We start from the raw sequence: 72,089 nt of genomic DNA, 5'->3' as shown, positions 1-72,089 counted from the left end.
TAACTATCGATTGTCTTTTGGAACCCTAAGACAGCAGGAACCTCACATCTCCACTCTAGAGCCCCTACTTCCCCCAGTCCTGGAACCCTCGGATAGGGCCCACTTTCCCGTGTGCCTCTCCCAATCCATACCAAATAATATTGCATCCTCCGATCACAACTTAACCAACGCAACGATTGCCACCTCAACATGTTTCACCTCAGACTGTGTCCAGAGACTTCACGTGTGGAATGACAACCCTTCAGCTTCATTACTCGGGTGAGACCTTTCCTTTTATAGTACACTCTAATTTCATCTCAGGTGGTTCACTTTCTAACAAAGTCCCAAAACCTAGATATACACCAGTTTCTGTTAGAGAGAGCTTATGTTCACACATATCCATAAACTACTGCAAAATATATACCTGAAAGCAGAAGTACACTAGAGTTTGCAGTGAGTACCTCCCTAACACTTCCTCTCCACTATTCCAAGCTTTGGGTCCATGATTGCTCAACAATTTGTTTTAGCTTTGTATGTTAACTCTCTTTTCAATCACCAGGTTCTAGATGCCATCAGGATGCTAGCCAGGCTTCCCTGGATTGAAGACCCCACCAATGTGTCCTAGAGCTCAGCTTCCCCAGAGACCCACCCTACTAGGGAAAGAGAGAAGCAGACTGGGAGTATGGACCGACCAGTCAATGCCCATGTTCAGCGGGGAAGCAATTACAGAAGCCAGACCTTCTACCTTCTGCAACCCTCAACGACCCTGGGTCCATGCTCCCAGAGGGCTAGAGAATGGGAAAGCTATCAGGGGAGGGGGTGGGATATGGAGATTGGGTGGTGGGAATTGTGTGGAGTTGTACCCCTCTTACCCTATGGTTTTGTTAATTAATCCTTTCTTAAATAAAAAAATAAATAAAAAAAAATGTTCAGCTCCTAGGAACCCCACCGCCACCTACAACAAGAAAGTATTATTGAAAAACTGGACTGAAGCTCAAAGAGAAGCAACTTAAAAGAAAGAATCATGAGCACACAGGAGAATTACCTCTGTCTAGTATAGAAACTTAAATATTAATGGACTAATTAGCTAAAATGAAGAAAATTTTTCTGGTAGATCAAGGACAGACTTACATTAGGAAAGGCAAACATGCAGTGAACATTCCATCTCATCACTTCACATATCTGTGGCAGGTATTATTAATTACAGACATATTTCTTGATTTACCCATTCATAACTTGAGTCCTGCTTAACACATTTCATGTAACTGTGCCAATGGAGAGCTATTCATGGTATTATGTCATCTCTTGACTTAAGATTCTCTCTTTTGTTAATACTTCATGATTTCTTTTTTTATTTCACTTCCTCTTTCCCTTCCTCCTCCCTTTCTCTTGCTAACTTTTCCTTTCTGTCTCCTTGTTCTCTTTAGCCATTCCCGTCCTCTCCTGTCCCCTCACATGTGACAATATTTGTGGAATTAGGTTAGAATAGACAGTTCATGGTTTCTCTGTGGAACTGACTTGTTAGTGGGTTGCATCACTGCATACTCAAGTCTGCTTCTTTTTGTCTGGTTACCACTCCCTCCCAGAATGTCCTTTTCTTTCTTTCTTAACCACTTTTTTGTTATCATTGGGGCTTCAGTGCTCCTAGGTAACTTTTAAAGACAGAAAATGACAAAGAGAGGGAGAGGGGGAAAGATATCATAGCACTGAAGTTTCCTCCAGGGTGGCGGGGGCCAGATTTGAATTACGCTCATGGCAAAGCAGGAGTGCTCTCCTGGTGAGATATCTTGATTGAACTATTCATTCAATCATGGATGTACTAGCTGTTTTCCTGGGTTCTATTTTGGTTATCAACACTTATTCTCACAGAGTGAGAATAAAAATAAAAAAATCTCTTTCCTTTCACTGCTCTTTCTTCCCCCCTTCTTCCTTCTTTAATTTTGTGAATTCACTGACAATCATTTGTGAACTATTTTGTGGAAGAAATCTGACTTTGAGTGGTGTCTCTCTCTCTTTCTCTCTGTCACTCTTTTCTCCTTTCCTTTCTACTCTTGCTATCTCTAGAATTTATAGTGGGCAGTAGATTTGCATAATTATCTATTCTTGCTTTGTCTTTTCATTCTTCTCTTATTTTTTCTTTTCTTTTGGATTTGTCTGTTTTTTTTTTTTTTTCTTAGACTGGAGGTGTTGTTTGGCTAACTGGTATTTGTTGAACTGCATCAATATTTGCTTCAGTTGCTATTGTACTTTCTGAGGTTTGTGACTACATTTGTGAAAAGACTTTAGTTTAGTGTGGCTTGTACTCAAAACACAGCAACTGAAGAATGATGGAACAGAAGAATACAAACCACATCAATAATAATAATTTTAAAAAGGTTAAATCAAGAGCAAAGAAAATTGCTACCACAATGAATCAGGACAGGATTTCAGAAGAAACTTCAAGTCAGTCAAAAGTAACCATAGATAAGAAAAGTATGCAAGCAATAATAAACCAAGTAATCACAGTGTCACTATTTATTTTGATGCAAAGACATTCTATGCTCATGGGTTGGAAGAACTAATATCATCAAAATGAATATTCTCCCCAGAGTCATATACAAATTTAATGTGATACTCATCAAAGTCCCACCAAGCTTCTTTAAGAAAATAGAAAAAAAAATACAATAATAAATCTGGAACCAGAAAACACCTAGAATCGTTAAGACTATCTTGAGAAAAAGAAACAGAAATGGAGGCATCACACTCCCAGATCTCAAACTATATTATAAGTCCATCATCATAAAACAGCTTGGGACTGGAACAAAAATAGGCACACAGACCAGTGTAATAGAATTGAAAGCCCAGAACTAAACCCCCACACCTATGGACATCTAATCTTTGATAAAAGGGCCCAAAGATTTAATGGAGAAAGGAAGCTTTCTTCAATAAATGGTGCTGGGAAAACTGGGTTGAAACATGCAGAAGAATGAAACTAAACCACTTTATTTCACCAGAAACAACAATCAACTCCAAATGGACCAAGGACCTGGATGTTAGACCAGAAACTATCAAATACTTAGAGGAAAATATTGATGGAACACTTTCCCACCTAAACCTCAAGGACATCTTTGATGATTCAAACCCAATTGCAAGGAAGACTAAAGCAGAAACAAACTAATGGGACTACATCAAATTTAAAAGTTTCTGCACAGCTAAGGAAACCATTACCAAAACTAAGAGACTCCTCACAGAATGAGAGAAAATCCTCACACGCAATACATCAGACAAGAGACTAATAACCAAAATATACAAAGAGCTCAGCAAACTTAGCAACAAAAAAGCAAATAAAACCATCCAAAAATGGGCAGAGGATATGAACAAAACATTCACTACAGAAGAGATCCAAAAGGCTAACAAACACATGAAAAATTGGACCAGGTCATTGACTGTCAGAGAAATGCAAATAAAGACAACATTGAGATACCACCTCACTCCTGTGAGAATGGCATACATCAAAAAGGACAGCAGTAACAAATGCTGGAGAGGCTGTGGGGACAGAGGAACCCTTCTGCATTGCTGGTGGGAATGTAAATTAGTCCAGCCTCTGTGGAGAGCAGTCTGGAGAACTCTCACAAGGCTAGACATGGACTTTCCATATGACCCAGTAATTCCTCTCCTGGGGATATACCCCAAGGACTCTTTAACACCCAAACAAAAAGTTATGTGCACACCTATGTTCATAGCAGCACAATTCATAGTAGCTAAAACTTGGAAGCAACCCAGGTGCCCAACAACAGATGAGTGGCTCAGAAAGCTGTGGTATATATACTCAATGGAATACTATGCAGCAATGAAGAACAATGAACCCACCTTCTCTGACCCATCTTGGATAGAGCTAGGAGGAATTATGTTAAGTGAGCTAAGTCAGAAAGACAAAGACCAGTATGGGATGATCCCACTCATAAACAGAAATTGAGAAAGAACAACAGAAAAGGAAACTCAAAGCAGAATTTGACTGAGTGTGGAGTAAGGCACCAAAGTAAAAATCTCTGGGTTGAGGGTGAGGGTGAATGTTCAGCTTCAATAGGGGGGTGGGGGGAGGGGATGGGACACAGTCTTTAAGTGGTGGGAATGGTGTTTATGTACACTCCTATTAACTTGTAGTCATATAAATCATTATTTAATTAATATGAGAGGGGAAAAACTGATTCCATGTCTCAAACTTTTTAATGCACAGACCAGTGGCTGAGTCTTTTAAATGTTGACTCTCTAAAAAACAGACCAGGGAGAAAAGAAGCAACCAGTGACATTACTTTGTAAGACAAGGCTATATACAAATAATGTCAAAGGACATGAATTATGGTGATGCTGTGTATGCTACAGCATAACCTAACAAAGGGATTTTCAAAGTTAATACAATTGCCAAATAATTTGATTACAGCAATAACTATCTATTGCCCTCTTAAACCTTAAGATAGCAAAAACATCCTGCCTCCTCTATAGAGCCTATATTTGCCCCAGTCCTGGAACCTCTAGGGTGGGGATCACTTTCATGCATGTTTCTCTCAATTCATACCAAATGATATTGCATCTGCTGATCTCAACCTAGTCAACACAACAAGTACCTCCTAGCAAGCTTCACTTCAGACTGTGTTCAGAGATGTCAGGTGTGGAATGTCAACCCTTTAGCTTCATTACTAGGGTGAGACCTTTCCTTTCATAGGATTCTCTAATTCCATTTCAGGTGGTTCACTTCCTAACAAAGTCCCAAAACCTAGATATAGACCAGTTTCCATGAGATAGGGCATGTGTTCACATGTAAACATAAATTAGGGCAAAACAAATACCTGAAAGCAAAAATGCACAATAGTCTGCAGTGAGTCAGTATATGCAGCAAGCAAGTAGAAAGACCTAAAAAGACACCATAAATTATCAATCAAATGGTTTGAATGAAATAGTGTCTACTTAGACTTAGATACCTTCCTCATCTACTTCCTATTATACTTCCCTCAGTCACTCCAAAGATAACCTTATCAAAATAAGGATAGCAAAAGTTGAATAAGGACAAGAGACTGGCATACTTTAATGATGACTCTTTAGTCACTATTAGGCTACCCCATCAGCTGAGGCCCTAGTCAGGGAGTCCTGAGAGTCCCAAACAGATAAGATGGGCCTAGACCTTAAATAAATCCCTCTCTCCATTGTTCCTGGTCATCTCTATCAGGAACAACACAATAGACCCCTTTGTAGGCCTCCATAGGACCTTGCCCTCAACTTGGATCAATAACAGTAGAGAATGTTCCATTCTCTGAAGGGAGGCTGGACAACATACTCTATGCCACCTGAAGAAGATGAATTTTGAAATTGGGGAGCTTGGAAAGTTCCTGCTCATGACCACAGAATGTGAATTAATTTCTACAGTGATGCAGAGGTCACATAGGCTCCTGAGCTGAATATGGGCCCCAGATCTGATCAAATCAATGGGATTTATAGTCAACAATATTTATGCACCTTTCCTATATTTGGGAGCTACTCTATTTCCTGATCCAGCTTTCTGGTCCTTTTTTCAGTCATGATATCATCTCCACATCATCTCCATAGTCAATAACTTGGATCCACCTGCACATCAGATGTCAGATTCAGAAAAAAAAAAAAAAAAAGCAAAACACTAGTATAGTCATGGGTCCTTTGGAATATACCTAAAATAGGCCTACTAACTATCTACAAAATGGAGAGCCTCAAATCTTCATCTGATCTATTCCAGCCTTTAGGTTCATGATTAGTCAATAATTTGTTTGGCTTTATATATTAACTCTTCTTTCAGCCACCAGCTTCCAGCTTCCAGTTGCTACCATGATGCCAACCAGACCCCACCAATGTGTTTTGTTTCTATAAACAAAAAGTATATATATAAAGAATAGGAAAGCTATCAAGGGTAGGGTATGGGATACAAAGTTCTGGTGGTGGGGACTGTATGGAGTTGTACCCCTCTTATCCTATGGTTTTTGCCAGTGTTTCCTTTTTATAAATAAAAACTATATATAAAAAAGGGAGTTGGGTGGTAGCGCAGCCGGTTAAGCGCATGTGGCGCAAAGTGCAAGGACTGGCCTAAGGATCCTGGTTCTAGCCCCCAGCTCCCCACCTGCAGGGCAGTTGCTTCACAGTTGGTGAAGCAGGTCTGCAGGTGTCTTTCTCTCCCCCCACCGTTTTCCTCTCCTCTCTTCCTCTATCCATTTCTCTCTGTACTAGCCAACAACAACAACAATGACAATAATAATAATAATAACTACAACAATAAAACAACATGGGCAACAAAAGGGAATAAATAAATATTTAAAAAAAAGAATCTAAGGGCTGACCACTAAACCCCCATAACAAACCCAGCATTTGTTTTCTCTTTACAACCCAATTCCTACCTACCTCCAATTTTACAGTTGAACAAACTCACAACCAAAGTGGCAAAATTATATCATCACCTAAATTTTATATGAAAGTCAATAAGCCAGTAAGAAATTATGGCTTTTTGAGAACAATGATAAGCAAGGAATTTTCACAATCTGATAAAATACTAGTACCCTTAGAGAAAGGACAATAAATATTCTAAATAAGAAAATACTTTCCTAAAATAGAAAGAAGTCTAGAGCATACACATTAACTGGCCTAGATAATGTTGCCAGTGTTGATAAAGTTGAGAAAAATAAAAACAAGAATACTGAGAGAAGGCTTCATTCTTATTAATTATAGGGTATTTTAATCATTATTATGAGTCATAGGCCATACTGATATTTGCCACTTCCCATATGTAGTGAATGTTATTGTCAGTGTCCTTTCTTTGAAACTGGTGCCATATGCCATAAGATTCAAAGTCCAGGTTCTACCACTGTGGTTTCCCAGAGTGGGGCATTTGAAAACCACAGCTGAAAATCATTAGTTTTAAGAAGAAAGCTGACCATGAAATCACAGGCCACACCAACTTTTCTGAGTTTGTTCTCATTCTGACTTTACTCCATGTGAAAGAATAACATTCTTTGCATGTGTTATCAGGCCCAAGACCCTGCTCAGATGAAATGGGTTTTCCAGGCAGGCAGAAAGATGGACCCCTGAACATAGTAAAAACCAATTCTGCTGTGTGGGACAGTGGTTCAAAGTAGAGTCTCAAATATTACCTTCCTCACCTTAGAAAACAGACACTCATTCCTCCTTTATTCAGAGTGTGATTTTTATCATCAGACAGGACCAAGATCTCCTCTTACCTTAGTGTCTTTCTCCTACGAAATATTTGCAGTGCTTGTAAGATGAGCATAACAGCGTAAGATGAATAAGAAAAAAAGGTGGGGAGCAAGGATGGAGGGGAAAATGAGCAACAGCTGGACTTGAGGTTGATAAGAAGCACATGAAATACTATCTTCTCTGTTTCAGGAGAGAGCTCAAATTTGTATTTGAGTTTCATGACACGCCTTTCAAAGAAATAAGCACTAAAAATGTGAATAGTCCTTCAATCAACTGTGATCCCTCAACAATACCATCTGATGGCTGGTGTATTTCACATTTGGGGTGCAATATAGGTTGAGGTTCAGTTTTTAAGTTTGAATGGGATTTTGACTAAGAGCTAGTCCACTGCCATTTCTCCCAAACTGGGCTTCAATTTACTAGTTCTGCTGTTTCAGCCCAAAATTCTTTAAAAAAAATTTTTTTTTTTTTATAAAAAGGAAACATTGACTAAACCATAGGATAAGAGGGGTACAACTTCACACAATTCCCACCACCAGAACTCTATATCCCATCCCCTCCACTGATAGCTTTCCTGTTCTTTAACCCTCTGGGAGTATGGACCCAGGGAAGTTTGGTTGGCATCCTGATAGCATCTGGAACTTGGTTCAGCCCAAAATTCTATGAAAAGACTAATGCCTTAGCACAATAGAGCTTGTAGTAAAACCACAGAGTGCTTACAGATTTATTGATGGTATAAACACATTGAAACTCACCTCTGCCCTCGGGAATTTGAAAATCTTTACTTCTTTATTCTATTAAAGAACTAGTGGATTTTTTCTTTGTGAACTTTTAGTCAGTAGTCAACATCTTGACAGTACCTTTTTTAAAATAAAAATTTTGTTTATTTATAAATGATAAATATAGGAGGAGAGAGAGAGAAAAAAAAAAGGAACCAGAAATTTCTCTGGTATGTGTGCTGCCAGGGATCAAACTCAGGCCCTCATGATTGAAAGTCCAGTACCTTACTGCTGCACCACCTCCCGGACCACTCTTCTTCTTCTTCTTTTTTTAATTTATTTTTTATTTAGGAAAGGATAAATTAACAAAACCATAGGGTAGAAGGGGTACAACTCCACACAATTCCCACAACCCAATCTCCACATCCCATCCCCTCCCTGATAGCCTTCCCATTCTCTATCCCTCTGGGAGCATGGACCCAGGGTCGTTGTGGGCTGCAGAAGGTGGACAGCCTGGCTTCTGTAATTGCTTCCCCACTGAACATGGACGTTGACTGGCCGCTGACCACTCTTCTTGACAGTATCTTATGTAAGTTTCTTTCACACACACAATGTCTCTAAGAACTCTATATTTTTGCTCTAATTTCCTGTTCACAAAAGTCATTTTTGATCTTACATTAGGTTAGCATCACAGATGCTCTGATTTTGAAATGAATATGCTAGTTGAAGAAGGAGCATTCTGTTGGCTGAATATTTAGAGTGAGCACTGAAACTAGATTTAACAGTGGGTGAGTCTACTGTGATTTAGACTCTGGTCATTTTTATCATTTACAGAATGTGGGCCATCATTTAATCCTTCTTTTTAAATTTTTTGTTGGGGAATTAATGTTTTACATTCGACAGTAAATGCAATAGTTTGTACATGCATAACATTTCCCAGTTTTCCATATAACAATACAACCCCAACTAGGTCCTCTGCCATCTTTTTTGGACCTGTAGTCTCCCCCACCCACCCATCCCAGTCCTTTTTTTATATATAGAAGTAGTTTTTTAGTTATCTTTTTTAAAAATTTATTTATTTGGATAGAGACAACCAGAAATCAAGTGGGAAGGAGGTGATAGAGAGGGAGAGAGACAGAGAAACACCTGCAGCCCTGCTTCACCACTTGTGAAGCTTTCTCCCTGCAGGTGGGAGCCAGGGGCTCGAACTCAGGTCCTTACACACTGTAACATGTTCCCTCAACCAGGTGCGCCACCACATGGCCCCTATTTAATCCTTCTTAAGCCTTAGTTTTTCCAAACATAAACTGGGGATAAATATTCTCTTCAGCATAACATTGTTCTGACAGCTAAGAGAAAAAAAGCACTTGATTTGGGCACTTGGTATGGTGCTCAGTAAGTTGCAATGATTATTATTTCTGCAAATAGATCTATATTTGTATATATCCCACCTTTAACCCCTATGGTCCCATTTTCTCTTCCTTAACAAGCCACACATACACCTATTACTACATCCAAATGTCCCTCCCTTTTTCCTCTTCTCTCTCCAGGTCCAGATGGAGTTGTAGTTCAGAGCCCTCTGGTCATTTTCCCTCCATCACTTCTCCCCCACTGGCAGTATGGGTCAGAATTATTTTGGGGTGCAGAAGGTGGGAGACCTGGCTTCTATAATTGCTTCTCAGCTGGGCATGGCAGTGGCAGGTTGGTCCATACCCCCAGCCTGTTTCTATCTTTCCCAAGTTGGGTAGGTGAAGTTCAAGGACACATTAGTAAAGTTGTTTGCCCAGGGAAGTCAGGATGGAATCATGATAGCACCTGCAACTTGATGGTTGAAAGGTGGTTGAAAGATATAAAGTGGGGCAAAATGATTAATCAACAGGAAACAAAAGTAGGAACAGAGCAAATGAGAATGGAGATCTTAGGGTGGAAAGCTAGGAAGCCCACTTTAGGCATGTTCCTAAGAGCCTATGACTATCATAGTTTTTGCTTGAGTTTGATAACTAACATGGAATTGAACAAAAATATTGTCTGAGAAAATGCTGTCAGAGTAGAGAAAAGGGCTAGGGAGTTGGATTAGGGCAGAGAGTAGCTCCCAATTTTGAAAAAAAAAATCTATGAATAATATTAGCTGTTTACCTCATCCACCTGACCCAGGGCCCATATATATTTATATTTAGCACAGGAGCCTGGGCAGCCTCTGAATCCCAGTTGGTCTGAGCTCACACTTCAGGGCCACTCAGGAACACTGCAGGCTGCACTCATTCCAAGACCAGTCTTCCCTTAGCGGCAGGGCAGTCCCTTACCATTGCTGCTTTATAGTGAGGACAAGGTCCTGGGAAGGCCTGAAGAGGGCTTATGATGATGTTCCTGATGGAAGTGACCAGTGATGATGGGGAGAGGGATCCATTAGAGGTCTAGACTCATCATATTTGTGTGGGAATCCAAGGATTCCCTAACTAGGCTATTATTAAGTGAGCCAGTCTCTTCAGGCAAGGAATTTCTGCAAGGCTATGACCAGTACTCATGAAGTTACAGTTACTGAGTGTTTTAAGCTTTGTTCTTATTCAGGACTAATGGTAGGGAATGCTGGAACATGCAATGCCAGCTTGAGATTTAAGCTTTTTTTTTTTTTTTAATTGTATTATCTTTATTTGTCTATTGAATGAAGACAGCCAGAAATCGAGAGGGAAGGGAGTGGTGATAGAGAGAAAGAGAGACAGAGAGACACCTGCAACATTGCTCCACTATTTGCAAAGCTTTTCCCCTACAGCTAGGGACTGGGGGCTTGAACCCAAGTCCTTGCACATTGTAACCTATGCGCTCAACCAGTTGCACCACCACCTGGCCCCAGGATTTAAATTCTTTATCACAAGCTACCTCATGGTCTACTTTTGGTAGAACCCAAACTAAAAAATAAATTGTCTGGTGAAAATATTCAGATTACTATTATGCATCTAGATTACAACAAAGTACCCCCCTCACATACAGGCACACACAAAGAGGAGAAAAGAAAAGGAAGAAACAAAATTCATTTTAGACAATGATTTTGTACAAAATTAGCATCATGATTTGTCTGTGGCCAAGCAATTTCACTCTGATCCTTGCTTTATAGTACATTAGTTGTAGAATATTATAATAATCAAAATAAAATACTAATAACAATTGACACAATATATATATATTAATTTCTAAGACTTCAATGGTTCAGGATAACATTTTCACTTACAAAGAATGACAAAAAAAGAGAGAGGGAGAGAAAGACACCACTCTACTGAATCTTCCACCAGTGTGGTGGTGATCAGGCTGAAACCTTGGTCGTGTGCATAGAAAAGCAGGTACACTATCCTGGTGAGCTTTTTTTTGTTTTGTTTTGTTTCTGGTGAGATATTTTGTTGGACTGAGAATATACATTTTTAAGGTCACCCTTACTAAAGCATAATTTGTATACAACTAAGTCATAATTTGAGTGTATAGTTTGATAAATGAGTATCCTCATGCAAACACTGCTTCAGCAAAGCTAACATTTCTATAACCTTAGAAACAAAGCTTCTCATTTCCCTGCCAAGTAAGCACTGGTCTGATCTGTTCTCTATCACCGTAATTAGAAAAGAAAAAATAAAGAAAGAAAAGGACATGAAAGTTTGAATCCAGTCAAATAGTAATAACCATGTTTTAGGGAAAAATAGCTTCATTATGCATCCTAATTTTTCCATCAAAATTATTTGTATTCATCACTTCTGTAAGAGATGAAGAGGAAAAGAAAGTCACTTTCAGAGCCAATAAGTGTTATTCTGATTTTAGATACTATGAAATGGGAGAAGAAGGTCAAATAAAAGGTAGAATTAATTTGAAATTTGGAATGATTTTTTTTTGCTGTGAAATTTCCAGAAAAACAAATCTGACAGACTTTCACTAAATTAGAGAAAACACCTTCAGTGTAACTTAATCTTCACTCCACTTCTCAGAATTTCAAGTCATATTGAATTATGGCAAGTATTCAATGTCTTAAAGCCAAAAGCTGCAGTAATCACAGTCCAAGAGGAGTATCTACAGAAAACCATTAGAGTTCTCCCCTGAGTCAATCAACTGCTCAACAAGTAATTAGTTGGTTCCCCCTTTACACTAAGGGTTTTTACATATACCCTGTAACAAACAGACAAGACTTCTTTTTATGAAGAATACATTTTCTGTAGATAGATAATAAGTTTTATTTTCCATAAAACACAAAGGGAAAATCAGCACTGGACAGAAATTAAGATGGAAAAATAGGTTGGAGGGGGACCACTTTAGAATATCTGCCTGATAAAAACCATATCTAAGCTGATTAATAATTATATAAAAGAAGTTATAGTGACACAATTGAGGGAAGGCATAGCAAACAAGCATGAAAAGCCCTAATTGGGAGAGACAACATATCGAAGACAGCCTATGTATTAAAAAGACTCAGTCTGTGTTTTAAGAAGTTCTAGACATATGATGAATTTTCCCCCCTCTCATATTAATTAAATAGTGGTTTATATGTTTACACTTTAATAGGGTTGTACATAAACACCACTCCCACCACCAAAAGACTGTGTCCCATCCCCACCACCTACCCCGCCCCCCGCCGCGCTGGGAAGCCCAGTGGCCACCCTCCCCTTCACCACAGTGTTTTTACATTAGTGCCCTGCTCTTGATTTAATCAGATCCTGCTTCTAGTTTCCCTTTCTGTTCCTCTTTCTCAACTTCTGTTGATGAGTGGGGATATCCCGTACTCATCTTTATCTTTCTGACTTAGCTGACTTAACAAAATTTCTTCTAGCTCTGTCCAAGATGGGTCAGATAAGGTGGGTTCATTGTTCTTAATAGCTACATAGTATTCCATTGTGTATATGTACCACAGCTTTCTCAGCCACTCATCTGCTGTTGGGCACCTGGGTTCCTTCCAGGTTTTAGCTATTATGAATTGTGCTGCTATGAACATAGATGTACACACATCTTCTTGGTTGGGCACTAAGGAACCCTTAGGGTATATCCCCAGGAGAGGAATTACTGGGTCATATGGAAGGTCTATGTCTAGCCTAGACCAGGGAGAACAGAAGTAACTGGTAGCACAGCTATATACAAGATGCTGGGTATTATACCCCAAACCCTAACAAAGGGACTTTCCAAAGTTAACCCTATCACCAAATAATGTGACAATAACAATAACTACCCGTTGTCTTCTTGAATCCTAAGACAACAGGAAGCTTACATTTCCACTATAGAGCCTATATTTCCCCCAGTCCTGGAACCTTAGGGTGGGGCTCACTTTTCTGCATGCTGCTCTCAATTCAAATCAAACAATATTGCATCCGCGGATCAAAACCTAAACCACCCCAGCATTCTTCACTTCAGACTGTGACCAGAGACTTCAGGTGTGGAATGACAACCCTTCAGCTTCATCACTCGGGTGAGACCTTTCCTTTCATAGTATTCTCTAATTCCATTCCAGGTGGTCCACTCCCCAGTAAAGTCCCCAAACCTAGGTATAGTCCAGGTCCCCTGAGATAAAGCATAGGTTCACACGTGCCCATAAACTAGGGGAAAAATATATACCTGAAAGCAGAAGTACACAAAAGCATGCAGGGAATACCCCCCCAACACTTCATCTGCACTATTCCAAGTCTTTAGGTCCATGATTGTTCAACAATTTGTTTGGCTTTGTATGTTAACTCTCTTTTCAGCCACCAGGTTCCAGATGCCAGCAAGATGCTGACCAGACTTCCCTGGACAGATGACCCCATCAATGTGTACTGGAGCTCTGCTTCCTCAGAGCCCCACCCTACTAGGGAAAGAGAGAGACAGACTGGGAGTATGGATCGACCAGTCAACGCCCATGTTCAGCGGGGAAGCAATTACAGAAGCCAGATTTCCACCCTCTGCACCCCACAAGGACCCTGGATCCATACTCCCAGAGAGATAGAGAGTGGGAAGGCTATCAGGGGAGGGGATGGGATATGGAGATCGGGTTATGGGAATTGTAGCCCTCTTATTCTATGGTTTTGTTAATGTCTCCTTTCTTAAATAAAATTAAATAAATAAATAAATAAATAAATAAATAAATAAATAAATAAAAGAAAAGCCCTAATTGGAATTAGCTTGGAACATTGCTAACCTGTGAACAGGTTAAGTGTTGCCTCAATATAGAGTCAGTGTTTTTACATTGGTGCCCTGCTCTCGATTTAATCGGATCCTGCTTTTAGTTTCCCTTTCTGTTCTTTCTCAACTTCTGTTGATGAGTGGGGACATCCCATACTCATCTTTTTCTTTCTGACTTAGCTGACTGTGAGTATCGCCTAGCTGCCTTAACAGAATAATCTACTTTGATGAATTCTCATGATGCCATCTTGCTCCCAACTTCAGTAATAGGTAGATTCTGAACCCACACAAATACTGTTCTGATCTTCTGCTTTGCACCACAGAACAAATGGCTCTACTTCAACATTTGTTTACTTTTTCCTTTTATTGCATTCTTGTATCTCTTGAGATATGAAAAGATTTGGCATCGTTATCATCCAGCAAATTTTCCATTGGCTTCATGATCTCATGGTGTAGCAATTGGGTTGAATTTAAAAAAAATCTCAAGTCCCAGTTTGTGCACTTGTCAGGAGAAAAATTCCTGTGTCAGCCAATAGTCATTCTTGTTTCATTTTACATACTTTTTTCTTTAAAAAAAATTCTTTTACAACCCAGAAACAGAAATAGAGGAAGTCACAGGAGAGTATTTTTTTGGAAATATCTCTGGTTCAGACATATGGTATCATTCCAAAGCCCTGGCATTGTCTTCTTACACTTGTATTTCATTTCCTTGAGCTAATTCCTTTCAGTGTTTTCTTAAAATCCACTTGGGTTAAAAGATAAATCTAGTTTAAAATATTGTTTTTTTTTTTTTAAGTCATTCCTTGGGCAGCTGCTAAGCAGATTGTCAAGTTTGCCAACGAATCTCCAGGTTAGAACACATTTGTTTCATGATAGTTCACTATTATCTTTTGAGGAGAAGAAGTATAATTTTTTAAAGTATATAGAATTAACCACTTGCTTTATTGATGATCCTTTAACTGGTGACACAAGCCACATGTTGTCATTACTGAAAAATGTTAACTTCCAGCAGAGCACAGAGCTTCTTAATCTATGTTTGAGTAACTTGGAAACAATTTGCCAATATGATTCAACTACAAAAAATTAACAAAAACATTCCCATTAGTGGCCTCTGCCCTTGTATATGACTTAGCCTTTGTTTAGGAACGTGGGAGCTACTTGGTTCCTCTGGGAAGTCAGGGGCAATTGCATTACCTTAATTAGGCCAGCCAAAGAGAGACGAGTGATAGATAAATTTGTTTTCTTACCCATATACTTTCTGACTTTACCTCTGTATGGCATTCACCCATTTTGTGAGTTAGTGAATGAGAAAGAAAATTTTAATCAATCTATTTATCTAGGCAAAAACAAAGAGAAATATTTACTTGAGAGAGAGAGAACTGAGGAAGAATAAAAGTGTTCCCAGTAAAATTATATATCCCTGAATACTTATAAAGAACTTAAAGTCCCTGAATAGTCATATACATATAAATATACTTGCTGCTAAAAATTTCTATAAATTGAAATATAGTGATTTGAAATTGGTACAACTTGAACTGGTGTAAGACCTAGAATAACCTTAATTTACAAATAATGAGAAGTTGGAAAGAATGTTTACCAAGTAATTGTAAAATGTCTTTAAAATATGTGCAAACATTTTTTTTTGGCTGCTTATTGAATCTTGAACTTTTGTGCTATAAACTCTGTACCAAAACAAGTTCTTGGGATAGAGAAATATGAGTTACACCATGAGAAAATTTTATTTATTTATTTATTTATTTATTTTTACCATATTCAACAGTCAGGGGAAAAGTAAAAAGAAACAGAGCTAAAAACTCCACACAATTCCCACCTCCAGATCTCTGTATCCTAAGAAGAAGTAATTCTTAAAGAAGTTAGATGATTTGTTCAAGATCATATAGCAGATAGAGTCATAAAGAAAACAGGAATATATATAATGCTAAATAACAAAATTTAAGGTGTAATTGGAGTGATCCTTCTTCATGAGTCTCCATTCAACACATAGGATAATAAGCCTCTTAGACTCAACTTCCTTCCTACCCCAACTCCACTATTCTATACCCATTTCAGACACATCAACCATAAACACTTCTTGCAGAAAGTACTAGTAACTCCATGATAAAAGACCTTAAGATTTTTACCTTTTCCAGGACCTTGCCCTAACTGTTCAACAGCCATGGTAGGGACTGCCCCACTCTCTGAAAGGAGGCTGGTTCAGCATATTCTGCCACTTGAGGAAGACTGGTCCTGAAATGAGTATGGCCTAGAATGTTACTTGCTGTGATCATGGACTGAGAACTCAGACTGACAGGGATGCAGAGGTTACACCAGCTCCTGTGCTAAATAGAAATATATATAGGTCCTAGCTCAGAATGATGGGGTAAATAGTTAAATAGTTAATGGTATTTATATACTCTCCTTATGTTCAGAACCTACTCTTTGCCCTAATCAAGCTTTCTACACCGATTCTCAACTATGGCACCATCTTTACAAACAACACTTTTAGTCTACCTGCATGTTAGCTATCAGGATCAGGCAAAAATTAGTAAAGTTATGGGCCCCATGAAACATGCCTAAAATAGACTTCATAGCTTCTTCCCACCCAAAGACTCCAAATTGCATCTGCTCTATTCCTATCTTTGGGTTCCTGTTTATTAAATAATTTATCTTCCTTTATATCTTACTGCCTTTCCTCTGCCAAGTTGCAGATGCTACTATGATATTATCCTGACTTCCCTGGGCAGACGACCTCACCAATGTGTACCCAAGTCTCACCACTCTGGAGCCCTACCTGAGTAGGGAGAGATAGAAACAGGCTTGGGGTATGGATTGACCTGACAATATCAATGTCCAGTGGAGAAGCAATTACAGAAGCTAGGCCTTCCACTTTCAGCACTCCATAAAAAATTTTGGTCCATACTCCCAGAAGGATCAAGAGTAGTCAAATTTCCAGTGGAGAGCATGGGACATGGAACTCTAGTAGTGGGAACTATATGGAATAATATCCCTGTTATCTTACAGTCTTCTTAATCACTAATAAAATATTTTTTTACCTTTTTCTTTATTCAGCAATTGAACATTCACTTGATCTCACCACAGTGTAAATTTTTTTCCGAACTCAAAATCTGACAGGTGCATTTCATAGGATGTTTGCAAAAATGTATTTAAGATAAGGATCAGGCAGTGGCTTACCCCTTAGAGTGCATACATTACAATGTGTGAGGACCCAGGTGTAAGTCCTCAGTCCCCACCTTCATGTGGGAAGCTTCAAGAGTGATGGAGCAGTGCTGCAGGTGTTTCTCATTCTCTTTCACTCTGTTTTCTTCAGACATAAAAAAAAAAAATGACCACTGAAAACAGTGGAGTTGTCACATAGGCACCAAGATCCCATCATAACCCTGGTGTAAAACAAACAAACAAACAAATAAAAACCTGAATATAGTGGTTTAAACTTCATTGCTTTCAAGAATTTGTCTCCAGACTGAACAAAAAAGGTACAGAACTCTTTCTTTGCTGAAGAGTTGTGCTTCACTGCACAGAATATAAATATAACCCTGAATCACTTGAGTTCTGACTTGTGCACTGATAGGAATTAATAGCTCATCAAAAGCCCCTCAGTTAACGATCATAGGATGTTCAGTTTGAACAGGCCTGATCGCAAGCTTTTATTATGTAGTTAAAGAAACAAAGATAACAGAAGTGCCAAATAACTTACTGAAGTTTCCGAGAAAGTCAAGATCAGAGCCAGGGAGAAAACTGAAAACACACATCCCACCCAGAGTTGTTGACGTACCTACTCCCTCACCACTTGACCTGTTGGGCTTGTATTTTTATCTTATGCTGACAAATATATCTTTGCCTTGGAAGCTGTTAGATTACCATTCAAAATATTTATTGGTAGAGCATTTTTTTCTTTTTTCTTTTTCTTTTTTTTTCACCAGAGCACCGCTCATCTCTGTCTTATGGTAGTATGGGGGATTGAATTTGGGACTTTGGATCCTCAGACATGAGACTTCCTTAACATAACCATTATACTATCTCTTCCACTTTGGTAGAACAATTCTAATGTTGCTCTTTACCAAACCACTCCCACTGTAAACACCCTGGCATTTCTCTCATTTAAGATGTCCCTCTCTTAGCTCTGTGTTCTCTTCCAGGTAAAACCTGATTTCTTTGAATTCATATAAAAGAAAACACTCACTTCCTGGTCTCATTTTCTCTTTAGCTCTAATCAAGGGTATGTGAATCAGATTCAAATGCCTTTGCCATTTGATTCACATTCCATGCCATGCACTTGATTAAGTACTGAAGATACAATAGTTGATGAGTTCACATAGCTAAATACCCAACCAGTGACCTGTTCTTACCATCTTGACTTGTTAGTTTTACTACTTGCTGTTACTATGCCTTACTCCTTAGCCACTTTACAGACTTGTTCAGTTTTTATGCTTCCACTAAATTTGGTTTGTTATTTGTCCCTCCCACCCCCTAGTTATCTTACATTTTCAAATCTCTCATGCTTTCCAGGTGATCTCTTCCAGTCTCAATACATTGAAAACCATCCATACTCTAATAAAGACTCCCACATTTTCATCCTCAAGTTACACCTCATCCTTATCTCAAGACTTACACGTCTAGTTGACTACCCACATCTTCATGTGGGTGCAGTTGTCTACTGGGCATCTTCATTTGCTATCTCCAAAATGAAATTAATTATCTCTTCCTCTCCTGTCTTCTACCATTTGTGTCATCATCTCAGTCTTCCAATGGTTGACATAAAACAAGAAAGGGATCCTTGTCTCTTCTTCTCCTTTCATTCCCATTCATTTCAATAGAAAATTTGTTGACTCAACTTACACAATATGCCAGAATTGGATCTCTGTTGCCACTCTCCCAGTCTCTGTCATCTCTTACCTGATTCCACACCTTGCCCATTCTTCAGAGAAACCTTAGAGAGGCAGACTGCTATTAATAGCTTTTCTCCAATTCCCCGATATATTGGTTTCACTTGGAACCAACACTGAGCTCACCCTGTTTTCTGAGCTCATCTCTTATACACTCCTTCCCACACACAAACACAAGCTCCAGCCTCACTGACATGCTCCTCTCACCTGGGAGCTTGTACAGCACTACCCATTGTCAAAGATACCTTCCCTAAAGTGTTTATAGCAGTCATCAAAAGTCCTGGTGGAAATGTCATCTTACTATTGTTTTGTTTTGTTTTTGTCAGAGTTCTTCTTACAGCTCTATTTAAATTCTAACATCCATTTAAACCCCATTGGCCATCCAGATCACTCTGCTTTGTTTAATTTTTCTCCATAGCACTTGACTCTGTCCAAATATGCAATGTTAATTGCTTATTTAATGACTTACTGGCTGTATCTCCAACACTCCAAGTAGAGTGTGAGCCCCAGGGAGCTCAACTCTGCTGCATTTGCAGTGCCTGCCAGAGTGCCTGCCATAGAATATGTCCAGCAGGCGCATGTTACAGGATTAGAAAAATCAGAAAGGAACAAAAAATCCAGCCCCGGGGCAGAGTGGTGGCGCACCTGGTTGAGTGCATATGTTACAATGCACAAGGACCCTGGTTTGAGCCCCTGAACCTCACCTGCAGATGGAAAGTTTCACGAGTGGTAAAGCAGTGTTGCAGGTGTCTCTCTGTCTCTCTCCCTCTTAATCATCCCCTTCCCTCTTGATTTCTGGCTATCTCTACTCAATAAGTAAATGAAGATAATAAAAAAATTTAAAACGAACAAACAAAAAACCCCATCTTCCATCTTATCTCCAGTGCTACTTTAGTAAGCTGCTTTGCTTATTATTGATGGTGCTTATTCTCTTTCAAACTTTTTTCTGAGCCTTCTGTAGGTAAAAGTTATTTGATTGGGTCAGGGAGATACCACAATGATTTTGTAAAAGACTTCATCACCTGATGTTTCAATGTCCCAGGCTCAATTCCAGGCCAAATGTCAATGTTGCTTTGCTCACTCACTGAGCATCTTTCTCTCTACATCTCTTTCTCATTAAAATAAAATAAATGAAGTATATCTAAAGGCACTTTATACAATCCTACCTATTTTTAACTTCTAATATCTTTGTGACATTTTTGTACCAGTATGTTAATCCCTAATTTGCTTTTATAATGATTGAATCTGGTATTTCTTTTGCTGTTATAAATAACACAGACATATTTATGCATAAATCTCCCACACTTTTGTATTTATGTCTTCAGGAGACATTTCTATAAGTGGAATAACTACTAATTGATCAAAAGTTAACATTATTTTCTTAGCAAGGGGTAAAGTCCAATCAATATGATGTATTTGGGGGAAACTTCATTTAAAAACATGTTTTCAGAATAGTGCAGATTGATCTACTTTGCATCACTGTCTCTGGCTATAATATGATATCGTGAGAATCAGTGTATAACATGGTCATGCACTGATTCAATAAAGTCATCATGGATTCAATTTTCTTTGCTGTGAGTCAAGGCAAGGAAATAAGCTTATTCATTTAGAAATAAATCCTATGTTATTAGCAGGAGCAAAAAGGTTTGTCTGGTATTTCTCACAACAGAAGCATGAACTCAGAAGAAGGGGGTTCAGGTTTCTGCTCTGACATTTATTGGAACTACAGTCATGGAGGAGGATTAGATGATCTCTCTGTAACGCAAATGCCTTTGTCTTACAAGTGAATGAGATTGGGCTGAGTAACCAAGATATCAAATCTCTTTTTACCTCTGAGAGGCTATGAGATCACCAAAAATTTTAATTTTTAAAAGCATTCCTTCCAATTTCTTATAAATTTAAGCACAGATAAAGCCAATAATTCTACCATTAGGCATATTCACTAGAAAATCAAAAGCATATATCCACAAGAAGTCTTATATAAGAATGTTCATAGCAGTCTTATTAACAGGAGCCTCAAAGTACCAACCACATAGGATGTATTCATGGACTTCCACAGGACAGTAAAATTAATTATCTACTGAAGCATGGAAAAAAATTCTATAGATGGCCTGAGTGAAAGAATACACACTGCATAATTCAATTTTTGTGAGTTTGTTGAACAGGCAGAATTAACCCATTAGCCCTGGAAGTCAGAGGGGGGATGCCGTGGGTTGGGATAAAGGTGCTCAACTAGGTAGAAGTACACAAAATCATGAGGGAATGATGTGAATGTTCTTTATCTTGCCTGGAGTGGTGATTATACATAGGTGGGTATAGAAGTGACAATACTCACTGACTTAAATATAGGAAATGCCATGTTTCACTGTATAAAAATTGTATCCCTCTTAAGTGATTTTTTTTCTCTTTCTTTCTCCCTCTCATTCTCTCTTTCTTCCCTTGTTTTATTGTATTCCTACTGGGTTATTGCTGTTTCTCAATGCCTGCATGACAAATTCACCACCCCCGTGGCCATTCCCTCCTTTCTTTTTTATTAGATGAGATGGAGGGAAATTGAGAGAAGAGGAGGAGAGAGAGTAGGAGAGAGTGTGTGCTCAACCATGTGTGACACTGCCTGTCCCCATTAAAAATATTTTTTCTAGTTCCATTGCATTAAAAGAAGTGAGTTCAACATGTGACCCAGGTTCAAGTATCTTGTCCTCAGGCACAGGGAAAAGCATCAGTGTTGTAGCCTCTCTCTCTCTCTCTTTCCCCACCTTTTTTTCTCCTCCAGGGTTATCTCTGAGGCTCAGTGCCAGAACTATCAATCCCACTGCTTCTGGAGGCCATTTTTACCAGGGAAAAGCTTCAGTGTTGTAGTATCTCTCTCTCTCTCTCCCACCTTTTTTCCCCCTTCAGGGTTATCTCTGAGACTCAGTGCCAGAACTGTCAATTCCATTGCTTCTGGAGGCCATTTTTACCATTTTTTAATAGGATAGGACAGAAAAATATTGAGATAGGTGAGTAAGATAGATAGGGGGAGAGAAGGATAGACACCTTTAGATCTGCTTCACTGCTTGTGAAGGGACCCTCATGCAGGTGGGGAATCAGTGGCTCGAACCCAGATCCCTGTGCTTCGTGATTTGTGTAGCCTGGTGTGCTGCCACCCAGCCCCCTCTTTCTCTATCTGGAAAAAAAATCAGCCCTGCACCCTGATGACAAGAACAACAAAAGCAAGTGAGTTTGAATGCAGAATTGGAGTGAATGTTAAATATTTGGGGCGCACTGCCTTCATTTGGAAGTATACATATGGGTTCATTGTGTTCTCAGCATAGAAGCAGAGCTGTGTGAACCCAGTAATCAAAGACTTGGGATAGGTTCTGAATCAACTTCCAGGCCCTGGTCTTCCTGTGTCCTTCAGGCAAGCCTGCATTCTAGCTTCAGAGCAGTCCTGCCTCACTGTGAATATGTGGGTGAGAAGTAAACACAAACATGGGCCTGCAAAGCACATTGACAGTGTCAGATGCCTTAAAAACCCCAGGTGAGTGGTGTGGAGTTTTTAGAGGAAATACCAAATACAGTTCCAGAATGAATATAACAATTTAGCCCATCAAAATCCAGTCTTAGCTGTTGGCTTACAGAAGTCCTAAAGCTGCCAATGTGCTTTATCTTAATTTTGCAAGTGCTAAGCACTGGAATTTAAAGCCAAGTACAATCCTTTCTGAGGATGAGAAACATATGTTTTTCAATGGTGGGACCAAAGTTTATGACCTTTGAGGAGAAGTCTGTATAGCTGTATGATTATCTAGATCTTCTCTGATGGAAAAGATACAGAGTCCAGAAGTACAAATACTAGACAAACAAATACCAACCTGTGTAATTCAAGTAGCATGAAAAATGCATGGTTTATGTGAATTCCTCTGTCTGAGAAACAAGATGCCCACCTGGAGATGGTGCTGCTGCCAGCTCTCAAGCAAAAACCAGGAAAAAAATATAAGCACCACTGAAAGCTGAGAGGAAGGTCGTCAGGCAACATGCAGACTATGAAAGTACAGAGCGAGAAATATTCTTAACCCAGGGTTATCCTTGACATTTATGCTGTTGCAACATGGGCATGGACTTGGTTTCAGTACCTTTTATTAGTTCAGATTGCCACTCACATTTTTTGTTGGTGCTTGGTTGACTTTTTCAAACAAAAAGTGAAAGAAAGAGAAGAGAAAACAAAGCTTTCCACAGTGCCATATTGTTACAGTATTTTGCTTTTCCCTCTAAATATGAACATTGCCATGTGACTAAATGTCCTACAAAATGGCTTTTAGTAGCACAGTATTTCACAGCAATATGTCCAAAATTGACTAACTAATCATGTACTACTGAATCATAGGATAGGGGTAAGTAGAAGCAATTAGATTTGATATTGAAACTTGAACTTTGATTTGAAAAGATTTTAAAGAAGTTTTTTAAAATTTTTTATTTAAGAAAGGATTAATGAACAAACACATAAGGTAGGAGGGGTACAACTCCACACAATTCCCACCACCCAGTCCCTATAACCCACCCCCTCCCATGATAGCTTTCCCATTCTCTATCCCTCTGGGAGCATGGACCCAGGGTCGTAGAGGGTTGCAGAAGGTAGAAGGTCTGGCTTCTGTAATTGCTTCCCCGCTGAACATGGGCATTGACTGGTCGGTCCATACTCCCAGTCTGCCTCTCTCTTTCCCTAGTAAGGTGTGTCTCTGGGGAAGCTGAGCTCCAGGACACATTGGTGGGGTCTTCAATCCAGGGAAGCCTGGCCAGCATCCTGGTGGCATCTGGAACCTGGTGATTGAAAAGAGAGTTAACATATGAAGCCAAACAATTTGTTGAGCAGTCATGGATCCCAAGCTTGGAATAGTGGAGAGGAAGTGTTAGGGAGGTACTCACTGCAAACTCTAGTGTACTTCTGCTTTCAGGTATATATTTTGCAGTAGTTTATGGATATGTGTGCACATAAGCTCTCTCTCACAGAAACTGGTGTATATCTAGGTTATGGGACTTTGTTAGAAAGTGAACTACCTGAGATGAAATTAGAGTGTACTATAAAAGGAAAGGTCTCACCCAAGTAATGAATTTTTAAAAGTTTCCTTTGAACATTGCACTTTAAGAACCACCTTGGAGTGATACTTCCTGGCATCTTACCAATTTTAAATAGGAATTTGGAGTAAATACAGACAGTAGGGCCAGATTTCAAAAATTTCCCTCCTCTAAAATTTAATGTCATCATCAGTGGTTGAAAATGATCATAGAGTTGTAGCAGTGCTATTTAATTAATTAATTTATTTATTTATTAAAGGAGACATTAACCAAACCATAGTATAAGATAAGATTAGAGGGGTACAACTCCACACAATTCCCACCACCAGATCTCCATATCCCATCCCCTCCTCTGATAGCTCTCCTATTCTCTATCCCTCTGGGAGTGTGGACCCAAGATCATTGTGGGATGCAGAAGGTTGAAGGTCTGGCTTTTGTAATTGCTTCCCTGCTAAACAGGGGAGTTGACAGGTCAATCCATACTCCCAGCCTGTCTCTCTCTTTCCTTAGAAGGGTGGGGCTCTGGAGAAACAGAGCTCCAGGACACGTTGGTGGGGTCGTCTGTCCAGGGAAGTCTTGTTGGCATCATGCTAGCATCTGGAACCTGGTGGCTGAAAAGAGAGTTAACATACAAAGCCAATCAAATTGTTGAACAATTATGAACCTAAAGGCTGGAATAGTGCAGACAAAGAGTTGGGGGGGGTTGTTCATTTTGTATATAGATAGTAAGCATATTTTAGTTATATACCAAAGGGCCTGTGGCTATACTAGTTTTTTTCCCGAGTCTGAATCAGGGAAGAGAGTAGCTCCCTAATATGGGAAAGAGGTATAAATATTGTTGACTGTAAACCCCATCGATTTGATTTGGTCTGAGGCTCATATTCAGCTTAGGAGCCTATGTGATCTCCACATCCCTATAGATCAGCGCTCACATTCTGTGGTCATGAGCAGGAACATTCCAAACTGCCCCAGTATCAACCCATCTTCCTCAGGTGTAGCATAGAGTATGTTGTTCATCCTCCCTTCAGAAGATGGAACATTTTCTACCGTTGTTGATCCAAGTTGAGGGCAAGGTTCTATGGGGGGCCCACAAAGGGGTCTATTTTGTTGTTCCTGATAGAGATGACTGGTAACAATGGAGAGAGGGATTTATTTGAGGTCTAGGCCCATCATATCTGTTTGGGAATCTCAGCACTCCCCAAATAGGGCTCCAGCTAGCAGCGCTCTTTAAGAAAAAAAAAAAAAAAAAAGACCTCCATAGAGGAAATGGGAGGTTCCTCTCAGTGTTTAAGAAGATAATAGATAGTCATTGCTATAATCAGATTATTTGGCAATTGGGATAACTTTGAAAATTCCTTTTTTAGGACTTGCTGTATCATACACAACATCACCATAATTTATGTCCTTTGACATCATTTGTATATAGCTGTGTCTTATAGAGAAATGCCACTGGTTACTTCTGTTCTCCCTGGTCTAAGCTTTTAAGAGAGTCAATATTTCAAAGACTCATGTAATGTAATGTAATGGTATGTACATTAATAAGTTTGAGACATTCAATCAGTTTTTCCCCTCTCATATTAATTAAATGATTTATATGACTACAAGTTAATAGGAGTGTACATAAACACCATTCCTACCACCAAAAGACTGTGTCCCATCCCATCCTTCTCCTGCCAGCTTCCCAGTGAAGCCGAACATCCACCCTCACCCTCTATCCAGAGATTTTTACATTGTTGCCCTACTCCAAACTCAGTCAGACCCAGCTTTGAGTTTCCCTTTCTGTTCTTCTTTCTCAACATCTGTTAATGAGTGGGATCATCCCTTACTGGTCTTTGTCTTTCTGACTTAGCTCTCTTAACATAATTCTTTCTAGCTCCATCCAATATGGAACAGAGAAGGTGGGCTCATTGTTCCTAACAGCTGTGTAATATGTATATCACAGCTTTCTCAGTCATTTATTTGTTGTTGGGCACCAGAGTTGCTTCCAGGTTTTAGCTATTACAAATTGTGCTGCTACGAACACATATCGTTTTGGTTGGGTGTCACGGAGTCCTTGGGGTATATCCCTAGGAAAGGTATTACTGGCTCATATGTAAGGTCCATGTCTAGCCTTGTGAGAGTTCTCCCGACTGCTCTCCACAGAGCTTGGACTAATTTACATTCCCACCAGCAGTGCAGAAGAGTTCCTCTGTCTCCACAGCCTCTCCGGCATTTGTTTCTGCTCTTTTTTTCATGTATGCCATGCTCACAGGGGTGAGGTGGTATCTCAATTTTGTCTGTATTTACATTTCTTTGACAACCAGTGACCTGGAGCAATTTTTTATGTGTTTGTTAGCCTTTTGGATCTCTTCTGTAGTGAATATTCTGTTCATATCCTCTGCCCATTTTTGGATGGGGCCATTTACTTCCTCTATAGAGCTTATATTTCCCTCAGTCCTGGAACCTCTAGGGTGGGGCTCACTTTCATGCATGCTTCTCTCAGTTCATACCAAATGATATTGCATCTTCTGATCCCAATATAATCAACACAACTAGTACTACTTTGGCATGCTTCACTTCAGACTTTGTCCAGTATCCTTGAGCCTCATTACCCAGGTGAGACCTTTCCTTTCATAGGATTTTCTAATTCCATTTCAGGTGGTTAACTTCCTAACAAAGTCCCAAAACCTAGATATATACCAGGTCTCAAGAGATAGGGCATATATTCACATGTATCCATAAATTAGGGCAAAATATATAGTGAAAGCAAAAGTTCACAATGGTCTGCAATGAGTCAGTATATGCAACAATCAAGTAGAAAGGCCTAAAAAGACACTATACAGTTCCTAATGAAATAGTGTATACTTAGACTTAGATACCCTCCTCACCTACTTCCTATTATACTTCTCTCAGTCGCTTCAAAGCTAACCTTATCAAATTAAGGACTACAAAAGCTGAATAAGGGCAAGAGACTGGCATACTTTAATGATGACTCTTTAGTCACTATCAGACCACCCCATCAGCTGGGGCCCTAGTCAGGGAGTCCTGAGATTCCCAAACAGACATGATGAGCCTAGACCTTGAATAAATCCCTCTCTCCATTGTTACTGGTCATCTCCATCAGGAACAACACAATAGATGTGTTGCTCTCAACATGGATCAACAACAGTAGAGAATGTTCCATCCTCTGAAGGGAGGCTGGATAACATACTCTATGTTCCACCTGAGGAAGATGGGTTCTGAAACTGTGGCAGCTTGGAATGTTCCTACTCATGACCACAGAATGTGAGCTCAGATCTACAGGGATGCAGAGGTCACATAGGCTCCTAAACAGAATATGGGCCCTAGATCAGATCAAATTGATGGGGTTTACAGTCAACAATATTTATATACCTTTCCCATATTTGGGAGCTATTTTATCCCCTGATCCAGCTTTCTGGTCCTTTTTCCAGCCATGACATCATCTCCCCAGACAATAACTTGGATCTACCTGCATATCAGATGTCAGGCTCAGGAAAAAAACAAAAGTAGTATGGTCATGGATCCTTTGGAATATAAGTAAAATAGTCCTACTAACTATTTACAAAATGGAGACCCCCCCAACTCTTCATCTGAACTATCCCAGCCTTTAGGTTTATGATTAGTCAACAATTTGTTTGTCTCTATATGTTAACTCTCTTTTCAGCCACCAGGTTCCAGATACTACCATGATGCCAACAGGACTTCCCTGGGCAGATGATCCCACCCATGTGTCCTGGAACCCTGCTTCCCCAGAGCACTGCCCCACCAGGAAAAGAGAGAGGCAGGCTGGAAGTATGGATTGACCTGTCACCATTCATGTTCTTCAGGGAAGCAATTACAGAAGCCAGACCTTCCACCTTCTGTACCCCATAATGATCCTGGGTCCATACTCCCAGAGGGATAAAGAATAGGGAAGCTATCAGGGGAAGGGATGGGATAGGAGTTCTGGCATTGGGAATTGTGTGGAGTTGTACTCCTCTTATCCTATGGTTTTTGTCAGTGTTTCCTTTATATAAATAAAAATTTTAAAAAAGGAAAGAAAGAAAGGAACTGTGGTTCAAGTCATATTTCTTATAAAGTGGAAACCAAAGAAGGTCAAAGAACTCTAGAGTTATTAATAATTTGTATGGGCTCTGGGTCAGGTGGAAGGGGTAAATGCTAATTTCATTTATAGATTTTTATTTCAAGAATGGGAGCTACTCTCTGCCCTAACCCAACTTTCTAGCTCTTTTATCTACTCTGACACCATTTTCTCAGACCATACTTTTATCTAACTTCCTGTTAGCTATCAAACTCAAGAAAAACTACCATAGTCATGGGTCCCTAGGAACATGCCGAAAATCGACTTCCTAGCTTTCTTCTACTCTAAGATCTCTAATTTAACCTGCTTTGTTCCTACTTTTTGGTTTCTGTTCATTAACCATTTTGTCTCACTTATATCCTTTCACCTTCCAGACACCAAGTTGCACAAACTATCATGATTCTATCCTGACTTCTCTAGGCAGACAATTTCACCAATGTGTCCCAGAACCTTACCTCTCCAGATCCCTACCCACTAGGGAAAGATAGAGACAGGCTGGAGATATGGGTTGACTTTGCCCAGCAGAGAAGCAATTACAGAAGGCAATACTCCTATCTTCTGTACCCCCAAAATAAGTTTGATGCATACTTCCAGTGGGGGAGAAATGATAGGAGGAAGAGGATAAAATAGCTCTGAACTCCAACTGCATCAGGACCTGGAGTGAGAAGAGGAAAAAGGGAGGGACATTTGTGTAACTTGGAAAGAAGAGAAGATGGGACCTTTAAGGGGGGGGGCAATTATATACAAATATAGACAGATAGTTGTATAAATAATAGTTAACCCATATCTGCAACTTTAGGAAAACTACTGTAGCTTACAATAAAGGTATTGGGGATTCAGAACTCTGGTAGTGGGAATGGTAGGGGATTATACCCCTTTTGACATGCAGTTTTGTAAATCAGTATTAAATAGTTAGTACTGGAATTCTCTATAGAGAAGCTTCCTATTGAAGGAAATGTTTATTGACAAGCTATTCTTTGAGGGGGGGTTACTACAGATCTATTTTTATTTTTATTTGTTAGTAATAGTATGTTACAAGATTTAAGATTAAAATATATAGTTACATATGAGACCCACCACCAAAGCTCTGGATCTCCAAGCCTCCACCTCTCAAAAATAATCAACATGGTTCTCACAAGTCTTGCAAACAGTTTATTTGCTTTTATTTTTTTTTTGCAAGTCCATGTAAATTAGATATCTAGATTCCACATATGAGTGAAGCCATCTGGTATTTGTCTTTTACCTCTTTACTTATTTAGTTAAGCATAGTCACCTTCAGTTTCATCCACTTCATCCCAAAGGACACAATATCATTCTTTTTATTTTAAATCAATATTCCATGGAGTATGTATCCCCATAGCTTCTTTAGCCAGTCATCCAGTGATGGGCATTTAGGCTTCATCCACTCTTTGGGTATTATGAATAATGCAGCTATGAACATAGGAGTGGATACTTCCCTTTGAATTACTGTTTGAGTGTTCACTGGATAAATGCTTAAGGGTAGCATTGGATCAGAAGTTAATTCCATTTTTATTTGTTTAACCACTCTCCATACAGTCTTCCAAAGAGGCTGTTCTAGTTTGTATTCCCACCAGCAGTATAACAGACTTCCTTTTCTCCACAACTTTCTCCACACCTGTCATTTCCTGATTTTTTTATGTAAGCCATTCTCTCAGGTGTGAGATTGTATCTCAGTGTAATTTTTAAAATATTTATTTATTTCATTTTTGTTGCTCTTGTTGTTTTATTGTTTTAGTTATTATTGTTGTTGTTATTGGTGTCATCGTTGTTGGATAGGATGGAGAGAAATGGAGAGAGGAGGGAAAGACAGAGAGAAAGACAGACACCTGCATACTTGCTTTACCACTTGTGAAGTGACTCCCCTGCTGGTGGGAATTCAGTGTAATTTTAACTTGTATTTTTATAATAATAAGTGAAGTGGAACATTTCTTAAGAGTATCTTCTTATATTTCTGTCTGTTTAGTACTTTGACCTACTTTAAAAAAATTTTTTTAACATTTTTATTTATAAAATGGAAACACTAAACAAAAACCATAGGATAAGAGGGGTACAACTCCACACAATTCCCACCACCAGAACTCCATATCCCATACCTTCCCCTGATAGCTTTCCTATTCTTTATCCTTCTGGGAGTATGGACCAAGGAACATTATGGGGTACAGAAGGTGGAAGGTCTGGCTTCTGTAATTGCTTCCCTGCTATACATGGTATGTTTGCAAAGCAAAATACCAATATCAGACAATATACTTCAAAGATTTGCAGGGCACTCAGGAAAAAAGCACAGTTTAGAAGCGTCTCATTCCCTAATCATGAATAGCTAAGGTGTTTATTCAAAAAGGTTAACCAGGTGGACAAAATAAACAGCAGGTATAGGAACTTCTGCTAGATGCACAGGGCTCATCCTAAACTAGACACTCAGTCTGAGGCACATAGGCCATTAGAATATGTGTCACAAAAAATAGAGTGAAATTGTTTCAGGAATTCTAGTATAATGTAAGGAAAAAAGCCAAACCCAGGGTTCCAAAACAAAGTTGTATGTGTGGAGTCTGGTCCACCTCCAGTATTTACAGTACACACAGCAAAGAATAGGCTGCAGACAGTAGGCCACAGACTATTCTGGCCTGCTCAAAATAGATGCACCAGAGCAAAATATTAACAAATTGTTGGATAGTTGTTACAATCTACCTTGATTAATGTGTCCTCATAAAGACAAAAAAAAAAGTATTCCTTTGATTTCTGCACCATTGAAAGTTTGAAAATATCTCAGATAGCTGAATGACTATAAACATCTGAGTTCTTTGTCAGTGGTGGTGAGGTGCCTGATAACATATAAATAGCTGTAATCTTCAAACCATCATGGGGAGGAGTTGCTCCTGTGATCTGGTGTGTAGAGGCCAGGAATGCTGAAAATGTCCTGCTATGTATACGACTTCACTAAAGAACAAAGAATCACCTGGCCCAAAAGGGCTGTTATTCTCAAGTTGAGACACCCCATTTCAAAGGAATAAAAACAAAATTCAGTTGGACCAAGTTTTCAGAGACCAAAATTTAAATTTTCCATCAAAATAAAGGTTGAAGTAATGGCACACACTTCTCGAATTAAAATGTTTCTTTTTTAAAAAGCCATTATTAGAGATGCATTAACAATTTGAACCCACTGTTAAAATTCAATCTGATTACCAATTTGAAGTCTTGAGTGCTTAGATTGAAGGAATATATACTGGGAGCTCAGGTCTATGCATCAAAAGGTTTTGAAACATTCAATCCATTTCCCCCCCTCATATTAATCAAATAATTATTTGTGAAAATATGTTAATAGGAGTGTATACTAACATCATTCCCACCACCAAAATTCTGTTCCTCTTCCCTCACCCCCATAGTGAAGCTGAACATCTACCCTCATCCTCCCCCTAGAGGTTTTTACTTTGGTGCAATACTCCAAACTCAGTCAGATTCTGCTTTGAGTTTCCCTTTCTGTTCCTCTTTCTCAACTTCTGTTTGTAAGTGGGGTCATCCCATATTCATCTTTGTCTTTCTCAGTTGTCTCACTTAACATAATTCCTTCTAGCTCCATCCAAGATGGGTCAGAGAAAGTGGGTTCATTATTCTTAATAACTGTGTAGTATTCCACTTTTTCTTTGAAATACTAAATCACCTATAAGCTTAGACCAGGGAGAACAGAATCAACTGGTGACTTCACAGCTACATGTAAATGGCAATGAAGGACATAATTTATGGTGGGGTCTTGTGTGATCCAGAAAATCCTAGCAATAGGATTTTCAAAGTTAACCCAATTGCCAAATAATTTGGTTATTGCAGTAACTATCTATTGCTTTCTTAAACCCTAAAATAGCAGGAACCTTTCCCATTCTCTATAAAACCTGTATTTCTCCCAGTCCTAGAAACTCTGGGGTAGGGTTTACTTTCCTGTGTGATTTTCTCAGTTCATACCAGTTGATACCATCTTCTGATCCCAATATAATCAATGCAACCAGCACCACCATGTTTCACTTTGAACTGTGTCCAGAGATGTCAGGCATGGAATGCCAACCCTCCAGCTCATTACTCTGTTATGAGGTCCCAAATGCTACCATGATGCCAACCTGACTTCCCTGGGCAAATGACCTCACCAATGTACCCTGGAGACCCACATCCCCAGAGCCCTGTCCCCACTAGGGAAAGAGAGAAAGACAGGGTAGGAGTATGGATCAACCTGCCAATGCCCATATTCAGCAGAGAAGCAACTACAGAACCCAGACCTTCTACCTTCTGTACCCCATAATGATACTCCCAAAGGAGTAAAAAATAGGAAAGCTTTCAAGGGAGTGGATGGGATATGGAGTTCTTGTGATGGGAATTGTGTGGAATTATGCTCCTTTTATCCTATGGCCTTGACAATATTTCCATTTTATAAATAAATAAATAAATAGCTAGTCTAGTGGCCTGGGAGGTGGCTCAGTGCATACATACAGCCACTGGGCATTATGTAATTAGAGTAGTGCTCTAATTCTCTTTCTCTCTCCCTCAGGTTTTTTTAATTGAGTCCAGGGACAGAAAGATATCTCACCATGTAGGGTGCCTGCCTTGTCAAGCATATGACCTAGGTTCAAACCACACCACCATATGGGAAGTGCCTAGGCAACAATGCTGATAGGATTCTATCCAGACTTTGCTGGGCAGACCAATGTGTCCTGGAACCTTAACTCTCCAGAGCCCTACCTCACTAGGGAAAGATAGAAACAGGCTGGGGGTATGGATTGACCTGTCAATGCCCATGTCCAGTGGAAAAGCAGCTACAGATGTTAAACCTTCAACTTTCTGCACTCCATGAAGAATTGTGCTCTATGCTCCCAGAAGAATAAAGAATAGGGAAGATTCTAGTGGAGGAGATGGGGCATGGAACTCTGATTGTGGGAATTGTATGGAATTATACCCCTGTTATCTTATAATTTTGTTAATCATTATTAAATCACCAATAAACAATTAAAATAAGAAATCATATAGTAGACTGATTGTTATTGTATGAACTTTAGTTTAAAGGAGAGAGTAAAGGGGAAAAATTCACCATTCTGGAACACTTTTTACAATTTTTTATTTATAAAATGAAAATATTGACAAGACTATAGGATAAGAGGAGTACAATTCCACACAATTCTGGAACACTTTTTTATACAGAGAGACAGAGAGAAATGCCACAGATGACCTTACCAGTGTGTCTTGGAACCTTACCACTTCAGAGCCCTCCCCCACTAGGGAAAGATAGAAACAGGTTGGGGGTATGGGTTGACCTGCCAACAACCATGTCCAATGAAGAAACAATTATAGAAGCCAGAACTTCCACTTCATGCACCCCCAAAAGAATTTTGATCCATAATCCTAGGTGGAGAGAAATGATAGAGGGAAGATGACCAGAGCACTCTGATCTCCAGATCCATCAGGAACCAGACAGAAGAGGAGGAAAAAGGGAGGGACATTTGGATGTAGTAATAGGTGTATGTGTCACTTGGAAAGGAAGAGAAGATGGGACCTTAAAAAACTGGGGGAGGGGGATATATACAAATATAGACATATAGTTGTAGAAATAATATCTAACTCATATCTTCAACCTTTGAAGAACTGCTGTGGCTTACAATGGAGGGATTAGGAATCTAGAACTCTGGTTATGGGAACGGTGTAGAGTTGTACCCCTGTTATCGTGTAATTTTGTAAATCAATATTAAATCACTAGTAAAACATGAAAAAAGAGAGAGAAATGATGCTGTACTCTGGTGTCATAACACCTTCCTTGTGGTACAAGGGTAGATAAATATTTTTATAAAAATAAAAACTGAAAATCTGTCACCCACCTTTGATCTTGATATATCAACAAGATAGCCCCTCCACTGGAATCTTGTTATATAACTGCTTTCTTCTGTCACACAGACACATGCATCCAAATGGAAAGGAAAACTATTGCCTCATATTTTTGCATTTTTCTTAGCCTCCAGTGTAGTCTTTGTGAGAATTATACACTGGAGTGTGAAAGTCATAGTCGCTATGAGAATGCACAGTGGACAGTGCTTCTGAGATTCCATATTCAATATGCAGAGTAGGAGGGCCATGTCTCTGATGCTGCTAAAACCCCACTCACTGTGTAGGCATTGGTGGAAGTTAAGTGTACGAGAGGAGGATCTTATGACTACCAGTTTGTCCTACTTTCCCAACTTTTCCTTCCCACTGCTCAGGTCCTCCTTGTATACAAGCAACTGTCTACCATCAGCACTGCAGAGCACAGCCCCCAAACTCTGCTGACAAGTAAGCACAGTTACACTTGCTTGCAGATACAGAGCAGGAGATGAGCAGAGGCTCTGCATGATGTCAGTGAGGACTGTGCAATGGGCTTCCTCCTCCACAGTTGAGAGCCACATCCCAAATGACAGGTACCTTGTCCTACTAATTGTTTTATGTGATTAAGTAGAGTAGAACTACTCAACAGTGCTGCCAAGATCCTTTAGTATCTATATGAGGAGAATTCCTACAGATGGTTTGTCACTTCCTTCTGCTTTCAGATACAGAGGAAATGGACACCTGGTATCAGATTCATGACTTCCAGGGAATACACAGCAAACAGAATATATTCTAGTAGAAGGAGTAAAATGGTAGTCTGAGAGAGGTATCCATATAAAGACTAAGCAAGCTAACAATAAATTATCTGAAAACACACTAGATTAAAGGTGATAGGAAAATTACTTACAAAACTTTGAAAGATGTTCTGAAGGAAAATAAATATGAAATTGATTTGTGCTGGGGGAGTCCTACAGAGGACATGAACTCATTAACATAAGAACACAAAGAATATTTGATTAAAATATCTGAGTAAAAACAAAATGAGATACTAAAGGAAACATCAGACTAATGGGTATAAATATAAGGTTACAAGAAGAAGAAAAAAAAAGCTAGCAGAGACATTTAAGCCACCATGAGTAAATTAGATCTGTCAAAATACCCAATTACTAATCTAAAAGAATTGGTTGAGATAATCACAAAGAAAACATACAGAAGCCACAAAGAGGTGGAAATAATCAGATGGTAATAGTCATGGAGAACAGAGAGAGAAGAAATTTGAGCAGAGTGGTCAATAGGTAGAACAGAGAAAGTACACATATCAGAATGAAAATTACTCTTAAGGGTAAATGACCTAATGTGTTCCTAAAAATTTGATATGGAAATTCACCAAACTTAACTGCAACCTGGCTCAGTTATTACAAGTAAAGAAAGACAAAGAAAATTGGCAGTATCTAGACAGACTTAATGACTTCAAAGGAAAAGCTGTCTGCACTACAACTTCTCCATGTTAGCACTCAATTCTAGAAGGTTCTGTAAGCAGTTAATTTCCATTGCATGCATGAACATCAAGTGAGAGATGTTGATTTGAATACTTGGCAAGTGAGAGGTGCTGAGTTGGATACTTGATATGTACCTCACACTTAACAACTTGGGGTCACTTGTACCAGGTACCTTTTTACTATTACCTCCCCAAGTCCACCCTCCATCTTCCACCCACTAGATTAAAGGTGATAGGAAAATTAAAGTTGTGTTCCAAAGGAAATGAGTGGGTTTGTTTGTTTGTTTGTTTTTTGTTAATTAACAAGTTCTTCAGATACATGGTCTGAATGGAGAACATCTGTTGTTATCTGTGGTGTAGGTTTCCACATTGACTGTTTCCAAGTTACTGAGGTGATGCTTAATTGGCTCTCAAACCACTTGTTAAGTTCAATTGGGTTTGTAGGATGGGAGGTATCACACAAAAGTCAAAAGGAAGGGTACTGAGCTATATGTTCCCACAGCTTCCCCACTGCTGAAGGTTCCTGTCAGGAGATCCTGTTCACAGTTTTCTTTGTCTCTGGGCTGACTGCTTATTCCTGTCCTTCCCTCAGGCCTGAGGGGAGAGTAAGGCAAATTACCAATTTAGCTACACTGTCTCTGTCCTGCTTTGTGGCTGTTAGAGACACCACAACATTTTCAGTTTACAGGTGAGGAACTGATGGGTGATGGCATTCTTTAGCTCACTCTATATTATAGAGTAGGTGAGAAAGCTATCCAGCCAGGAAGCTAAACTCAGACGCTGAACGATGAACCCACTGTGGATTGCCTGTTCATGGTGTGCTACCTATAGAATGCTGACCTGTGAGCTTTCTAGACAACCACTTGTTTTTAGGTATGGAAACAATAGGCAGAAGACTGGGGAGATCATAAGTGATTATAAAGAGATTTTCATGCTAATCCCTAGCACCATCATAAGTCAGAGATGAGCGATACTTTGGTTAAAAATAAATAAGTAAAACTAAAGAGATTATTTAGGGCTGGTGAAATGGCTTACTTGGATAGCGTGCTGTTTTGGCATGTACATGACTCATGTTCAAGCTCAACACCCACCACATTGAAGGAAGCTTTGATGCTGCAGTCTCTTTCACTATCTCTCTACCTTTTTATCTCTAAATAAAAAAATAACAGTAAAATAAAATAAAACAACAGGAGTGTGCTATCAATGGGCACTGCCTTTCATCATTAATGCAAGCTAATGAGTAGTACTTTTCTCACTCTAGGGTGCTCACTGTCTGGCATGGGAGACAGACAGGCACAAGGAACAATTAACATGTGTGAGGTAGAGACAGATACCCCAAGAGTGGACAGCTGAGGAAGGAACTGAGCCCTACTGGGATCAGGGAATGCTTCCCTAAGGAAATGACAGTTGAATTAATAACTCAGGCGTTACCAAGTCAAGTAAAGTTCCAGGCAGAGAAGTGTGTTGTTCCAAGGACAGTGTGGTCCTGAGAACACTAGGCCAGTGGGTCTGCTAGTGGACTGTAAATGTGTGAAGATTGAGGCTTTCAGTTGTGAACACACATTTAAAGCCTGGGATACAGTGTAGATGGCTGGCATAATACCATTTTATGAACCACTGTAACATAGTGGCTTTACAAAGGTATCTATAAATTCTTTGACACTATTCACATCAAAGTCCCCTCCCCTTGAACATGGAGAAGACTTAGTGACTCCTAATTAATCCAAGTCATGGAAATAATGCTATGTGACTTCTCAGGCTGGGATAAAAGAGATATAATCTCAGGGCTGGCAGACTAGCTCACCTGGATAGTGCATTTGCTTTGTCATGTTTATGAACCAGGCTGGAGACTGTCCTCTACCACACTAGAGAAAGCTTCAGTGTTGTCCTATCTTTCCTCTCTCTCATTTTCTGTCACTCTCTTTCAATCTGAAAAAGTCATGCCAGAGAGGTAGAACTCTGGAGATGATGACCAAAATAAATGCCTGGTGAGTTGTTCCCTCTCCCTCCCCCATCTCTCTCCATATCTCTCCATCTCTCTTCATATCTCTCTCTCTCTCTCTCTCTCTCTCACACACACACACACACACACACACACACACACACACACACACACACAAAACCAAATGCAGTGACACAAGGAAAGCAAGTCTACATAGAGAGATCATATATAGATCCAACTGGCTGTGTTATGTGCTTGGCCAGCATCAACACCAACCACCAGAAAAAGGAATGAAGGGGTTTTGACAGAATTTCAGGCCCCCACCCTCAAGTTCTCCAGCTGAAGCCCCGGGCATGATGGGGCAGAGACAATCCTGCCTCATCAGGCCCTGTCTGAATTCTTGTTCAGCAGAAATTACCAGAAACATATAATGAATATAAAGAATTGAGTATATGAATGTGAAAAAACAAAATGTCAACCTAAATGTCTAAGATTGTGGGAGAGCCATAGTGGTTATCTATAGAGGTGGGGATGGGGACACAGTGCTTTTGTGAGGGGAGTGGTGAAATAGATGACTAAGTAAGTAAATAATCACAAAAGAAAAAGAAAAGAAACCAATAATCAACATTATTATAAACCATTGACTTTAGGGAACTTGTTATACAACAAAGATAATGAAGTCACTAGGTTGATATACACACATTTAGGCAAATTGCTTAAAGCTATAAAAGCCTAAACAAATATGTATGGAACAAAAACCCTGGAGGAGGGAAAGTCTGTGGAAATTGTGTGATGTCTTTGTTTGTTTCATCATGTGAAGTCAAAGATCATATCTAAAATGGACAAAATTAAAAACAAGCTTTTATAGATATTTAAGGAAAAATAAAGTCTGCAGTGTAAAAGCAGAAATGAATTTTTATGGTACTAAAAAGAGGACTGGAGAGCAAACATCATGTGAATGCAGAAATCATAACTTAAAGACAAAAAAAAGATAGCATATTTTCATCACTGGCAAATTAAAAGACTACTTTGGATGAGGAGCAGAAAAAGAACCTCTCACATTCAGCACAATGGAATTCAACAGGCAAAGATTTGGAGAGAAGATAAAATATTCCTAGGTCCCTGTCTCATTCCACATTCCAGTAGAAATCCAGACAAATAAGACTTTTTAGATTTTGTTTATTATCTTTATTTATTGATTGGGTAGAGACAGCCAGAAATTGAAAGGAAATTGATAGAGGAGTTAGGGAGAGGTACAGAGACTCCTGCAGCCCTGCTTCAGCACTTGTAAAACTTTGTCCCTACAGGTGGGGACCAGGGGCTTGAACCACTGTTCTTATGCATCGTAACATGTGCACTCAACCAGGTGCACCACCACCCAGACCCAAATCAAAGACTTTTCCAAAAGAGAAAATTCAATTTAAAAAATGTGGGCAGATTTAACACAAATTTCCTAAGCTATTAAAAAAAATCTGACTACTCAAAATAAAATCATTAGCAAATTCAGAAGACAAATGATAAATGAAGCAAAATAATCATGAGTATTAAGATGTTATTGTCTTCATTTCTGGAAAGGTCACCCAATGCAAACAGAAAAATCTTGGAACCCCTAAAGAAAAACGAATAATGGATATAAATGTTATGTATAACAAAATAAATACATATGGCTTAAAAAGACATTAAAAGGTGCTTAATCTCACTCATGGTTCAAGTAATGCAAATAAACAGCAGTGAAACACCATGTTCTGTTATTCAGCTTGGCATAAGTATAAGAATGTCTAGTGACAATGAAGAAAGACATCCTCTCCAAGAGAGTAAATCAATGTGGCCTTCAGCAGAATAGTTTGGCAATGTGATTAAAATTTTAGACACACATGCTTTCAGCCACATTAATATTCCCATGGCAGTCTGCTCATTCTATGGAGCATTTGTTTTGCATGACAGTTTAAAAGAAATCTCTGCCTCGGGGGGGGGGGGGGGGTGAGGCCATTCCAGACTATTCTTAATTCCTAATCATTCACATCATTTTCAGCCTTAGGAGCCAGCAATTTGTGAAACACAAATCAATTTACTGGCTTTGATCCCCGTTGCTACTGTCCCATCCAACCATCTCTTGCTTTTGAATTTATTTTTATAAAAGTAATTTTAGGCCATGATACAGGTCAGTGAGAGACAGAAATCTTTGCAGGATCAAACTCAGGTAGGTTTGAATGGAAAGTCTAAAGACTCTTTAACTATGGTGAACATTAGTTATTCTTCCCCTTGAAGGGTATGTCTACACAGCCAAAGTGAATTAAAATTTGGCTCTGGTTATATTAACCCAAAGGCTGTTGGGATGGTGGAGTGTGGGAGAACTTCTGTCATTTTTGGCTTTGTTTCAGCAGTGCTGAATTGCCTCTAGTGTTAGAATCACAGGAAAGTAAACAGTTGTGATGGGTGTGGTAGGACATCACCTGTTCTTTTACAGGAATTGGTCTCAATGATCTAGCAAATTCCCTGACCCCTGATTCCAAAAGGGAGCAGCTCCCCATGACTCCTGTTTAAAGACTTTATTTATTTGTTTATTTAGTCATTGCTGGGATTTCATGTCTCCTGGCTGATTTTTTTTCAGATAGAGACAGAGTGACAGAAGTAAAGAGAGAAAGACAGAATAGCACAGAAGGTTCTGCCAGTGCAGTGGGGGGTTGCTGACTCTAACCTGGGTTACTCACTTGGCAAAGCAAGCATGCTCCCATATGAGCTATCTCTCAGACCCTTAAAAGCCTTCTTATCTCTGATCTATTATGAGAGTTTGGACCATAGTCAACCCCAGGCCAGTTCCATCTCCTAGCCACTAAAGAGGGTCAGGTATTCAATGACCAAGTGGACCAAATGAACTACAGTTATCTATCAAGTCACAAGATCATGATAAAAAGCCATTCTTACATGTAAGCTCATCAAGATAAACCTTACAGTGCTGACTGTATATGACAGCATTTTTTTTTCTAGAGAGTTCTTGTTACTGGCCACATTTCCTAACAAATCACTCACAAAATTTTTACTCTATGCTAATAGTAATAATAACAAGATAACTATAGAAGCTATACTAAGAAGAGATTGGGGAATTTGATGGTATGGTTTATAAAAGAGAACCATCAGAATCAGATGAGCATTCACAAACAGTGGCTTTAGCCATTAACAAGCCCATTCCTGCCCCATATTGACATTCATTGTCCTGCCATGTAACTCCTGGCAAATTTATCAATGCCCTCTCCATTAGGGCAGAGTTACACCAAGGTGCTGGATGAGGTGGTGTCTGTATGCTCACAGAAATTTTTCAAGGAAGAAAGTTCTTCTCTTTTATAAGCATAATACCTTATATGCTATATGGTAAAACATAACACTGATCAAGCCAGAAATATCAGGATTATTTAAAGTTTTTAGTTATAGTTGCTATTTCCTGGAGAGGAAACGGCAGGTTACTGAGGGCCACCTAGGAGGTATTAAACTTGGTCACCATGCAGAGGGTTTGGGGAACTGTGCAAGGTGTCTTTATTGTTATTTCTACATAAAGGAAAAAGCAAGAAGAGCTACCTCAGACCTGACTAGCTATGTTTAAAAATAATGCCCCCTGGGGTCGGGCGGTGGCGCAGTGGGTTAAGCGCATGTGGCACAAAGTGCAAAAACCAGCATAAGGATCCCAGTTCGAGCCCCCGGCTCCCCACCTGCAGGGGAGTCGCTTCACAGGCGGTGAAGCAGGTCTACAGGTGTCTATCTTTCTCTCCCCCTCTCTGTCTTCCCCTCCTCTCTCCATTTCTCTCTGTCCTATCCAACAATGAACAACATCAACAATAGCAATAATAATAACCACAATGAGGCTACAATAACAAGGGCAACAAAAGGGGGGAAAATGGCCTCCAGGAGCAGTGGATTCATGGTGCAGGCACCGAGCCCAGCAATGACCCTGGAGGAAAAAAAAATAATGCCCCCTGTCTCTTGAGCCCTGTTCCATATCTAGGTGCTATGGCTTTGTTAGGAAGTGTACCACCTGAAATGAAGTTAAGGAGTCCTATGAGCTATCCATAAGTTAGGGAAAAATATATACCTTAAAGCAAAAGTACACAATAGTTTGCAGTGACCCAATAAGTAAAGCAAGCAAGTGGAAAGACCTAAAAAAGACAACATGAAGTACTTAATTAAATAGTTTCTACTTAGACCTAGATACTCTCTTCACCTACTTCCTATTTCACTTCCCTCAATCACTCCAAGGCTAACCTTGTCAAACAAAGGAAAGACTACAAAATCTGGATAAGGACAAGAGACAAGCATACTTTCATGATGGCTCTTTGGCTTACTACCAAGCCACCTAATTTCCTGGGACCCTAGTCAGGGAATTCTGGGACTCCCATATGGATATGATGGGCCTAGACCTCTAATAGATCCCTCTCTCCACTATCACTGGTCATCTCCATCATGAACAACAATGGACCTTGCTCTCAATGAGGATGGTGGGGACTGCCCTATTCTCTGAAGAGAGGTTGAACCAAAATACTCTACAACTCGATGATAGGTCTATGACCACAGAAAGCAAGCTCAGGCCTACAGGGATGCAGAGGTTATACAGGCTCCTGCACAGAATATAGGCCCCAGATCAAATTGATGGGGTCTACAGTTAATAATATTTATATACTTTCCCCATATTTAGGAGCTGCTCTCTTCCTACATGCAGCTTTCTAGTTCTGTTTCCAAGTCTGATGCCATCTCCCCAGACAATACCTTGAGTCCACCTGCATGCTAGCTGCCAGACTCAAGCAAAAACTAGTAAAGCCATGGGCCACTTGGAATATACCTAAAATAGACTTACTAGCGTTTTCCAAAATGGAGACTCCAAATCTCACCTGCTACACCCATGTTCAGTGGAGAAGCAATTACAGAAGCCAGACCTTCCACTTTCTGTGCCCCGAAATGATCCTGGGTCCATACTCCCAAAGAGATAAAGAATAGGAGGGCTTCCAAGGGATGGGATGGGATATGGAACTCTGGTAATGGGAATTGTACCTCTCTTATTCTATGGTCTTGTCAATATTTTTTATTTTATGTTTTATTTTTAAAAATTTAAAAAACAATGCTCTACAAGTGGTAGAGCATTGGGGTGTCTAAATTTTGATGATTGTAGGTGAATCAGACTCATTTGGTGTCATAGACTAAATGTGTCCTGTCTGAAATTCATATCTTCTAACTTTATCCCAGTATCGTGATGGTGGTTAGAGGTAGGGACTAGGAAATGAAGGTGAAGCCCTTCTTAGTGGAATTAATGCCCAATGAAAGAAATCTTAGAAAAATCTTATTCCCCACTCCCTCCCACCAAGTAAGGGACACAGCAAGAAAACAGTCATGTGTAAGCCAGAAGTAAGGCTCACTGGACACCAAATCCTCCAATGCCTTTATTTTAAACTTCTGTTATCTGGCTGGCTCTGCACTAAAGGAACCTCTTGTCATAAACAGTCAGGTCTATTTTATGTATAGCATTTCCCCAGGAATATTTGGGAATAGCCAGTGATCAAGATTAAAGCACTGAGTCACAAAAATTTAAAGTATAGACAACACTTTTCCTGTAATGGCTTCTCTGGGCACTATTGTCCTCAGTAGTCATTCCTAGATCTCAACCTGAGTACTTTTCATTTTACCAATTTAGCCTTGGGCTAGTTGCATAAGTTCTATGAACTTTGTGACTTTGTTTCTGAAACTGGAAAGAAATTACTTGAATTACTATGAAAGGATGTCTTTAAACCTTATGTATGTTCTATAACCCATAGATTTTTTTTTCACCCATTGTTCTCCAACTGTTTGACTACACTTTAGCTTTCAGTATGTGATCGACTTGTGAGTTATATATGACTGGAAGAGTGTATCATCCTTTTGATCCTACAGAGAGCTTTTAGTACTTCTTAATAAATTTTTGACTATAAATTAAATGAAAAACATACTTTTATGGCCTCTGTATTCCAGGATAAAGATATTTCAGTAGATTATTAGATGAGCATGAGTTTCAGCATCTGGTGATCTTCATTTGATAGGGATCTTTTGAAAGTCAGGAACACAAATCAAAGAGGCCCAGACCTGAGGACTCTATTGTTACCAGTCCCCTCTGAATCTTGTTATGGTAGGATACCAGATGTTTTCCTACTGGTATTTCTCCTGATATCCTCTCAGGCTTGATTCTGGACTTGGTAGAGTGACTTGTTTTGATTAATTATACATCATTGCACATGATGTAAGCAGTGGTGGCATAAGCTCATGGTATGAACAGAGGTGTCACAAACTCTTCTGTGCTTGGGAGGTTTGTATATGTAGAATATTGCCACCAGCAGCAGGTATCAGGCAATGTTCAGCGAGATGAAACTTCATCATGAGCCAAAAGTGCTCAGTAGAAGACACACCCAGAAGGGAATTCAATTGTTTCAAATTGCTGAATATTAGAGGGACTTGTTGCATAGCAATAGTTAATTAACCACTTGGCTTTATGTCTCATAAGTGGGATGATTATAAATTTGGGCCAGTGGTGAAAGGCAAAAGGAATCATCATCCTTGTGACTCTGAGAATTGGTAGCTCTTCTCTGTGGTCCCTAGCCTCACTTGCTTAGACCTCAAATATATCGTGGGCTATTGTGTAGGACCAGGGCTATCAGACACTATGACTGATTAATCTGGTAAAATCTGAAATCGGGGTAAATCCTTCCAGAGAACAATAAAAATTCAGTATTGAGAGGAGGTTGGCAAAAGAAAGGAAATATCCATTATCAGGTCTCTCTGCCCTTGACTCACCAGTGAACTTCGCCTTTGGAATTTACTTGTTTCCCTAATACTCTGCAACAGGCTAACCTGTGCCTAAACTATTTTATCAGACACTTAGGTGATTAGCCATTCCTCTCATGGAGAAACTCACAACACTAAATGTGCTTCAGAGCTTTTCATCCATTTATCATTTTCCTCTACTCCCACAGTCTTTTTGGCCCATATTTCTTGGATATTCACAGAGAAACCCTCCCTTTCTAAGGAATTACCACTTACTTGATCTTGCACATTTATCCTGCTAAGCCAGATCAGAAGGCCAAGGATGCTAAACATGCTCAACTATCATCAAAGCTTGAGATTATCTTCGTAACTTTCATTTTTTTTTCAAAGATTTAAAGAATATTTTTTTATATTTATTTATTTTCTTGCTGTTGCCCTTGTTGTTTTTTTTATTATTGTTGTTATTGATGTCGTTGTTGGATAGGACAGAGAGAAATGGAGAAACGAGGGGAAGACGGGGGGGGGGGAGAGAAAGATAGACACCTGCAGACCTGCTTCACCACCTGTGAAGCGACGCCCCTCCTGGTGGGGATCCGGGATCCTTAAGCTGGTCCTTGCACTTTGCGCCAAGTGAGCTTAACCCGCTGAGCTACCACTTGACTCCCATGAAGGTAGTACCTCCGTAACTTTCACCTAGAACCTCCCATCTCATTTTTTTCCTCATTTCCTCTCCACTCCTGTGTTGCACTGAACACACTTGAATATGTGCAGGCATACAGTTATACACAGACAAGTTCACTTGCAATATCACATATTACACACACACACACACACACACACACACACACACACACACACACACACACACACTCCGAATGGTATATAGAATGATTTTGTCTTAGGGGAAGGGGAATGCTAAACCCATGCTGATTGTTCACAACTGCCTGAGAAACTTCCTTGATTTACCTCATTGTTCTTGGGAACAAGATATTTGTGTCTATTGGTAGACAGGTATGCCTTTCCTTTCCTATAGACGTTATATCTTACTACACTACTGCTTGACCACTTCAGAAAAGTTGATGCAAATTTACTTCCTCAAAATGAAAAGGTTTCTGAGGAGGTTTAAGTAGTGTGTGTGTGTGTGTGTGTGTGTGTGTGTGTGTGTATAAAAACAATTTCAGAATACCAGATTCTAACCTCAGATTTGACAAGTCACTTTGCTTCTTTTATGTGCACATGAAACCTTGTATTTCTCAAGCTTTTATCATCACTCCCCTTCTTAAATTTCTCGTTCACTCAAATTGACCCATTTGCTTCAGTCCAAAACTAGGTTGGCAGAATCCCTTTTTCCCTTAGTCCTCATGTCCAATCTAGAAAGAGATCTAGGAATCTTACCTTCAACACACATCTTACATGTGCCCACTTCACACCACCTCTAACCCTATGGGAAACACCAGGTCCAACCTTAATATTAGAGCTACTTTCTAACTGACTTCTCTTAGAGGTACTGCCACCTCTATAGTTGTACATTTAGCAGTCAAAATGATCTTCTCAAACAAAACACAAAGGGTCTCATAGCTCATTAGGTAAGTTAGCTTCCACAATATTTTCTATAAGAAAATAGTACTTTGTTGTCACTTCCCAAAGGGGCTTAGGTTTCATTGTTTTCTGAGTCCTTTCTTGTTTCCAGTGAAACATTCTATATTATTTTCCCCCTTATCTTTCCAATTTCTCAATTTTCAATAAAAACACTTGTGGACCAGTTGCCAAGAAATTGTGTTGTGAATGTGACAGCCTCCCTGACTCAGAGAAATGCTATAGAGATTGTTCTTTGATTTTCTAATATTTTCTGCAATCTTTCTTTGGAAAAGATCAGACTGTTTCTTCCACATGATTCTAGGTTTATTTCAAGAATAAATATTCATAAAAGTTGAAACCATACTTCAAATATTTTTCAAGTGCTTACTTTCAAGTGCTGACTCTTAAAGGTTTCCATCCTTTCTTCAGACATAGATTTTTATCTTTTTTCTTAGAAGCAGTTTCTAACGTCTATTTGGGGGGGGGGGTGTAAGGAAATATTTTCCTTTCCCCATGGTAACTGTATCAGCCCATGTTAAGCTCAATTTTTAAAATAGAATTTAATGTTTATGGTATAAAAATCCAATACTATAGTAACATCTATAAAGCTCCAGTGCTATAGCAACATCTGAAGGAATATCCTGCAGTGTTGTTTTTTTTTTTTTTTTTGTCGGAAGTCAGACTAAGCATCTTAAACCATATAACCAATCCATACAAGCCTGAATTTTGCTCCCTGAACATTATTAAGAAATGTTCAGTAAAGAAATTTGTTGGCAATTCTCCAAGGTGTGTTGTTTTCTCCCATCCCTTTCTCTTCCCCATGACAATAGCAGCAATTACAATCACACACACACACACACACACACACACACACACACACACACACACACACACACACACACACACACACTACTACTACTACCACCACCTAGATGAGGAAGATAACTCAATTATAATTGTCCTACACTCTATTCAAAATACCTGCTTTCCTAAGATTAGTAGTGCCCATAGAACCTTCTAAAGGTCTTTCTCATTTTTATTCATCTAACTCTTTTTTAGGCTGTCTTTGATATGTTCTCTCCCAAAAGCCTAGACCAGGGAGAACAGAAGCAACCGACAGCACAGCTATATACAAGATGCTGGGTACTATACCCCAAACCCTATCAAAGGGACTTTCCAAAGTTAACCCTATCACCAAATAACGTGATGATAACGATAACTATCCGTTGTCTTCTTGAACCCTAAGACAACAGGAACCTCACATTTCCACTATAGAGCCTGTATTTCCCCCAGTCCTGGAACCTTAGGGTGGGGCCCACTTTTCTGCATGCTGCTCTCAGGAACTGATCAGGAACACATTCTTCCTAATCTAAGCTACTGTTATATATATATATTTGTCTCATTGGGAAGATGGCTCAGCAAGTAGAGTGCAGGGCTTGCATGTATGAGGTCTTGAGTATGAATTTGGCACTTCACATGCCAGAGTGATGCTGTTTCTATCTATCTCATAGATAAACAAGTCTTTGATTTTAAAAATTGTTTATTTATTTAATTAATTATTTTAGCCTCTAGGGTTATTGCTGGGGTGCCTGCACCTTGTTATTTATCATTGTCATTATTATTGTTGTTATTGCTATTATTGTTGTTGTTGGATAAGACAGAGAGAAGTTGAGAGAGGAGGGGAAGACAGATGGGGATAGAAAGACACCTGCAGACCTGCTTCACCACCCATGAAGTGACCCCCCCTGCAGGTGGGGAGCCAGGGGCTCAAACAGAGATCTTTATGCTGGCCTTTGCACTTGGCGCCATGTGTACTTAACCCACTGAACTACTCAAAAATTATTTATTTTTAACAAGGAGAGAGGATGGGTCATATCATCACCTTGGCATATATATAATCCTACACTCTTAACACTGAACTACAGCTCAGTCTCTTAATCTGTTTTTTATAGTGCTCAGGGGAGAGCAGGGGACTTGTAATATGGTACTATAAAAATAATGTCCTTATCATTCTCTTGCCCTTTCATGTCTCTTTTTCTGTTTCTCTCTCTCTCTCTCTCTCTTGTCATTTTTCTCATTCTTTTTTCATTCCCCTGAGAGTACTTGCCCCCTCCCATTCCAATTGTCTAGTTGGGAATTCCACCTGTTTCCTTTGGGAAGTTCCTGGCCAATTCCACTCCATCTTTTCTTGTGGTTTCTGAAGCAGTTCTCCCATTTTGTCTGGCACCAGCAGAGTATGGCTGGCCCATTTTGGCTGCCCTCATGGTTTTGGGAGTGGTCTTTGGGTTGTGGATGATAGAAGTCTGGATTGGAAGCATTCTGTTTCTTCTCTCACCACTGGAGCCAAGGTTGATTTCCTTAGCCTCCTCATTAACACTAGAATCTATTGTTTCCCTAATACAACATCTTTCCCTGCATCTTTGGAGAGCATCCATGGCATTGTTGTGTTAAGAATTTGTGCCTTCAGACTGCCTAGCAGATTACTAAATAACCCGGCAAGGGTATCACTGGTTATAATTAACTGTTCTCCTACCCCAGCTTCCTTTTCTGATGGAGGACAGAGGGTTCTACTCAGCATACTTTTTGAATCAAGCTTTCACCAAAGGGCCCTATAGGCTGGGCTATATTCATGTCCACCTCAAGGGTCTCATTTCCACTCTCACCACAGAGAAAAAATGTTGGTATGCTTCTAAACCCCTTCTGTTTCATTGATTTAATCCTCCCTGCTTAACACTGTATTCTATTTACATAACCACTGTTGACTAAGCACCACCCTGCCTCCAGGGTGTTGGTTTAATCCCCACTGGTTCACGATGTCTTTTTGCTCTGCCCCTCTCCTTGTCACACCCTAATTTTCACCAATCTCTTTTTGCTCCACCCTCTCTACATCACATCCTGTTTCCACCCTACTTGGTGAATATATATATATATATATATATAAGGACAAGATTGTGATTAGAGATAGTTTATCTTAGATTGTGCTGCCTTCCACATCAATAAAGAGATACTGCTTCCCAGCTCAGCCATGAGTCCCTGGTTGTCTGTCTCCTGCCTGCGAAGCTAGCGCTGCAAAAGAAAAGCAAGCCACCTGCAATAATGTGTGTGTGTGTGTGTGTGTGTGTGTGTGTGTGTGTGTGTGTGTGTGTGTTCAGGCAACCTTAGTCACTTATGGGGATGTGATTAAGCACTCTATCAGAACAGAGCCCAGGAGAATATGGGCAATAAGAAAGTCAGAAGGAAACTATGAAACCCACTTGTTAACTTTTCCAAAAACACAATAACTTCTTGTGTTTGTATTCTACACCCATTGCTGGTATGCATGCAGTTCATTTTCCTTTTTAAAAATGATCTGCAATTTACGACATTATTGAGGCAATCATTCTCCTGTTCTTCTTGTTTCTTTTTCCTCATCTAGCCCTTGAGGGTAGAACATCTGTCAACAACTTTCCTAGAGTCTAAATCTTTCCTTCCTCATGTCAAAATCTCTTAGGATATTAGCTCTTATTTCTTTTTATCTATTCATTTTTAGTTACAGAGAAGAAGAAAAAGAACATGAAAGAGACCACAGTACGACAGCTTCCTTTAATGTGGTGGGGGCTGGGCTCAAACCTGGGTCATGCACATGGCGAAGCAGTACACTGTCCAGGTGAGTTATTTTGCTAGCCCATTTTCTCCTCCTCCTCCTCCTCCTTATTCATCTTCTTCTGAACCAAAACCTCCTTCACTGTGGTAGAGGCCACACATGAACCTTTGTCATGCACATGGCAATGTAGTGCATTATCCAAGAAAGTTATTTCTTGAGCCTTTTTTCTTTATTTATTTCTTGGATGTCTCCCTCACTGAATTGAGCTTCTCAATGCAATTTGCTCATACCCAGCAATGACTGGATTCCTTCTGGAAATATTTTCACATAGTAAGAACCTTGTCCTTGAACAAGAGGGTGTTTCTCTCTTGTTTTGTTTCCAAGCCAGAGCAACAGAACTATATTATATTATTATTATTACTACTAACTACTGTTATCAATCATCAGGCTTCACTATTCCAGGATGACTTTTTCAAACAGAGAGACAGAGACAAAGAGAGAGAATAAAAGAGACTGTAGTATCAAAGCTTCTTCCAGTATAGTGGGAACTGGGCTGAAACATCGGTCACACTATAGACAGCAAAGCAGCACACTATCTAAGTGAGCTATTTTTGCAAGCCCTAACTCAAGAAAGCCATACCATCATATCTTTTCTGGGGCCAGGCAGTGGCACACACCTGGTTAAGCATACACATTACAGTGTACAAGGACCCAGGTTCAAGCTCCTGGTCCCCACTCACAGGAGGAAAGCTTCACAAGGGGTGAAGTAGGGCTGCAGGTGTCTCTCTTCTTCTCCCTCTCTCCCTCCCCCACTCCTCTCAATTTCTATCTATCTTTAGCCAACAATAAATAAATAAAAATTAAAACAAAAAAAACATTACATACTATCAGAGTAATAATACTGTTAGCCCACATGGGGCCACCTCATTTGGGAATCTCTGTTCCATGGAGTTTCATGTATAAAAATGATCACTGATATGCTAGCCCACCCAGCTAAAGGAGGAACCAAGCACTAGAGAGCCTCCTCTTGCTGTTATTATTCAGGGAACTAAAAGCTCACTTCAGACCCTGTGAGACTGTAGTTGTTGGACAAATGTCAAATGGGTATCATAGTCTGCCTTACCCCATGCTTCTGGCTTCATCCCAGAAGGTGCAGAAGGGTGTGCTGGAGGCTACACTGACCTCACTTCTCTGAAACAATTGCCTTGATTTTGTTGAGCTGTTTCCCTTCAGCACAGTCCTTAAAATAGCAGCATAGCTGCTCCGAAAAGCCAGCTCTGTTGGCCGGCTTGGAATTTCCTGGAACCACCCTTCTGGGCGCAGGGCATTGCTCACAGGACCTCTCTGCTATCTCTCTAGGAGCTGCTGGCTTTGCTCTTCCTGCTTCCTGTTCTCCCCACCCTTTGAACAGGAGGGCGTTGTGGAGTGTGTCCAGGGGACTCACACCACCCTCTTCCCTGACTCTAGAGTGTAACTGAATGCAAAGGTCCTCTAGGGCAGGGAGAGTGGAGTGCAGGGCCTGGAGCCAGGGCTTGAACTGGGCATCCTCATGACTGTCTGAGGTCACAGGCTTAGCAGCACTCTCTCTACTGGTCAACCTTTTTGCTATATTGCACTTTCTTACTTGTAGGATGTGATTCAGAAATTCTCTTACCATTATGCTTTTTCATTGATATCTCTGGCATTGGAACAAAAGACAAGGTGATAGCTCCAGGCATTTCCCAGAGAATTTAGTTGATCGAAATGCTGCTTTTCAGGGTACCCCTCTTGCCAAACTAAGGGATTCATTGTTTGTTTGTTTTTCTGTGTCTCATCCTAGTCACATTTTTGGGAGCCAACTCAGCTGAGACAAAACAACCATAACAACAATGAAAAAAAAGATGTATGTCTTTCATCATTTAAAAGGTAAATTATTAGAATTATTTCCTTTAGCATCTTGTGGAGAGCATCTTCTTTTGCTGATAGGAAATGTTCACTTACTTTTATTAAGAGAATTTGACAATGCAAGGACTTACAGATAAAGCTTTGTGCTTTGATTGGAAGTTTCATTCCCCCTAATCCTGGCCGCCAGAAACCTGATGGCTTCTCTTTTCTTTCCTGTCCATTTCTATTCCTTCCTAGATTCCTCCTCTCCAACTTCCTTTTTATCTTTTCTCCAGCTTTATTAAGATATAATTCCCACACCATACTACTCATCCATTTACCATGGCCAATTTAGTGAGTCTTGGTATATTCACAAAGGGATCAGGCTCATCTTCCCGACATCTTCCTGGCCACCTAAGCCTTTCACCTTTGGCTACCCAACTAGTCAACATAATGGCAAAGTTGACTCTCATTTGATAACTAGTAAGAAATTACACCTGCATGGGAAGGATAGAGATAAATATAGTGGGGCAAGAAGGGTAAGAACTTGCTATTCTCTCTGGCTTCTCATTCACTTGTCCTTCTTGATAGAGATACTTTATGTTCATGACAAATATTCAAGAGCAAGACTGAATTCCAAGAAAAAAGGTTTCCAAAGGAAAAAGCCATCTTAGAATTCATTGTGGGACAAGGAGATTTCTGCAGAGCTGAGAGCCTAGTAGAATTTAGGATATTTCTGAAGTCTCTATAGGAATTTAAGTGAAATTATTAAAGCAAATTTCCACCTTATAAAGGGAACCCATAGTGCTGATAGTTGCTTGAAGTACATCATCTGTTCTTAACCACAAAAAGTATGTGGGAATAACCTGTACTTATTGAGACCTCTGTGGTTAATGGGACTTCAACACTCTAGGTCATTTTACCAAAGTTTCTTCTGTTGTGACTGGGGTTTGAACCTGGATAGTGTGCATGACAAAGCAGGTGCACTATCCAGGTAAGATATTTCATTAGAGCTACTGAGTTTTTACACATAGTCATTTATCTCACCTAATTCTCGCACCAGAACCATGTGGTATAACTTTAGCACTGGGACATTATCTTATTGTTACACTCCACCACTGTTGCTCTCTGCACAGTGTTTGAAAGTAGCTGTCAGTTATGTAAATAGATTAGGGTTCTTCCTAACTCATCCTTCACGGATAGCTTACCTTAGATACTTTCCTGGTAGCAAAAAGATGCTGGTCTGCTATCCTCACTTCTGTGTTCTCAGGGGTCTACACTCAATGTTCTGCTGTGGAGAAAAGAAGACCATGGAGCAGATTGAGTTCCCTTACCTGTTGAGGAAGTGTTCAAGGCTCTTCATTCCAGCATGACAGTTTACTAACTGCATTACTAACTTTGTGACCTTAGAAAAGTCACTTGCCCTTGTTAACCTTGGTGTCCTCATTTGCAAAACAGTTGTTAGTAACCACAGTTGAAGTAATAAACCTGAAAGCACTTGGGAAACCTAAGTGTGCTATAATGACCAGCTGTTACTATGCATGGTCAAGATTTTATGAACTGCTAAAGGAAAATTTGGCTGAATACTCCCCTTGTTATCAGCCAAATCAAGGAGCCAGGACAAGACTCTGTTTTATGAGAAATTACTCTTATCTTTCAGTTGGACTTTAATTTTTCTAACACTCCAGGTTCTTTTTGTTGAGTGCTTAAATTAGCAAGTCCAATTGAGCCTGGAAAAGTTCCTGTACACTCTCTGAAATCATGTGTGGCAGCCACACCCAGATCACTGAGTTCTGGCTTCTCTCATAGTATGTATAGATAATTGTTTCCACTCTCATAGTATTTGAAGGAATTAAGAAGGATCTTTGTTTTTCTGTTATATTTCATTATCCATATTCACTTGGGACAGACAGAAAGGCCTGTCCAAATCAAGAATTTGGTTAGATCAGTTGAAGACACCCAGCAATATTGAGGCCAAACCCCAAAATCACTGCATTCTATGATCTTTGGAGGATCTAGTTTATTGTGTCTTTTAGCAGAAAGTCCACCTGTTTGAATCATCAGAGGTGGGTACAGATTGGTGGGTGATCATGGAAAAAATTCCACCTGTCCACATCTACACAGAGAATGGATAGAGCTCTTAATCCTCACATAGGCAGCTGTGCCCATGCTAACAGAAAGCAAAGAGACATCAAGAGAGAGGTGCAGGAGCAGCCACTTCCACTAGAAAGCAAGCCACAGCCTGCACAATTCTGACTCTAGAATCTACGATGCTCCAGGTCCTGAGTTAAATCTCCTCAGGGTGTGTCTGAGGGCTTTTGTTTGGGGGGAGGGCAAGTGGTGCTGGAATTTCTCTCTCCTAGGGTTTCTTGTCTCTCTTCACCTGAACAGAATCTAGCTTTTTTGGATTGTTTTGGTTTGGCTTTTGGTAGTTTTAAGAAATAAAGGGGGGCCAGGCAGTGGCACACCTGGTTAAGCACACACATTACAATGTGCAAGATTCTGGATTCAAGCCCCTGGTCCCCACCTGCAGGAGGAAAGCTTCATTAAGTGGTGAAGCAGGTCTGCAGGTGTCTCTCTGTCTCTCTCCCGCACTATTTCCCCCTCCCCTCACAATTTCTCTCTGTCCCTATTCAAAATAAATAAATAAATAAAGATTTAAAAATTTTTTAAAAAGAAAGAAAGTCCTTGATAATAGTCCTGCTTGAACACACATGTTACAATGTCCAACGACCCACATTTGAGCCTTCACTCCTCATCTGCAGGGGAATCTTTGTCAGCTGTGAAGCAGGTCAGCAGGTGCCTCTCTTTCTCTCTCCCTATCTTCCCTGCCCCTCTCAATTTATCTCTGTCTTACCTAATAAAACATTTAAGAATGAAGGAAGGAAGAAAACAAATGGTAAAAATGGTCATTGGAGTGGTAAATTTGTCATGCAGGCACGGAGCCCCAATTGTAACCCTGGTGGCCTCAAAAAATGAGAGAGAGAAAGGGCAAAGAAAAAGAAGGAGAAGGATGAGAAGAAGGAGGAGGAGGAAGAGGAGGAGGAGGAGGAGGAGGAGGAGGAGGAGGAGGAGGAGGAGGAGGAGGAGGAGGAGAAGGGAAACAGGAAGAAAAGGAAAGCTGGGACCAGGAGGTGGTAAACCCAGGAGAGATAGCACACATTGCCAAGCACAAAGACCCAGGTTCAACATGCCTTTTACAGGAGGAAGCTTCACCAGCAGGGAGGATGTGCTGCAAAGTGTTTCACTTTACCTTTCCCTCATTACCCTCCTCTTTCTTTTTAATTTCTCCCTTAATTTACCGATAAAAGAAGAAAATTAGAAAGGAAAAAAAAAGACCACTGGAGAGCAGTAATGGATTTGCTGTGCAGGCACCAAGTCCCAGAAATAGCTTTAGTGACAATAAAAATAAATAGACAAACAAACATAAATAAGACAAAAAGAAAAAGCTTTCTATAGTTTTTTTTTCAAACTGGGAATTATAATAGTTTCTTTTTAAAATTTTTTATTAGTGCTAAAATTTTTATTCCTGATTTTATTAGTGTTTTACAAAGTCATAAGATTTTAAGGGTATACTTTCTATTCTTGTATAGATAATTTTTTTTTAGATATTCAACTATACCTTCCTTATGAGTGGCTGACCTAGAGCAACTGTGGACTCTGAAGCCTCCACTGGATATATATGGTACCTGAGAGCTTGCTTGCTCCCCATGCCTCTCAACCTGGGGAAAGGCAGGATGGATTGTATATTGCACTGTGATGAGCATATAAAGCTCTATGGATAGAGGTTTTTTTTTAATTTTTTTTTTATCTCCATATAGGCATCTCAGAGAAGAATATCTAGATCACATGACAGGTCTATTTTTAATAGTCTGAGACTTTCTATACTACTTCCCAAAGGGATGAACCTATTTAAATTCCTACCAACAATGTGAAAAGTTTGTTTTTTTCTCCATTCTTCCAGCACTTGTTTCTTTGTTTGTTTGGGTTTTTTTATTTTATTAGTTATTTACTAATTATTAACAAGATTATAAGATAACAGGGGTACAATTTCATACAATTCCCTTTACCAGAGTTTTGTATCCATCCCCTCCATTGGAAGCTTTCCTATTCTTTATCCTTCTGGGAGTACAGACCAAAATTCTTTATGGGGTGAAGGAGGTGGAAGGTCTGGTTTCCATAACTGTTTCTCTGCTGAACATGGACATTGGCAGAGTGATCTATACCCCCAGCCTATTTCCCTAGTAAGATAGGCCAGCACTTGGATAGATCCTTGGTGGTGTAGGCCACTCTGTAAGTGTAAGGTGGCATCTTAATTTTTGTTGACTTGCATTCCTCTGATAGGACATGGTAATGAGCATTTTAAAATAATTTTCATTATAAGTGATTTAATATTGTTTTACAAAATTATAAAATTTGAGGGGTATAATTTTACACTTGTATGTGTGTGTGTACAGTTCACCACACCCATCACTGAAGTTCCTGCACTCCTCCTTTCCTTTTAATAACCACTATAATTTCCAGAGTCTAAAAGATATTTGATAATGAATGCTTTCCACATGTCTGTTGACTAGCTGTCTTCTAGGGTGAAGGGTCTATTAAGAATTTCCTCATTTTTTAAATTAGGTTGTCTATATTTTTTGTTGGTGAGTTTTGTGAGTTCTTTGTATACCACAGACATTAGCCTTTTGTCTGATGTATGGTGTCTGAATATTTTCTCCGATTCAGTAGGATGTTGTTGTTCTTTTGATTTGGGCAATGATTTCTTCCACTGTACAAAAACCTTTCAGTTTGTTGCAATCTTATTTGTTTTTGCTTTTGTTTTCTGTGCCATTGGACTCAAGTCCCTGAAGACATCTTTGTAGCTGATATCATGGAAGGTCTTGCCAATGTTTTCTAATTCTCTGTATTTTATTTTAAGTTTTTTTCTCTGTAGTTTAATTTAAGTATTTTAGTTTCAAGTTTAACATCTAGGTCTTTAATCAAGAATGGAAATAAAGGGGCTAGGCGGTAGTGCACCTGTTTAAGCACACACATTCCAATATGAAAGGTTCAAGCCCCAGGTCCCCAGCTGCAGGAGAAAAGCTTCATAAGGGTTGGAGCAGGGATGCAGGTGTTTCTCGGCCTCTTTCCTTCTCTACCTTCTCCTCCCCTCTCAATTTCTTCCTGTCTCTATCCAATAATAACTAAATAAAAACATAATTTAAAAAAATGGAAACAATCTCAGGAGTCCAATGTCAATTATTAAATAGGAACATTGTGGTTTATGTACACTATGGAATACATGAATGGCATTCTACTTTGTTACAACTGAATGCTATAAGAGAAGATGAACTCTTGTCTTCTGATGTAATGTGGATGCAGCCAAAGAGATTAGTTAAATAAACTAGAAGGAGAGGCAAATGCTAAATGATATTACTTGTATGTGGAATTTAAGGTGAAAGCAAGGAGAAAGACAGGGTGATTTATAAATAAATGCTTGGCCTGTATCTATAGATTTGAGGTTACTAAGGAGAGAGAGGTAAGGGCTTTCAAAGGCGCTAAGGATCCCAGAAGCCCTTCTCTTCATTGTTACTGGACATCTCTATCAGGAACAATACAACAGACCCCTTTGTGATCCCCCATAGGACCTTGCCCTCAACATGGATCAACAACAGTAGAGAATATTACATCCTCTGAAAGGAGGTTGGACAATATACTCTATCTTCCACCTGAGGAAGATGGGTTCTGAAATTGGGGCAGCTTGAAAAGTTCCTACTCAGGACCACAGAATGTGAGCTCAGATCTACAGGGATGCAGAGGTCACACAGGCTCTTAAACAAAATATGGGCCCCAGGTCAGATCAAATCGATGGGGTCTACAGTCAACAACATTTATATACCTTTCTCATATTTGGGAACTACTCTCTTCCCTGATCCAGCTTTCTGGTCCTTTTTCTGGTCATGACATCATCTCCCCAGACAATAACTTGGATCCACTTGCATATCAAATGTCAGGCTCAGAAAAAATAAAAGGTAGTATAGTTATGGGCCTTTTGGAATATAACTAAAATAGGCTTACTAACTATCTACAAAATGGAGACCCCTCAAATCTTTATCTGCAGTATTCTAGCCTTTGGGTTCATGATTAGTCAACAATTTGTTTGGCTTTATATGTTAACTCTTTTTTCAGCCACCAGGTTCCAGATGCTACCATGATGTCAACCGGACTTCCTTGGGCAGATGACCCCACCAATGTGTCCTGGAGTCCAACTTCCCCAGAGCCTTGCCTCACTAGGGATAGAGAGAGGCAGGCTGGGAGTATGGATCGACCTGTCAATGCTCATGTTCAATGGGAAAGCAATCACAGAAGCCGTACCTTCTGTACCTCATAATGTCCCTTGGTCCATACTCCCATAGGGACAAAGAATAGGAAAGCTATCAGGGGAAGGGATGGGATACAGAGTTCTGGTGGTGGGAATTGTGTGGAGTTGTATCCTTCTTATCCTATGGTTTTTGCCAGTGTTTTCTTTTTATAAATAAAAATTTTAAAAAAGAAGAAGGGAGAGTGACATGTTGGTGGAGACCAAGGCATACTAAAATATATTTTGGGGAGATGTGAAATTTGACCTTGAGAAAATATCTTGTAAAGTAACATTTCCATAATAAAAAAAAAAAAGAAGGAAAGAAAGTCATGGTAGAGAGCACACAGAACTGCTCCTCACTGAACTGTCCAGTACTCTAATACACCATCCTTGTATTTATGGAATTTCTAATTTATCTTCATTAGTGAACGCAAACAATAAATATTTTCTTTCAAGTATCCATAAGTTAGGGTTAGTTATATATCTCAAAGTAAAAGTGCTTGTCATCTGTGATTATACTTGGAGTTAATAAGACTGGAAATCTAGTAGTATGGCCTAAAGAAGGCATTATAAATTCCCTCCTCAAATATTTATTGCAGAGGACAAAACACCCTGCTTACCTACTCCCTACTTTATTTCCCTCAGTCACTATGTACTCAACTAATTATACAAAAGAAAATAAGATTTACTCTTCTATCATTTAATGTCTTCTGACAGGGCATCAGCATTATAGCCATCCCTTACAATCTTTAGAAGAAACACTGTATACAACTGTCCAAGAGATATACTGGCAATGTGTGTGTGTGTGTTGTGTGTGTTGTGTGTGTTGTGTGTGTTGTGTGTGTGTGTGTGTGTACTCCCAGTCTGCCTCTCTCTTTCCCTACTAGGGTGGGTATCTGGGGAAGCGGAGCTCTAGGATGCATTGGTGGGATCTTCAGTCTTGGGAAGACTGGCTGGCATCCTGATGGCATCTGGAACCTGGGGGCTGAAAAGAGAGTTAACATACAAAGCCAAACAAATTGTTGAAGAATCATGGACCCAAAGGATGGAATAGTGGAGATAAAGTGTTGGGGGGTACTCACTGCAAACTCTAGTGTACTACTGCTTTCAGGTATATATTTGCCCTGGTTTATGGATACGTGTGAACATATGCTCTATCTCCTGGAACCTGATCTATATCTAGGTTTTGGTACTTTGTTAGGAAGTGAACCACCTGGGATGGAGTTAGAGAATACTATGAAAGGAAAGGTCTCACCCGAGTGATGAAGCTGAAGGGTTGTCGTTCCACACCTGAAGTCTCTGGACACAGTCTGAAGTGAAGCATGCTGGGGTGGCACTCGTTGTATTGATTAGGTTGCGATCAGCGGATGCAATATTATTTGATAAGAATTGGGAGAAGCATAAGGGAAAGTGGGCCCTACCCTAGGGTCCCAGGACTGGGGGAAGTTTAGGCTCTAAGAATGCTATTTTTATACTGTTACTGAAAGAGAAGTGAATCTGGAAAACACCAGAGGAAGTTAGGCACTATTTCCCTTATCATAGAGAAGAGGGAAAAAAGGACACTTGGAAAAAGTAACAGTGTAGGTGTGTCTTAGAAAGGGAATGAAGGCGGGAGTGTAGAAAAAATGGACAAAAATATCTATAGATAGATAGTTATAAAGTCAACCCATCTTAGTGACTGAGAGAACTACTGCAGTTTCCAATGGAGGGGATGGGGATGCAGGACTCTGATGGTGGCAATAGTGTGAAATTTACTGCTATTATCTTATAATTTTGTAAATCAATACTAAATCACCAATTAAAAAAAAAAAAGTAAGCCAGAAAAAAAATTGTGTTATATGCCTATGTATGGACATAGCTCTCTGCTGGGTGGCCAAGATCAAATATATAGCACCAACAGTATGGGAACATTACTTGTACCCATTTTGGAGATGTGAACACTGGGTTTTAGAGAGAAGAAGTGAATTCTCTAGTGTTATATAAATGTGCATGGCATCAGAAAGCAAGTCAAACCTCAAAGCCAGATATTTCTAACTAATTCCAGGATTGGTGTTCTTCATCTTCCATACTAACTGGTATTAGTGGTATATTAGGTGAAGGATTATATAAGTTTACAAACCAGAGGAGCTGATGTGGGTCCACATGGTGAGAGGATTGGGATTGATTCTGGGTCCTTAGAGCAAAACAATGTCATCCAGAACCCTCTTCCATATGCGTATATGAAAGTTGCAACTTATCTGGGGTTTATTTAGAAATGCTCAGAATGCCCATTCCCTTCATTTCTTACAGACCATTTTTTTCTCAGGACTGTACATATCTTTTACCATTGACCCTGAATTGAAGTCTAAATTCCTTAAGGCTTAGGATGAGGTTGATTGCTACTTGGGAATGATTTTTGAATTCCAGTTTAGTTTTTAAGGAGTGTGGTATCAGAGTGGGCTCAGTTTCATTGTCCTCCAGAATTCAGCAATGCTGCAGACATTGGTCCCCACTAAACATATCATTCATTACCTTTGTGTTAGCTTTGCCTTTGAGGTGTAAGATTCCTGTGGTGATGTTGCTCAGCTCATTTCAGGAGTTTTCATGTGGGAAAGAAACTCCACACGTGGGAATGTTTCAACATGCCTAGAAGAGCTTGGAAATCACTCCCTGACCTGACTTTCATTTCAGAATCAAAGGTAAGAGTCCAGGACTAGTAGCTTCTCTGCATTATCAGTGGTGTTGTCCCTCCCTATGAAGGAGGAAGCTTCTTTGTGCCCTTTTTAGAATTTTTAGCTGGTGGGCAGGGAGATAGCATAATGGTTATATAACTAAAGACTTTCATGCCTGAGGCTCAAACGTCCCACTTTAAATACCAAGGTAAGCTGTGGTGACCCCAGCAGGAGTTTGAGACTATTAGCATACAAATGACCTCACCCTGAGGAGGTGCTACAGAGAAAGGAATGTATAAAAGCAAGGGACTCTAAGCACATGACTCTTTTTGGCTGGCTGCTGCCTCTGCTTCTGGTCAGAAGCTTCTTCTGGTCAGGTATCCGCCATGGCTGATTTTCCTGGGAACTGAACACGTGTGACTCTGCTAGCTGGTAAACTTTTAGACCCCTCTACAGTCATGAGCAACCCTTACCAGAGCTGATAATTGTTTATCTTATGGGACTAAACTTTGATAACCATATTCAGACTTTATAGACCTAGCATAGGCTTAACCCTTGATGATAATTGCTTATTTTGCCTTTTACCTGTTTCACCCTAATAAACCGTGTATTGATTAAACCAGTTCCCGGCTCCTGCTGTAAATTCTTCTATATGTGCCACTCCCATACCTCTTTTTAAGTTAATTTACAACAGTAAGCCAGAGATGAGCAGTGCTCTGGTAAAAAAAAAAAAAAAAAGCAATAATAAATAATTAAAATGCTCAACTGGAGCATGGTTCTGTAGATGCCATAGTATAATAAAATGTTTGAAGTCCTCTGGCATCAGACCTCTCTTCATGTACTTTCCCCAAGGACTCCTGATGGATAAAAGTGTCTGATATGGAGTGTGATTCTCAAAACCTCTGGGCTCTGTTTTCTCTACTCACAGCACTTCCTGAGATAGTTGTTGTGGGAGTTTGAACTGCTTCTCTTCACTGAGACATTCTAGTTCTTGAGCCTCTGAGATTTTACTCAGCTTGCTTCCTCTTCCACTCCTTTGTATAAGCCAAGGTGAAGTAGAATTATACCTAGAAACCTTGATTCTCTCCATTCTACTCACCCTAGGAGCAGCACCAATGGTTGGTGAAGTACCCACAGCTCATTAAATTCTTGCCAGAACAAGATATAGCTACCTGAGCACTAACATTCCCAAGATATCACTTTGTTGCAGGAGAGATAAAAAGAACATTTCAAAGGGTACAGGGATCCCTTTTGGCCACCACTGGTAGGATCCTAGGTGAATATGCACATGGAAAAAAAAAATCACAAGAGTTTCTGTCAGTTTCAGGGATACAAGCTATTATTGAAGTATAGTGAGGGTAGAAAAGACAGAGAAAGATACACACATGGACATGTTTTAGGCACTCAAGAGTGAGAAAATCCTGATTTCCCCAGTCCTCTTACTTTTATATATATATCAACAAGACCATGGGACAATAGGGGTACAACTCCACAAAATTTCCATCACCCTTTCCCTTGAAAGCTCTCCTATTCTTTATCCCTCTGGGAGCATGGACCCAGGATCATTATGGGATGCAGAAGGTGGAAGGTCTGACTTCTGTAATTGCTTCTCCATTGGACATGGGTGTTGGCAGGTCGACTCATATTCCCAGCCTGTCTCTATCTTTCCTTAGTGGGTCAGGGCTTCAGGGAGGTGGAGGTCCAGGATGCAATGATGAAGTCATCTTCCCAGGAAAGTTAGGTTGGCATCATGGTAGCATCTGCAACTTGATGTCTAAAAAAGCATTAAAATATAAAGCAGAACCAATTGTTTAATAATCAGGAACCTAAAGGCAAGAAGATATAGATGAGATTTGGGGTCTCCATTTTGGAAAAAACTAGTAAGTCTATTTTAGGTATATTCCAAGGAGCCCATTGTGGGGAAATGATGGGCTGAGCCTGGTTGGGACCTTGGATACTTCTTTGTGAGGATGGAAGGTGTTCACCTATAATCCTCACCACCCCTCCCTGACTTCCATCTTGTTAGACACAGAGGCTGCAACTGTTCCCCATCTGCTTCGTCTGGATAAACCTGATTTGCTCAATGGAATGTGGATAAACCCGAAGAGCCCCTTCCTCATTCTTTTTCTTTAATTTCTTTATTGGAGAGTTAATGTTTTACATTCAACAGTAAATACAATAGTTTGTACATGCATAACATTTTCCAGTTTTCCATATAACAATATAACCCCCACTAGGTCCACTGTCATCCTTTTTGAATCTGTGTTCCCCCCACCCACTCACCCCAGAGTCTTTTACTTTGGTGTAATATGCCAATTCCAGTTCAGGTTCTACTTGTTCTTTCTCTTCTGATCTTGTTTTTCAACTTCTGCCTGAGAGTGAGATCATCCCATATTCATCCTTCTGTTTCTGACTTATTTCAGTCAACATGATTTTTTCAAGGTCCATCCAAGATCGGCTGAAAACGGTGTCACCATTTTTTTTTTCCCTCCAGGGTTATTGCTGGGCTCGGTGCCTGCACCATGAATCCACCGCTCCTGGAGGCCATTTTCCCCCCTTTTTGTTGCCCTAGTTGTTGCAGCCTCGTTGTGGTTATTATTGCCATTGTTGACGTTGCTTTTGTTGTTGGATAGGACAGAGAGAAATGGAGAGAGGAGGGAAGACAGAGAGAGGGGGGAGAGAAAGACACCTGCAGACCTGCTTCACCAACCGTGAAGCGACTCCCCTGCAGGTGGGGAGCCGGGGGCTCTAACCGGGATCCTTACACCGGTCCCTGCGCTTTGCGCCACGTGCGCTTAACCCACTGCACCACCGCCCGACTCCCGTCACCATTTTTTAATAGCTGAGTAATATTCCATTGTATACCACGACTTGCTCAGTCACTCATCTGTCATTGAACACCTGGGTTACTTCCAGGTTTTGGCTACTACAAATTATGCTGCCAAGAACATATGTGTACACAGATCTTTTGGGATGGATGTGTTGGGTTCCTTAGGATATAGCCCCAGGAGAGGAATTGCAGGATCATAGGGTAGGTCCATTTCTAGCCTTCTTAGAGTTCTCCAGACTGTTCTCCACAGAGGCTGGACCAATTTACATTCCCACCAGCAGTGCAGGAGGGTTCCTTTGACCCCACACCCTCTCCAGCATTTGCTGCTGTCACCTTTTCTGATGTATGACATTCTCACAGAAGTGAAATGATATCTCATTGTTGTCTTTATTTGCATTTCTCTGACAATCAGAGACTTGGAGCATTTTTTCATGTTTCTCAGCATTTTGGATCTCTTCTGTGGTAAACATTCTGTCCATGTCCTCCCCCCATTTTTGGATGGGGTTATTTGTTGTATTGTTGTTGATATTTGCAAGTTCTTTATATATTTTGATTATTAGCCTCTTGTCTGATGTATGATATGTAAAGATCTTCTCCCATTCTGTGAGGGGTCTCTTGGTTTGGGTAGTAGTTTCTTTAGCTGTGCAGAAGATTTTTAATTTTATGTAGTCCCATAGGTTTATGCTTGTCTTAGTCTTCTTTGTAATTGGATTCCTTTCATTGAAGGTGTCTTTAAAATTTATGTGGAAAAGAGTTTTGCCAATATTTTCCTCTAAGTATCTGATAGTTTGTGGTATAACATCCAAGTCCTTGATCCACTGGCAACTTACTTATGTATTTGGTGAAATATAGTGGTTCAGTTGCATTCTTTTGCAAGTTTCAACCCATTTTTTCCAACACCATTTGTTGAAGAGACTCTGCTTTCCCCATTTAATAGTCTGGGCACCTTTATCAAAGACTAGATGTCCATAGGTGTGGGAGCTTACTTCTGGACTCTCAATTCTATTCCAGTGGTCAGTATGTTTATTCATAGTCTAGTACCAAGCAGTTTTTTTTTAATATTTATTTTATTTATTTATTCCCTTTTGTTGCCCTTGTTGTTTTATTGTTGTAGTTATTATTGTTGTTGTCGTTGTTGGATAGGACAGAGAGAAACGGAGAGAGGAGGGGAAGACAGAAAGGAGAGAAAGATAGACACCTGCAGACCTGCTTCACCGCCTGTGAAGCGACTCCCCTGCAGGTGGGGAGCCGGGGTTCAATACCAAGCAGTTTTGATGACAATGTCCCTATAATACAATCTGAGATCTGGGAGTGTGAAGCCTCTGGTTCTATTCTTTTTTCTCAGATTTTTTGGGAATTCTAGGTCTTTTCTGGTTCCAGATAAACATTTGTAGCATTTGTTCTATTTTCCTAATAAATGTGGTTGGGACCTTAATTGGAATAGAATTAAATTTGTAGATGGCTCTGGGTAGTATATTTATTTTGATGATGTTAATTCTTCCAACCCATAAACATGGAATATCTTTCCACTTCTTGGTGTCTTTTTCAATTTCCTTGAGTAGTGACTCATAATTTTCAGTATACAAGTCTTTCACTTCTTTGGTTAGGTTTACTCCTAAATATTTTATTGTTTGTGTTGCTATAGTAAAAGGAATTGATTTCTGGATTTCAATTTCTTCTAACTTAGTGTTTCCATAGAGGAATGCCACTGACTTTTGAATGTTAATTTTGTTGCCTGACACCTTACTGTATTGCTTGATGTTATCCAAAAGCTTCTTGCTGGATTCCTTAGGTTTTTCTATGTATACTGTCATGTCGTCTGCAAATAGGGAGAGTTGGACTTCTTCTCTTCCGATATGTATCCCTTTAATTCCTTGCTCCTGCCTGATTGCTATGGCAAGAACTTTCAACACTATGTTGAATAGTAATGGTGAGTGGGTACCCTAACACTTCCTCTCCACTATTCCAAGCTTTGGGTCCATGATTGCTCAACAATTTGTTTGGCTTCATATGTTAACTCTCTTCTCAGTCACCAGGTTCCAGATGTCATCAGGAAGCCGGCCAGGCTTCCCCAAACTGAAGACCCCACCAATGTGTCCTGGAGCGCCGCTTCCCCAGAGACCCACCCTACTAGGGAAAGAGAGAGGCAGACTGGGAGTCTGTAAATGCTACAAAAAAATGGAAATAGATGGAAAATTCTTAAATATGACATCTGGTGTCTGTCCCTTCTTCCAGGCAACCTTCAGGGTGGGGGGGGGCTTGTTTGCTAATGTCCTTCTAGCAACCTCCAAGAATTCCTCCCTAAATCATCCCTTATGAACTGCTAGAGCCATTACATTCCAAACCCCAAAAGGAAATGCTACTAAATGAATACTGCCCCCATAATAGCTGCCCTTTAATGGCTGCTTGTCATTATGGGAAAATGCCCCAGCTCCTTACCCCTCAGGTGGGATTACTCTGAATACTCCTGGTCTGTAAGGGTTCTCAGAGGTCCCCAGCAACATTGCAACTATGCCCAGTGATAGCATGCCTGGTTGCACATGCTATACTGGCTGCCTACACTTGCTTGTGTCACTAACCTCCATAATTTACTACCAGGGCTTACTGGGGTCATTTTCCAAATGAACTTATTGTATCCTAATTCTTGTTTATCTCTTTGCTTGGGGGTGTGGGGCGGGGACGGCTCAAGCTAAGGCAAGCATCCTAATACTAGCTGTCTCTCTATCCAGACTATATCTCACCTCATTCTAACATCAGGGTGGACCACAGTGAGTTGCTCTTGTTCATAGTACTATATTAAAGTATGATATATCACTGGAATCCTGATTAGTGACAATAAATACATTCACAATGAGGAAGGCATAATAAAAAAAGGCATAATGTAGCCTATGTAAGAGCTTAACCATCTGGCAAGAAGACAAACATGGGCAAATAAATGACAGTTTAGAGGGCTAAGGGGCACAATTTAAGCCTTTCCAAAGATAGAAAACAAAATAGAAATGATTCCTTGTATGAAAGATGGTGACAAGATAGAATAAGTGTCTTTTCTACTTTAAATGACTGAGTAGACCGGATAGGATAACAAGGAAGGCCTTCAAGCAGAAACAAGAGCAAAGACTAAGTAAGTAGACATGGAGATGCATGCCCAATCTCCCTTCAGGGAAGGATCAGACACCCAGATGAGGAAGTATCACCAACAGCTGTCATCTTCTTCATAGTCAGCCTCAGGGGCAGAAATCCATCTTGCCAAGGTCAATTCACTCTTTGGGCAGCTTGCATCAGTGTTAAATAAGACAGGGGTATAAAGACAAAGGCCTGACTTCTTTGAGCTAATTCTGAGCACTCCTGAATGATGGTGCCTTACCTCCCATGGGCTAGCCAGAGCTTTGCCAGTCTGCATCATATTTAATTTCTACTTCTACCCAGTCTTGCTTCCTTCCTCTTCCTTTCACAGCCAGTGATTCCTTGTTAGGATTGATAAACTCACAAACTAGAATTTCCTTTTGGATTTTAGGTAAAAAAAGGGGGAGGTAGTGGCACACCTGGTTAAGTGCACATGTTACAACACACAAGGACCGAGGTTTGAGCCCTCAATCCTCACCTACAGGGGGAAAGCTTTGCAAGTGGAGAAGCAGGGCTGCAGGTGTCTCTCTGTCTCTCCTTCTCTATCATCCCCTTTCCTCTCGATTTCTGGCTGTCTCTATCCAATAAATAAAATAAAGATAATAAAAATTTTTTAAAGGGGGTTAATTTATGTAAGCATATATTAAATGTTGCATGTTAACATATTTAAACAATTATTTGCCTATCTGAAATGTAGTTTAAATGAGCAACCTATGTTTTATCTGATGTTATTCCTGATAAGTATTTTCTTTCTGGGAGTCGGGCTATAGTGCAGCGGATTAAGCACATGTGGCACAAAGCACAAGGACCGTCTCAAGGATCCCGGTTCGGGCCCCTGGCTCCCCACCTGCTAGGGTATCGCTTCACAGGCTGTGAAGCAGGTCTGCAGATGTCTGTCTTTCTCTCCCCCACTCTCTGTCTTCCCCTCCTCCTCTCTCCATTTCTTTCTGTCCTATCCAAGAACAATGACATCAGTAACAATAGTAACTACAACAATAAAACAACAAGGGCAACAAAAGGGAATAAATAAATATAAATTAAAAACATTAAAAATATATTCTCTTTATTTCTTCCTTCCTTTCTTTCTTTTTTAACTGTAAACTCTGGCTTGTACTGGTGCCAGTGACTGAACCTGAAACCTCTGGTGACTTAGGTATGAAAGTCTGTTGTACAGTCAATGGTACCAGCTCCCAAGGCCCTAAAAAATCCTTTACGGGTGTCGGGCTGTAGCGCAGCGGGTTAAGCGCAGGTGGCACAAAGCACAAGGACTGGCATAAGGATCCCGGTTCGAACCCCGGCTCCCCACCTGCAGGGGAGTCGCTTCACAGGCAGTGAAGCAGGTCTGCAGGTGTCTATCTTTCTCTCCTCCTCTCTGTCTTCCCCTCCTCTCTCCATTTCTCTCTGTCCTATCCAACAACGACAACAACAATAATAACTACAACAATAAAACAACATGGGCAAAAAAAGGGAATAAATAAATAAAATTTTTAAAAAATCCTTTACTTGAAACTCCATCTCAGAATCTGCTCTGAAGCACCAGCCTGCAACACTAAGCCTGATGGAGGGGGAGTGTGCAGAGGGACTGGAGGCACTTCAGCTGCTAGAACCTGAAAGATGGTGGTGGAGGAAGAAGCTACCAGAAAATAGAGCTGCAAGGAAAGGACATACAAGCATTATCATAAAATATATGAAGCTTTAAAAAATATTTTATTTATCTATTCATTTATTTTTAATAGAGACAGAAATTGAGAGAAAGAGGGAGAGAGAGAGAGGGAGTCAGGAAGGAAGGAAGGAAGGAAGCAAGGAAGGATTGAAGCACTGCTTCACCACTCATAATACCCTGCAGATGGATCTGAGGCTTGGACCCTTATGTCTGTGCATTGTAATGTGTGTGTTCTACCAGGTACACCATTGCCAGGGCCTCAAGTACATGAATCTTATCCTCAGGGACAATGATGAAACCAACCAAGAAATTGAAGTAAGATAGAAGATAGCTGGGTTTGCATTTTAGAAAGACCCTTTGTGTACTTATGTGAGCATAGCTTGAAAGTTGATTGCATAAAACAAGCAGATACCTCAAACAGGATCTAGTGAGAATCTAAGTTAATAATGACAAGAACCAGTCTCAGGAAGAAATCAGTCTTAAAAGAAAGGTAAAAGGACATGGACTTTGGAAATGTTTAGAAGATGGAACAGAAAGTTTGGTGGATGAAAAAAAGAAGACTGAATGACTCTGATTTCTTGCTTTACTCACTGTGAAGTCAGGTTGAGTGAAGCATAGTTAACGAATTTTGGCTCTGCTTCCTCAGAAAACTAGGCTCAGTGTGTAGCCCAGGTTCATAGAAATGCCCTGTCTTGGGATGACTCTGGGTGAAGGGAAAGAAAGGGTGTTTTTTTTCCTCTATGAATATTCTACTTCTTTCCTCTCACTGCTCACCTTCTACTCTGGGTTACATTCCTGATTCCTCTAGGCAGTCTCCAGAAATCAACTCTTGTCTTATGAGCGACTTGAGTCACTGTATCTCTCAGAGTCCCAAGGTGGTGGTAGGATCAGAGTGGGTTGATTTGGGAAGAAGAGGAATTGCCATTGTTTATTTTCAATTAAAGGAGGGGATGGGAGCCAGGCGGTGATGCATTGAGTTAAGCACACATAGTGCGAAGCTCAAGGATCCGGGTGAGAGTTCCTGGCTCCCCACTTGCAGGTCATTTCACAGGTGGTGAAACAGATCTGCCAGTGTCTGTCTTTCTTTTTGCCTCTCTGTCTTCCTATCCTCTCTCAATTTCTCTCTGTTCCATCCAGCAACAACAATAGCAACAACAACAATAAAAAAAAAATGGCCACTAGGAACAGTGCAGGCACCTGGAGGCAAAAGAGATAGAGATAGAGATAGAGATAGAGATAGAGATAGAGAGAGAGAGAGAGATAGAGATAGAGAGAGAGAGAGAGAGGTCAACCAGAGCACTGTTCCATCCTTAGGTCATGCCAAGGATGAAGCAAAACCCTCATACAAGCAAGACCTTCTCTCTACTGCTGAGTACCTCCTAATCTTATCATTTTTCATGATGTGTGCAGTGGACACTATGCTCAAGACAATCACTGGGGATTCTGAGAAAATAGTCAGCTTTGGAAGATATGATGATGACAGATGTTCTGGGGGTGGAAGCAGTTTAGGAGTGGAGTAGAGGGTGAGGCAGTTAAGACTTTCCAATTTTAAAACTCAACTGATTAAACCAGTCTAGTGACTTGGTTCATTACCTTTTCTCTAGTAATTAATCACTTAAAGGACCTCCAGGAGCCATCTCATAGGCCTACATGCTGCACGGAAATTTGCTTTATTGAGTTGTTGGCGTATGAGTGTTTAGTACGCAGGGTAGAGGGTTTCGAATTGAAGCTTTATGACTGGTATGAAAATGAAAGGCAGACAATGAAAGCTACAGTTTTCACAGAGTCCAAAACACAGAGATTCAAAGATTTATCCAAAAGCACAGAGATTCAAACTTTATCCAAAGTTTAGTGAATAAAATAAAGAATATTCAGTGAAACATCCCACCAATCCCTACAAGAGAGAAAGGAATTATGTCAAATTTGGGTGTCTAGAGGAGCAGTTGGGTCCACAGTGAAGATTTCAAAAAAAGTTAGAGGAAGATAACACAGAGAATTCCCCCAACAAGTCTGATAAATAGTAATGCTCTGTGACTTTAGCCAGCAGTATTATTTCCAAGAATAAACTTGATATATTTAAGCTAAGACTTTTCTATTGATAAGTAAAAAAAAAAAAAAAAAAAAAAAACATGAAAACTAGGTTGCAGCTTAATCCTCAACTACTGGTGTTCAAGGCATTGCCCTCCCCAGTCCCTCTTGCAGACTTTTGACCAATTTAATAAAGAAAGGAATGATCTTGAGACAGAAAAATCTCTCAGCCTTGCAGTAAAACAAAGAATGTGATAATAGCCTGTAGATTTAGTGTCTCTGACAGTGTTAGGGGAATAAAGAAAACCCTCATTTTTCAAAAATTGAATCAAGAAAAACAAATGGAGCAGAAACTCCTGGACTCCTTAAACAATCCAATCAAGTGTTACCTAAAACCCATTCCCTCTGCAGAGTCCTTTCCACAAACAAATTCATCTGTTTCTAGAACTTTACTTTTATCATCCTCAGAGGCATCTAAAAAATGAAGGCAAGCTAAGATTGAGACTAAATGCTCTATCATTCATACATTCATGTGAGCATTTCTAAACGCAGGGCTATGTTTTCCACATGTGTCATAAGTTGTAAAGAAAACCAGAGAGACAGTACCCCAGCCTCAGGGAGGGGCATGTTTGGAGCTTTATAAATTGCATAACAGATTTTTCCAGGGTTTGAGGTTCTAGTGTCCATTTGCCATTTCCAACAGCACATTTTAAATGTGAATTCTCCTATTCTTTATATTGGAATGACTGAGTATCTGATTCTGCATCTTTACAGGAGCAATGACACATGGAATCACAATGTGCAGCCAGGTTAAACCTTTCATTTCAACTGAAATTCAATTATGTTTATTTATCAATAGTTCATACAGCTGCCAAATTCAGTTCACATTGGGATTCATAGGAAAGTAAAGGCATCTCTAGTGCATGGTGTATGACCAGGGGATAATCAAATGAGACCCCAGGAAAACAAATCTGCTATAAGGTTAATCCAAATGCTTTACCCTCTGAGCTTCTTCAGCCTTTCTATACCATACATTGTTTTTGTGATCCAGAGTAAAGGATACTGTATCAACATCAGTGGATAATATGGAGAGGGCAAGACCTTGACATCACACACACATACAGAGAGAGAGAGAGAGAGACAGAGAGAGAGAGAGAAGAGAGATCCACTACAAAGAGCCTTTGATACAGGCAAAAAATAAAACTACCCAGAACAATAGGCCTGGCCTGGCTTTTTCATAAGCCAGTACTGGCAGAACTGGTCATCCTATTTGGTATTCAGAATCACATCTGAAGCTTCATTAGCATATGTGATGTTGCCATCACATCCTGGATTTCTATAGACTATGTGACAGTTTTGTGTCACATAGTCTACAGAAATGACCCAGCAGCAATACTGGCAATAATGGCACACTCAAAATGACCACTGAAGAGAGATGTGTTTGCTTCTGGCATATAAAAGAACAGAAAGCAAAAAAGTACAAGTTTCACAACCTAGAAAAAAACACCCTGGGTCTAATAGCAGTGGAGATCCCTAATTGCATTAGGTCTGAAGAAACAATGGGACACCCACACCTATGGACATCTAATCTTTGATAAGGGGATACAAAGTATTAAATGGAGAAAGGAAGCTCTCTTCAATAAATGGTGCTGGGAAAACTGGGTTGAAACATGCAGAAGAATGAAACTGAACCAGTTTATCTCACCAGAAACAAAAAATCAACTCCAAATGGATCAAGGGCCTGGATGTTATACCAGAAACTATCAAATACTTAGAGGAAAACATTGGTAAAACAGTTTCCCACCTAAACCTCAAGGACATCTTTGATGAAATAAACCCAATTGCAAGGAAGACGAAAGCAGAAACAAATCAATGGGACTACATCAAATTGAAAAGTTTCTGCACAGCTAAAGAAACTATCACACAAACAAAGAGACCCCTCACAGAATGGGAGAAGATCTTCACATGCCATACATCAGACAAGAGACTAATCACCAAAATATACAAAGAGCTCAGCAAATTTAGCACCAAAAAAGCAAATGACTACATCCAAAAATGGGCAGAACATTCACTACAGAAGAGAATCCAAAAGGCTAACAAACATGAAAAACTGCTCCAGGTCGCTGATCATCAGAGAAATGCAAATAAAGACAACATTGAGATACCACCTCACTCCTGTGAGAATGGCATACATCAAAAAAGGACAGCAGTAACAAATGCTGGAGAAGCTGTGGGGACAGAGGAACACTTCTGCACTGCTGGTGGGAATGTAAATTGGTCCAGCCTCTCTGGAGACCAGTCT

The 72,089-nt window shown here is 39.9% G+C and overlaps 1 long non-coding RNA gene across 1 annotated transcript; it reads right to left on the bottom strand.

Annotated features, from left to right (window-relative positions):
• Positions 1 to 24,302: 24,302 nt before the first annotated feature.
• LOC132541848 (uncharacterized) lies at positions 24,303 to 50,529 on the bottom strand. The gene is made up of 3 exons (XR_009552940.1): positions 50,410 to 50,529; positions 28,653 to 28,719; positions 24,303 to 24,594 (listed from the first exon to the last, which is right to left on the bottom strand). It is a non-coding gene; the product is annotated as an uncharacterized LOC132541848 (long non-coding RNA).
• Between the last annotated feature and the right edge of the window lie 21,560 nt (positions 50,530 to 72,089).

This window comes from Erinaceus europaeus, chromosome 1 (genome assembly GCF_950295315.1).
Source record: "Erinaceus europaeus chromosome 1, mEriEur2.1, whole genome shotgun sequence".
In the NCBI taxonomy this organism is placed as follows: Eukaryota; Metazoa; Chordata; class Mammalia; order Eulipotyphla; family Erinaceidae; genus Erinaceus; species Erinaceus europaeus.
This window is presented reverse-complemented; position numbering and strand designations above follow the sequence as displayed.